The 72,089-nt window shown below is 44.2% G+C and overlaps 1 protein-coding gene and 1 pseudogene across 4 annotated transcripts; both read right to left on the reverse strand.

Annotated features, from left to right (window-relative positions):
• Positions 1 to 7,659: 7,659 nt before the first annotated feature.
• LOC115169171 (kinetochore protein NDC80 homolog) lies at positions 7,660 to 14,179 on the reverse strand (annotated as a pseudogene).
• Positions 14,180 to 18,259: 4,080 nt separating this feature from the next.
• On the reverse strand, positions 18,260 to 59,948 carry LOC115169475 (capping protein, Arp2/3 and myosin-I linker protein 3). Of its 4 annotated transcripts, none has more exons than XM_029725127.1 (40): positions 59,776 to 59,948; positions 53,721 to 53,815; positions 42,717 to 42,767; positions 42,508 to 42,567; positions 42,143 to 42,264; positions 41,551 to 41,645; positions 41,209 to 41,279; positions 40,962 to 41,035; positions 38,948 to 39,023; positions 38,672 to 38,760; positions 38,358 to 38,452; positions 37,432 to 37,518; positions 36,090 to 36,199; positions 35,789 to 35,866; positions 33,881 to 33,957; positions 29,395 to 29,499; positions 28,860 to 28,929; positions 28,681 to 28,762; positions 28,462 to 28,558; positions 28,313 to 28,367; positions 27,694 to 27,866; positions 27,217 to 27,285; positions 26,754 to 26,847; positions 26,461 to 26,559; positions 26,152 to 26,271; positions 25,818 to 25,931; positions 25,424 to 25,599; positions 25,198 to 25,285; positions 24,828 to 24,950; positions 24,667 to 24,733; positions 23,807 to 23,979; positions 23,117 to 23,196; positions 22,886 to 23,005; positions 22,533 to 22,710; positions 20,972 to 21,446; positions 20,589 to 20,716; positions 20,249 to 20,486; positions 19,933 to 20,016; positions 19,463 to 19,582; positions 18,260 to 19,141 (listed from the first exon to the last, which is right to left on the reverse strand). In XM_029725127.1, the coding sequence occupies exons 1-40, from the start codon at positions 59,831 to 59,833 to the stop codon at positions 19,092 to 19,094; spliced, it is 4,416 nt and encodes a 1,471-aa protein (XP_029580987.1). In that variant the 5' UTR covers positions 59,834 to 59,948; the 3' UTR covers positions 18,260 to 19,091. The 4 variants fall into 4 exon arrangements, with proteins under 4 accessions (XP_029580987.1, XP_029580988.1, XP_029580986.1 ...); XM_029725128.1 differs by having other exon boundaries at positions 19,945 to 20,016; positions 22,533 to 22,713; XM_029725126.1 differs by having other exon boundaries at positions 22,533 to 22,713.
• Between the last annotated feature and the right edge of the window lie 12,141 nt (positions 59,949 to 72,089).

Raw genomic sequence — 72,089 nt, forward strand, 5'->3', positions numbered from 1 at the left:
CGCCAATATAACCCATCTGCCACTGTCACCCCCCACCACTCTCTCTTTGTGTGTGTGCACATGCATGCATGCTTGTGCGTTAGAGTGTGTGTGTGTGTGCAGTGCGCACGAGGTATCTACTTTATGTCAATTGCCTTATGTCAGCGGTGTGTGTGTGTGTGTGTTAGTGTGCATGCGCGCACATGTTTATATGGGCTCATGCATGTGTAAAGCTTCCAACATGGCATGTGTGGGTGTGTGTATATTAAATGCTTCCACTCTAGTGTTGAAAGGAAGTAGGTCTAATCAGAGCTGGCTCTACGGGGTGGCAAAGCCAGGCCTGGACCCCCCCCCCCCCCCCCCCAGATTGAATTTGTGTCCCCACAGTTTTGTTTCCCATAAACATAACACAATGGTATATGAATTACCCTGCCCGGTTTTGCCAACGTAGCTCTACCGGGCCTGCCAGTAGAGCAGACCAGGACAGAGGCTATATTACAGGTGTTAACTCATGATCTGAGGAGGGGTGGGGGAAGGGGAATGTAATAATATCATATTGACTCATTAAAATAAAATGCCTTCTGATTGGTCATCTAGCCATATAATTTCATAAGGTACCGCCTTCATTACCTTGTTTAGGAAGCTGATGTTTTTTTTCTCTCACAATTTTGCAGACAGCTACAGCTAATAATAGGCTAGCTAGTAGCTACTAGCTGTATTACGTTTTGGTAGCAGCACACTGAATACTTAATGCTAGCTGGCTAAGCATTGACCAGCATGGATATACAAAAATAGCTGGGCACTGCGAAGAGCAAAAAAACTGGAGGACCACCATGTCGAGAGCGATGCCAAGCTTCCCGACCAGCATGCAGGCCCAACCACTGATTGTAATACCTGCCCATTCCCCACGCCGCCTGCTGACCAACAAGCTCGAGAAGAGCTAGGGCCTACAGTAGCACCAACAGCACGAGGGTAACATCACAACAAGCACCTGAACCTCTGTTAACCCAGCCACTAGCACCTGACAACCTGTTGAATCTAACCAAAACTGAACCAGTGGAAGCAGAGTTTATTGTGGCTCGCACATTCTTGGAAAGTGAAATCACAACCACAGTCAGCAACAACAAATGGAACCCACTCAGTGGTCTTAAAGATACGCCGGCGGGCCTTTGTCAGCAATGCCGACTGTGCAGTTGGCACTGAAACATGATTAACATTTTTGTGGAATCTACTGCAATGTGCAAAACATTTATCCACCCTGAAGAACGTATTCAGTGAATACAGACTCTGTTACATCAACGACATGCCCAGCTTGTCCAGCTTACATTTGAGAGTACATTTCGCCAGGAAGGAGAATGGAATCAGAAACTTCACATGAGGCTGCATCAAGGAGGCTGCAACTCTTCTAAATAGTAAGCTACAACCTTTTTTTCCCTCATGTAAGCCTACTGGTTGTTTGACAATTATTTGTATGTAATGTAAAGTTTAGGCCTTTGCTATTTACTTCAATGCATCTTTTTATTTGTGATTCTTAATGTCAGTGCTTGCTTTTGCAGGTTTAACTGCTATTGATAGATATACAGCTTTGCGTTATTTGATGGGTTTAGGGACAATTACCAATGTAGCCTAATTGGTTGTGCTCTGAAGTGAGCCTTGGCGCAGTGCTCCTGTTGTCCTGCTATCCACTCCAGTGGTGCTGAAATTGGAAGCGCCTCTTAATAAATCCTCTCAGGGATAGGCGTCCCGTTAGCGGGACAACGTCCGGTGAAACTGGAGGACGCGCAATTCAAATAAATAATCATTAAAATTATGGATATTAAACATTCAGGTACATACAAGTGTCTTATATCGGTTGAAAGCTTAAATTCTTGTTAATCTAACTGCACTGTTCGATTTACAGTAGCTATTACAGCGAAAGCATGCCATGCGATTGTTTGAGGACTGCGCCCCACATCAAATATTTTTCCACCGGCACAGGTTTCCTAAATTCACAAATAGCGATTCAAAATTCATTTACTTTTTGAAAATCTTCCTCTGATTTGTCATCCAAAGGGTCCCAGCTATAACTTGTAATGTCATTTTGTTAGATAAAATCCATCTTTATATCAAATCAAAATCAAATCAAATTTATTTATATAGCCCTTCTTACATCAGCTGATATCTCAAAGTGCTGTACAGAAACCCAGCCTAACACCCCAAACAGCAAGCAATGCAGGTGTAGAAGCACGGTGGCTAGGAAAAACTCCCTAGAAAGGCCAAAACCTAGGAAGAAACCTAGAGAGGAACCAGGCTATGAGGGGTGGCCAGTCCTCTTCTGGCTGTGCCGGGTGGAGATTATAACAATGTTCATAAATGACCAGCATTGTCAAATAATAATAATCATAGTAGTTGTCGAGGGTGCAACAAGTCAGTAACACAAGAGTAAGTGTCAGTTGGCTTTTTCATAGCCGACCTTTGAGAGTATCTCTACCGCTCCTGCTGTCTCTAGAGAGTTGAAAACAGCAGGTCTGGGACAGGTAGCACGTCCGGTGAATAGGTCAGGGTTCCAGCAGGTCTGGGACAACAGGTCTGGGACAGGTAGCACGTCCGGTGAACAGGTCAGGGTTCCATAGCTGCAGGCAGAACAGTTGGAACTGGAGCAGCAGCACGGCCAGGTGAACTGGGGACAGCAAGGAGTCATCAAGCCAGGTAGTCCTGAGGCATGGTCCTAGGGCTCAGGTCCTCCGAGAGAGAGAAAGAAAGAAAGAAAGAAAGAAAGAAAGAGAAAGAGAGAATTAGAGAGAGCATATTTAAATTCACACAGAACACCGGAAAAGACAAGAGAAATACTCCAGATGTGACAGACTGACCCTAGCCCCCCGACACATAAACTACTGCAGCATAAATACTGTAGGCTGAGACAGGAGGGGTCAGGAGACACTGTGGCCCCATCCGATGAAACCCCCAGACAGGGCCAAATAGGTAGGATATAACCCCACCCACTTTGCCAAAGCACACCCTCCACACCACTGGAGGGATATCTCCAACCACCAACATACCATCCCGGGACAAGGCCGAGTATAGCCCACAAAGATCTCCGCCATGGCACAGCCCAAGGGGGGGCGCCAACCCAGACAGGAAGACCACGTCAGTGACTCAACCCACTCAAGTGACGCACCCCTCCCAGGGACGGCATGGAAGAACACCAGTAAGCCAGTGACTCAGCCCCCGTAATAGGGGTAGAGGCAGAGAATCCCAGTGGAAAGAGGGGAAACCGGCCAGGCAGAGACAGCAAGGGCGGTTCGTTGCTCCAGCCTTTCCGTTCACCTTCACACCCCTGGCCAGACTACACTTAATCATAGGACCTACTGAAGAGATGTGTCTTCAGTAAAGACTTAAAGGTTGAGACTGAGTCTGCGTCTCTCACATGGGTAGGCAGACTATTCCATAAAAATGGAGCTCTATAGGAGAAAGCCCTGCCTCCAGCTGTTTGCTTAGAAATTCTAGGAACAATTAGGAGGCCTGCATCTTGTTACCGTAGCGTACGTGTAGGTATGTACGGCAGAACCAAATCGGAAAGATAGGTAGGAGCAAGCCCATGTAATGCTTTGTAGGCTAGCAGTAAAACCTTGAAATCAGCCCTTGCCTTAACAGGAAGCCTGTGTAGGGAGGCTAGCACTGGAGTAATATGATTAAAAAAAATGTATATCCCAAAAAGTCTGTTTAGTTGGCGCCATCGATTTGAGTAATCCACTTGTTCAACATACAGCGAAAGGAATCCGAAAATCTACTCCTAAACTTTGTTAAAACAAGTCAAAATAAGTTTCTTTTTATTCCTCAGATACCCTAAAATGTAATGAAAATAATATTTCTTACGGAAATTAGTATGTTCAATAGGAAACCGATTTTAGCAGGTGCGTCTTGTCTTCATGGCGTGCGAAAACATGAATTTCCAAGACTGTGTCCCTGTACTAAAACTGTTTTTTTCATATTTGTTTTGGAAGTTACAAGTCTGAAACCTTGAACATAGACTGCTGACACCCAGTGGAAGCCATAGGATATGCATCCTGGGAGTTAGAATTGAGTATGCCCTTATACTTGCCATTGGAAGAGCATGGTCTCTCTCAAAAAACAAATTCTGGTTTGTTTTTCTTTGGCTTTTCTCCTACCATATCTATTGTGTTATACTCTCCTACATTATTTTAACATTTCAACAAACTTGAACTTGTTTTCTTTCAAATGGTACCAATTACATGCATATCCTGGCTTCAGGGCCTGAGTAACAGGCAGTTTACTTTGGGCACATCATTCAGGTGGATATTGAGAATAAAGGGGCCTATCCCTAAGAAGTGGCCTAGCCCTTTCATCTCGTTGACTGGCGGTGACCTTCTGTCCATGGTCCTGAATCGATGGTTAAGGTGTGTGCTTAATGAGCGCATCTTGGTCTACTAGTCTTCGCGAGGCTTCTCTTCAACATCGTGTGTGCAAAATGACAGTTGTGTATATGGCTGCGTTTCAGATACATTTTGTATGTTGCAGTAATAGGACCAATACCGTGTGTAGCCTACTAAAAGAAGTAGGCAAACATTCACTCTATAATCATTCATTTGCATTACACAGTTGTTGATAGGCTACTGTAAAAGTGATGTGAATACTGTAAAACTCCACATAGCCTACTTTTTCACTCCCTCCCTGTTCTCTTGCTATAGAAAGTGTGTGCACGTGTGTGTTAAACTCTTCCACACAGAAAATATTTCCCACTTGGAGACGTTGCGGCTTGGTTACGCTCATTGCATAGTATCACAAATTCGACAGCAATGTAGCCTAGTTCTAATGATTGAAGTTGAAGTTATGAAGCCTGTGAGAATCTTTAATAGCCTAGTGGTGCTCATACTGTCGAGCTGATCTCTGCGTGTTGGTACGTGGAAATTATGTGCAGCTTCGGATACATTTCGGATACACTTGTACGTCCTTAGCCTTCCCTGTAGCTCAGTTGGTAGAGCATGGTGTTTGCAACGCCAGGGTTGTGGGTTCGATTCCCACGGGGGGCCAGCACAGAAAAAAAAATGTATGAAATTAAATGTATGCATTCACTACTGTAAGTCGCTCTGGATAAGAGCGTCTGCTAAATGACTAAAATGTCAAATGTAAATGTCCCAGGAGGCACAAATCTTTGTGTTATATAAAACGACGGTTGTTCATATGTACGGCTACATTTCAGATACATTTTTGTACATTTGAACAGTAGGACTAATCTACCTTGTGTTGTTAGGGCTCTAAAGCAATACTAGTTGTGCCCCCCCCCCATGGATTTAAAATGCCCCTTCAAGCACATCATCCTGGAGCCGGGCCTGGGTCTAATGCTTTAGAATTATAGCTACTGTTCTTCACAAAAGTCTACACTGAACATACACACACCTCATATATTCACTGGTCTCCCAGACCGAAATGTAGCTTTATCCTGGTCTATAAACACTTTCCATACTGATTTTCCTTTTTTTTAAATAAGGATTTTTAGTCTAGTACTAGTCTAGGCTTAATCTGGGTCTGGAAAACCAGCTGGAAGTGTATGCAGCAGCTCATCTCTAATTCTGAATTGTTGCAATATTTTGAGGTATAAATGACAAGCAACCTATGTAAGTATATCTCATATGCTGTATTTTTACAGTATTCCATCTCCACACACCTTCAATTCGTCAGTCAAACCCTTACCTATCAGTAAAACACAAAACCGAAACAAAGAGACTTCGTGCCAATAACAATAACCAGATAGTGATGCACTGAGAAAGAGATTCATTGAAAGCAGACCAATAGAAGCCTATCAGGCACTGTTTCAACCGATAACGATTAGATAAAGTGATTATGGATGTCATATGTTCTGCCCTGATGAACACTGACATTTTGATATGAAGTCTGTCAAGGTCACACAGAGATAGAGCTTTGATTTTTTAGTAGCATCTAAGGTATTATTGCAAGGGCCCACAAGAGAGAATTCATAGCTGTGCATCTTGCATGAGGGTACCATCATATCAGGCTTTACTAGAATGAAAACTCACCGTTTACAGACAGAACGCTGGAATGTTGGCTATACTTTATAATATAGTTCAAGTAGTTTATTTGCCATTTGCAAATATTAAAAGTAACACATACTGTTCATTTGAGTTATTTGTATAGATATAGAATCTAGTCTATATGCCGCATTCAATTGGTCATGTTGACCAGATATGCATGTTGTGAATGACCTTTGATTTTGGTCTTGAAATTATGCAAAAACAGTGCATTCGGAAAGTATTCGGACTCCTTCACTGTTTCCACATTTTGTTACGTTACAGCCTTATTCTAAATTAGATTACATTAATTGTATTCCTCAATCTACATACAATACCCCATAATAACAAAGCAAAAACAGGTTTATAAAATTTACCACATTTCAAAGAAATAGAACAGAAATACCTTATTTGCATAAGTATTCAGACCCTTTGCTATGAGACTCTAAACTGAGCTCAGGTGCATCTTGTTCCCATTGTCCATCAACAACTTGGAGTCCACCTGTGATAAATTCAATTGATTGGACATGATTTGGAAAGGCACACGCCTGTTTAAATAAGGTCCGGCAGTTGACAGTGCATGTCAGAGCAAAAACTAAGCCATGAGGTCAAAGGAATTGTCCGTAGAGCTCAGAGGCACATGACAGCGACCTTGGAGTTCGCCAAAAGGCACCTAAAGGACTCTGATCATGAGAAACAAGATTCTCTGGTCTGATGAAACCATGATTGAACTCTTTGGCCTGAATGCCTAGCCTCACGTCTGGAGAAAACCTGGCACCATCCCTACGGTGAAGCGTGGAGGTGGCAGCATCATTCTCTGGGGATGTTTTTCTGCGACAGGGACTGGGAGACTAGTCAGGATTGAGGGAAAGATGAATGGAGCAAAGTAGAGAGATCCTTGATGAAAACCTGCTCCAGAGCTCCTAGCACCTCAGATTGGGACGAGGTTCACCTTCCAAAGGGACAACAACCCTAAGTACACAGCCAAGACAACGCAGGAGTGGCATTGGGACATGTCTCTGAATGTCCTTGAGTGGCCCAGCCAGAGCCTGGACTTGAACCCCAATTAACATCTCTGGAGCAACCTGAAAATAGCTGTACGGTGATGCTCCCCATCCAACCTGACAGAGCTTGAGGGAATCTGCAGAGAAGAATGGGAGAAACTCCCCAAATACAGGTTTGCCAAGCTTTTAGCGTCATACCCAAGACACGAGGCTGTAATCGCTACCAAAGGTGGTTTAAAGTACTAAGTAAATGGGTATGAAGTGTTTCATTTTAATACATTTGCACAAGACCCCTATTAATCACTACCTGAAATTGAATTTTATTCAGGACCTTACTTCATTTCCTTATCTGTCTAACATAGACTGTTGTAATGGGATGAGAAATAAAAGTACAGTTCTGTAACTCCAAGGCCATGTCACCAACAGCCATTAGATACGGGCACTCACAGATTGACAGCGTTGATGGGAAAGGGTGCTGCGCTGTTGCGATTACATCCTTGACTCAGAATAGGAATCTCATTTCAATATAAATTGATGCAGACAATGTATGTTCACAAAAACGAAATAGTAAAAAAATTTAATGAATGCTACAGGTTTTTATTATTTTTTTCTTTGCACAGCATGAATATTAACACAGGGTAAGGTTACAATCAGTCTTCTGCACAGCATTTGGCTTTAGCAATAAAGCTCGCCACGATTTCCTTGAGCTTTAGGAGATCCGACTCATCCTCCTGAAGGGCTTCCCTCTGTAACTATTGAGTCGGTCATCCATACATTTCTGGGTAAAAGGTCAAAAGTAGTATTCAGGATCAGTGGTGACAAGACACTGTATGAAGGAATGAGGCCTTGAATTAATGTTAGGGATGAGAACGTTTGCATTTTGTGGCACAGAATTAATATTTGACAATATAGCTACAGACAGATCCCCATATAGGACTGACTTCTACAATGGACAGGTGTTCGAAAGCCGTGGTGAACACGCTGGCTAGGTTGTTCAACAGTCCGCTGTGCTTCTGGTTTCTTGCAGCACAGTCTGGTACCTGTTAAGAAAACGTAAAAATTGCAGGAAAAACATGTGCATTTCCATGTTAGGCTTTCCCTGTAGAATGACTATGCGCAACGGATTAAAAAAATATATATATTGCCGACTTCATGTGATAATGGTCAAGAGAGTGCGCACCGTTGCTTGGCGCCTTTCAGCTCTTCCGTGGCATCATCATATCCTAAGGTCACCTTCTCCAGTAGCGCCCTGTGGTTCTCCACATTCTCCATCTCAGCAGCCCACTTATGTTCCTCACTGTCCATCTCCTACACACCATGGAGAAAGGGAGGAGAAAAACCTACTCACCTTTCTGCAAAACATTTGCTACACCATTAAACATGACAGCACGTCGGATCCCATTATGACACAAAGACAGCCCTAGGCCACAAGTCTGTTTTCTACATTTGTTGGCAGTGGTGGGATCCAGTGGCTGCAGGGCAGCAATATCATCAGCATAAAGGGACCGGGCACAAGGTCCCTATTCTACACACCCATGGATGAAGACATTATCCAAGCGTAAAAGTAAACATTTGTGATGACAGCATGCCTGCATGTTGTGTTCAAGCTGCTTGTCCACCTTATGAATGTGGGCTCAGTTGTTTCAAGTCTGTTGCCTTTTCGGAAATATTTGAATCAACCTGAAAGAGAACGAGACCATATTAGAACCTCGAAGCAAAACATGCATGTTCCATCTTAAACCTAAAAATGTACAGACTGGTTTCATACCTGTTCCACAGACTGTTCCGGAACAGTGTCAGTGTCAGCCGACTACACTCTTCTTCCAGGTCAGTGATCGTTTTCTACAGTGGATTCTGTAAAATAAATAAAACAGCTTCTGGTACTACCCAGTGCCCAAAAGGGATGTAAAAAAAGTGAGCAAAATAATCACACTTGAATCTGTGTTCTGTATTGGACCATAGTCAATGGCTTGTATTCTGTCGTGGTCCTGATCTCAAAGTCAGTTATGAGCTTCAGTTTTTAGACCAGCTTGTTGTACGTGGTTACCGTCGCTTCAGCCTAAACAAGATGGGAGAATATTAAATCATACTTATTATGTATTTTGTATAAGAATTGGGCAACACCAGGGTCATTTTCATTAGGCACCAAATGGCAGAAAAACAGACTAAACGGGATGAGAAAAAAGTAGTGAATTTCCTGTTGCAAAACTTTCAGTAGCATGTCCTAATGAATGCACCCCAGTTAAGTAGCCCCTCTAACCTTCTCTTCACTTATCGTCTCTTTGACCTTGGTCAGAGCAATCTCTTTCCACATGAACTGCTGAGCCAGCTCCAGGCTCTTGGTCTGATGCAGCTCCCTTGTCTCAGTTAACCAACTCAATGTCTGCAGGGGTGAACTTCTGGGTGGAGAGGATGTGCTAGAGCATCGACTGCTCCTGTTTCAGGGTCTCCTGAAACAGATGACAACTGTTCAGCATTTAAAGAATAGCAATTGCCAAAAGTCTTCCAACACCCAGTTACAGGACCAGGGCTCGTATTAAAAAAAATATCTAAGGCAAAACTGATCCTATATCAGTACTGCTGATTTAACATGATTTAACATGTTACAAGGAACACCATTTCACCAGGGGATTTCACAAGGGTGTAAAGTACTTAAGTACAAATCATTTCAAGTAAAACTAAAGTAGTTATTTTTGGGTGTCTGTACTTAACGATTTATATTTGACAACATACTTCACTAAATTCCAAAAAATATTCCATATCCCTGGTGCAGTCCATGAGGAGAAGATGCACTGCAGTACTTAATGCAGCTGGTGGCCACACCAGATACTGACTTACTTTTGATTTTGATCCCCCCTTTGTTCAGGGACACATTATTCTATTTCTGTTAATCACATGTCTGTGGAACTTGTTCAGTTTATTTGTTTAGGACAGGTTAAGCATGAGAGGCTATCTGATCGGAAAAAGTTAAAGGGCAGGACTACAGCTTCCCTGTGAGAAACCAAATGGAATCTGTCTAACATGAGCTCAAACCACTAGGCCTACATAATGTAAGCACTTGGCCCCAAGGACCATACAATTACAACCGATAAACTGGTTCTGCAATGTAAAAGGCAGTTTTCACATCCATTGCCCCATCTCTTAAATCAGACATAATTATTTTGAATGCCATTTCATCACCACGCATACATGACAATGATTCTCTCATTAAACATTCTGACGCCAAAGCGTTCTATGCGCACCGAGGCGTGCGCTCCTATTACCCACAAAACAATTAACATATGTCAGAGTTCCGTGTGTCCGCACACAGAAAATATGAACAAAGGAAACCATACATTGAATTACATAAACAGAAAGTCTACCTCATGAGTCTTGCAAACATTGATGTGCACTATAAACATTGTGTCCACTCCGAGCAGGCTAAGTAATGGTTGGCTAAATTAAAATGTATCATAAACGTATCAAACCTGAAGCAATAAATGTATGGGATGGAATGATGAAACGCTAGCAATTATTTCAGTATTAAATGTCATATAGATTTAACATGTAGGGCCTGTGCATTTCAACATGTGAAAGCAAACATTTCAACATGAAAAAAAAGCACTCCACTGGCAGCAGTTGAGAGTCTTCCCACAATAGGCTGATAATTCATTATAACAAATTCCAAATGTAGCTTCATAAGTAAATCATACATTTCAAGTAATTGTTACACCAAAAGACCAGTACTCCTATGCTGGTAATTGTTGCCCCACAGTTAATCTGTTACAACTATCTCTGGATGAGTGTAGAGTAATCCACGTGTGGCAAACTACAAAACCTGGCCAGATAATGTCAAATCAGTCTCAAGTCAAATACGGAAAGTTGTTTAAACTGTCCAGAAAAAATAAAGGGCAGTCGCACGGAATTCAAATGTAAATATGTTTTAAACCTACTTTGTTTACTCAGTCATTACTACTGGTAGGTGATTGACATTTGACACTAATTGCAGGTGGAATTGTGACATGTAGTACTTGTAGAAAGAGTCAGTCATCTCCTACTGGGCTGTCTAATACCTAGCTTCGCAGTATCAATGAGCCAGGTCAGAGCCCCTAAAACCTGTGGCCAGGTATGTGGAGCTCCCACAGCGAACATGGAACTTTTAAAGAGTGCAAATGGATACTTGCCTGCAGAGAGTTAGTTGCCAGTAGACATGAACCTGCTATCATGCAAACATGTAGAAATTGTCAGTTGATGTTTGAATCACACGATTTGCAAAATTATTGATTTACCCAGAGTCTTTGAGAATCCTGGGGACCTCCACTTCGGAAGTTGGCATCTGGAAGGTGGGCTCAATGAGGCATTAGAGGAACTCAAAGACCCTGAGGAGCGCCTTTGTGGAGGGACCCTTGAGAAACTTTACTGACACTATACCAGGAAACCCCTTCTCTATCGGGACTATAGGAGAACAAGGGGGAAACCACTGTCAGCAAGACAAAGGAGCTGATCGTGGACTATAGGAAACATCGACGGGACTGAAGTAGTGCAGGTCGAGAGTTTCAAGTTCCTTGGTGTCCACATCACCAACAAACTATCATGGTCCAAACGCACCAAGACAGTTGTGAAGAGGGCACGACAACTGGTCCTGCAGCATCACCAGAACTGCTCTGGTACTTCGATACTTTCTGCTACTTTCTGGTACTTTCCGGTAGCCTACATTCCTCTGGAGCATCATCTCTTTTATGAAATTATCATTTCCCAACGCAGCTTGAGAGAAGTTATTATTTAATGTGGACGTATGACCTATTCTATATTCTATATGACCTATTCTGTGTTTTTTACCCTGATCTTCTCTTTCATGTCAGGCATTTATCAATCAGAGATGAGCTGTGTCCTGGTGGACGCAGAAATGGGTTATTATTTTATGATCGAGGATGATCTATGTTGCAGTGTAAATAGGCATCTTAATAACAGATAAACCTGTTTACATGAATACATACTAGTACTAGTAATTCAAATATTTATCAAAATCATATTTATCATGATATCGATTGACTTTTCACATAGTGCCCATCATTAAGAAGGAAAGTAGAAATGGCCCAAACCCAAATCATGGTTTTACAATCCCATTGTTTTGAATAAGACTGATAGATTTTACAATAACAAGATACAGTATTTCCTGCGATAGTCACAGCCGAAAGTGGTTTGCCACGAGACGAAGATGACAGTGGAAGTGGTGTGGCGGATGAATCAGAATTAGTTGGGTAACATAGATAATTAAGATGTTTAATTTGCATAATATGCTTATGTGAGATACTTGTCATTAGAATGTATCCATTTGGATGATGAATGTTGGCAGTTGCACTTTTCCCTTAGCTGGGGCTCAGTCACTTGGGGCCCAGAGAGGGAAGAGGTCAGGCTTGTCTTTCACATATCCCTGGTGCTATGCAGAATATTAGGAAGGGAGGAGGACAGAATGGAACATTGTCTACATATGTGTGTGTGTCTTACTGAGGATGGGCCTCTATGAGATAGCACTGACAGAGGAGATTTACGATGTCTTTGGGTAATAAAGCCTAAAGAGCATTCCAGAGAACATGGAGCTAATGGTTCTGTTCTATACCGTACCAGGGAGGGATGGTTCCAGTTTGGAGTAGGAGGACCAGACACTGGTCTATACAATGAAAACTGTTGACACAGCAGTTGCTGTCTGCTATGTTTTATAGATATCTTTCATACAAAACTTAACCTTGTGACCCATTCTATGTATCTGTGGTTCGTCATGTACGTTGAGAGGGGTGTATCTTGGCTATAAAAGATCTTTGTACTTTTGTGTAGACACTTTTCAATGGTTCATTAGAGATAGCGCATCATTGAAAGTCAAGGGATTTTGCAAAGCTCTTATTATTAAAGATGTAGTTTAAGTATAACTCTGACTGGTGTGTGAAGTTTGTAACTCTCCTCATTTGGTAATGCAGAAATGATCCACCACAGTGGAGAAGTTCTCTATCACTGGAATTCATGAGGACCATCTCCGCCTCAACGACCCCAGCAACTCTGCCCGCAATCTGCAACGCATCTCTAACAGCACCCATGTCATCGGAGTCACCCCCCCCCCCTCAATGCCTGTGACACTCAGATAGAGGTGAGTTTTAACTGAACTGGAAGTAGCAAATAGCTGATTAGCAGCATGAATGAATTTCTGCTTTGCAGAGAGGGTTATTGAATGAACAATTATCTTATGGTTGCAGTCCACAAGATGAAATTGCATTGAATCACGATCATTAGATCCTTTGATTTTCCGGCCGTAGGGCGGGTAGCGTCTTGTGTAAAATATTATATGGGGATGATAGCTATATGGATATCTCTTTGGGTGAGACTTATTCACTCCTGGGTGTTTGTCTGCGTTATTAATATTGAACCTGGTCTAATGAAATATTAGCCCCCAAAAGGACAAACTAGCCTGACTGATTTTGTTCCCTCAGAGAAAGGGTCAATACGTAGGGTTTTGGTGAGGAGTGGGCCAGTAGTTCCTGCTGCCCTGTGTTACAACGACACAATACCCTCACACATTCACAAACACTACATACGCACACGCATTAAACACACACACGCATGCCGACACAACACAAACACACAGGCATACGCGCACTCACACACACACACACACTCACACACACACACACTTTTACACTCATCATATGCTGCTGCTACTCTCTTCTTTATTTTACTCTTATTGTAATCTTTCCGAATACCTAGTCACTTTACCCTGCCTTCATGTACATATTTACCTCAAGTACCTAGTACCTCTGCACATTGTTCTGGTACTGTCACTTCCTGTATATAGCTCCATTCTTGTGTATGAATTTTATTCCTTTTGTGTTAGTTACAATTTTATTTGTTGTTATTACTTTTAAACTCTGCATCGTTGGAAAAGGTTTGTAAGCAAGCATTTCACTGAAAAGTCTACACCGGTTGTACTCGGCGTATGCGATAAATCATGTTTGATTTGACTACGAGAACCTCATCTCCAAGAACGAAATCCACACCTTCAACAACCCCAACAACATCATCACCAGGCGACACCAGGTGGAGATCCATTTCTACAGCCAGTACGCAGAAACATGGCAATGTGACCCTGGGCTTCAGCGCATACAGGGACAACGTCACAGTCATGGAGAAAGGCTTCGGCATGTTCACTAAACCAGTATGAGTTTTACCAGACGAGCCAGTGTGTTTCCCCTGACTACCCGCCAGACGTGGCGGTGAAGTAAATAATCTACATGGACACCGAGGCCACGTCCTCCGTCAACAGCACTGAGTTCTTTGTGGAATCCCGCAGAGCGGCGCCGTATGACAACCCCAACTACCACCCCATCATAGAATACGGGTGAGACTGAGCACACAAAGGCCTCTATCCATCCGACCGCATAATGGCCGCTCATCAGTAGCGTTGGAGTATGATTGAATACGTGACGTACTGGAAGAAAAGACAAACCTGCACTCAGTGAAATATTCTTTAAGTTTTAATTGGGACGTTTTTATTACAGAGCACAAGACCGACATCAGATCTGGTGACGAGAAGTCCCCAGTAGCCAAACATTTTAATGTGGTCAGACAGGACGAAATGACCTTCAATGGCTTAGAAGTTGTACAGCCACTTAAGAGAGGAGGTGATAGAGAGAACGTTCTGTTACAGAGGGAGGCATATTATATCCATGCCTTACAAACAGAGAGCCCCATAGGCCTTATCATTAAGAGTTTATTGACACACCCATGCGTCAATCTAATTAACATAATAAAAAAATCCCCATCAAAATCTGTCAGTTTAAGCTAGAGAAATCTGTTTTTGCATGGGTTGTCTCATTCAACCGCATCTGCCTATGTCTCCCTTCTGCCTCTGCACTCGAAAGTGGCAGAGCTACATAGCTGTTTGTTAGACCAGGATACATCCTAAAAATTGGTCATCTCACAAAAACATCTGTAGCGTCTGAACTTATATGACCACTCTATGGAATGAGACGCTCATGAACGTGATGGTGTTCTCCTTTTTTCTCTACGACCCTCAAGTGTCACGGGACTCGTAAGGTAACACGTACAAATGGAATGGAAGTATGGAGGTAGTTTTGTGCCAACAAAAATAAGGGGTTAAGTATGTGTCCAAAAAAATATATATCTATGTGCGTGTGTGTATATATATATATATATATATATATATACACACTACCGTTCAAAAGTTTGTGGTCACTTAGAAATGTCCTTGTTTTTGAAAGAAAAGCACATTTTCTGTCTATTAAAAGAACATCAAATTGATCAGAAGTACAGTGTAGACATTGTTAATGTTGTAAATGACTATAGTAGCTGGAATATCTATGGAATATTTATGGAATATCTACAGAGGCCCATTATCAGCTAACATCACTCCTGTGTTCCAACGGCACATTGTGTTAGCTAATTCAAGCTTATAATTTTAAAAGGCTAATTGATCATTAGAAACCCTTTTGCAATTATGTTAGCACAGCTGAAAACTGTCGCTCTGATTAAAGAAGCAATAAACCTGTCCTTCTTTAGAATCTGGAGCATCAGCATTTCTGGGTTCGATTACAGGCTCAAAATGGCCAGAAACAAATAACTTTCTTCTGAAACTCTTCAGTCTATTCTTGTTCTGAGAAATTAAGGCTATTCCATGTGAGAAATTGCAAGAAAATGAAGATCTTGTACAACGCTGTGTACTACTCCCTTCACAGAACAGCTCAAACTGGCTCTAACCAGAATAGAAAGAGGAGTGGGAGGCCCCGGTGCACAACTGAGCAAGAGGACAAGTACATTAGAGTGTCTAGTTTGAGAAACAAACGCCTCACAAGTCCTCAACAGACAGCTTCATTAAATAGTACCCGCAAAACACCAGTCTCAACGTCAACAGTGAAGAGGCAACTCCAGGATGCTGGCCTTTTAGGCAGAGTTGCAGAGAAAAAGTAATAACTCAGACTGTCCAATAAAAATAAAAGATTAAGATGGGCAAAAGAACACAGACACTGGACAGAAGAACTCTGCCTATGTTAACTTAGTAGACCCCCCCACCCCCCCACCCAACGGCTTAGACTTTTGGAGGTTAAGGAAGAACTTCTATTAGGTCACCTCCTGTAAGTAACAGGTGCACTTTTCTTTGTTTATTTTTATTTTGAAAGGCTTGTGGAAACCAACGTTTGTATTTATTTTAGTACAAGCATTTGAGCAGAGTACGCTAAATTCTCTATTTATGAGTACGAGATATGCCATTAACAGATTGTCTGAAGGAAAGAGTATTAGTAGTTTTTTTACCAGATGCAATGTGGACGAAACTGTTCAAATCTTCTCAGCCCTTCACGAGACACATTTCCGGTTCGGAATGGAAGCTTTCAAATTCATTGGAATGCACGTAAATGGGAACAGACTGCTGGATGATTCAAGGGTCCTATCTGGGTGATATCCCCTCAGTTCAGTGACCTTTGACCTCTCTGGCTGTAGGTGTACATTAGCTGTTCAGTAATCCTGTGTGAGGCTGGGAACCTCAACACCCGGTGTGCACAGGGCTGCGTCAACTCAACCTCCCTCAGTCTGCTGGTCACCACCACCGCAAGAGAGAGGCCCTTATACAAACTGCCAGTGTCCCAGGGTCCTTTGTGCCTGAGACTTCCAAAAGCTTAGGTAACTATAGCTGAGTGTAAATATAGCTCAGGACAAGCTAGAAGTCAAATGTTGTACTTTGAATGGTTGAAGTTACAACAGTTCTAATCTGCAAGTCTTGTCCTAACAGGCATTAGCATCTCAACCTACATTTCAGTCTGAATGGAAAGGTGTTTTTGTGTTTCGCAAAGAGTTTTGGTGAAAAGGGTGTTGACTTGCTTTCTTGTCTTTTCAGTGACCAACATGAACATGGTGTTCATGGCTGGGTGTCTCCTAACAACCGTTGCCATGTTGTGCGGAATGATCCTCTACAAGGTCAAAGCAACAGGGGTCAAATACCAGCCGATTTGAAACTTAGTTAGATGACAGCCATCCTTTCACAAGGTAGCCTGCAATATTTAAAGAAGAATGAGGGGAATCATGCTGTCTATCATTTGACACAGCGGTCTCTAACTGTTACATTTTAGTAATTTAGCAGACGCTCTTATCCAGAGCAACTTACATTAGTGAATGCATACATTTCATACATTTTTTACATACTGGTCCCCCGTGGGTATCGAACCCACAACCCTAGCGTTGCAAACACCATGCTCTACCAACTGAGCCACAATGATGATGTCAGCTTCTTGGGATCAATAAAGTATATCCATTCATCCATGAACATACTTAGCAGACACTCCAAATAACAAGTTTTAAGAGTTTGTTTCTTATCATCATCTACAGATGTAGGATCTTAATTTGATCACACTGTTGCAGAACTTTCCTGCAATGCACTTCAGGTTTTAAAAGGCTTCTGAAGTTTGTAATTTGCACTTAGAAATCTCAGACTTGGTTTTCCCTTACAAAAAAGGTACAGATCTTTGTATATTTAAAGATGGAATCCGCAGTAGGGGGAAACAGCGACACTGTCCACCCCACGGGCGTTGTCATGGTTTTTGTTCTGCAGACAAACTACAGGTGCGTCGCGCATCATGGTGAAAAACAAAAAAACATCGCGTTTGCAATGATCACAAACGGACGTGGCAGTTTCACCATTCAGGATTCCAGATTTAAACTAGCTTATCCCCATACTGACTAATGAATGTGATTAGCAAAGCTCCTGAATGTGCACTGTCCTCTGCTATAGAGGTGTGATCTTTCACTCTGTCAAACTCAGGCGTGAAAGAGGAGCTTTTGGCGTCAGAGGTGCTTTCTGGTCTTTTAAATCCAAATGGTGTGTGTGTGTGTGTGTGTGTGTGTATTTTGTGACATTATTCATGACATGATTAATGAATGTGGACTTTTAACACAGCCAATTTAATATTTGCCTAATTCATTGATTAATGTATTCTTGGCCCATCTGTCAGTTGAAATCCCTTTAAAGCCTACTTCAAACAAATGGACGCTACCAATTCTATTAAATACATTTTTTACAGACATTGCTCAGGCACAGTCTGTGCCTCTAACTTGTGTTTCATCCAAGTCTGTTTCATCACTCAGCTCTAAGTATTTAGCGCCCTCTGCTGCCCCGTCCATAGTATTGCTCCAAAATCCATCAATGTCATTTTCAGAGGGTCAAATCCTAATGTCAGGTTAGGGTTGTTTTCACCTGAGATAGTGCATCATCAGTTTGGTTCCTTTAGTTAAGTCAATTTTATTGATTGATTAATTATATTAGCATTTTTAGAAAATATACTAATTTCAGTCCGGTAAAATATGAATAAAACAGATTAAAACTGCCATTGTTCTATAGACCAACTACTAGATTACTGTAATAATAATAATAATAATAATGATAAACAATACATGTCATTACCATCTTCTCAATGGGAAAAACATCCTTGCAACACACTCACATTCATCTTATCCTTATTGTAAATAAAAACATGAATGTTACCTGTTACCATGTAATGACTTGGCAATAACAATGGTTAGTGCAGAGTTTGTTCACTTATATTCAATAATTACATAATACTGGTTTAGAATACATACCAACTCATTCTTACAGTAACAGTGTCACAGATTGTCAATAAAAGAGAGACTAGGCAGAATAAGAAGTATGATCAAAGCTTTTTGTACAACAAGAAGTGCAAGAAATAACAGTGGCATGAGAATACCAGAGGGCCCTCAGAGACCTCTCTGTGTGTGTGTGTCTGTGTGGAGAAGAGCGTTGGCTAAATGACTAAAATATAAAGGTAAAAATGTGTGTGTGTGTGTGTGTGTGTGTGTGTGTGTGTGTTCTCTGCAAAGGAATGAAAGCAAGTGCAACTAAGTATGAGGGAGGAAAAAAGCAGAGTACATGCATGTTTCGTAAATATGAAGGAAATTAATACTGTATAGGAGGAAAACCACAGTTGGGTCTATGGTGATCAAGTTCATAATGTCCCTTTTCTCTCCATCTCTTCACCCTCCTCTCCCTCTAGTTGTCCAGAATGTTGTCTTCGCCTCCTGTCTGTTGTTGTTATGATGACATCTTGCCATTGTCGTTGGCGGGCTCTGGACTCTCAGGACCTAGACAGAGAGAGATTTGAAAGTCAGAGTCCTTGTTTGGCCTCGTCTTATCTACCATTAAGTATTAGAAAGGTGACTCTCCCTCATATCCCCAAACAATGCCTAGGCCGCAGTCAACAGGATTCTAATGGCCCAGCATGGCCCAGTGTTTTCTCTGATCATGTGACACATTGGGTAGACTGTCAATACCATGTCAATTCTCTCTTTCACCACTGAGTCATGAAAAGGAGGCTTACAGTATAGTAGCTTATGAACATTCCCATGCTTGCACATACTCATACAGTATGACACAGAGAGGGGTCCAGAGAAGCAGATACATACAGACAATCCTGGGGAAGTCCAGAGATATGTTTCTTTTCTCTGGGAGTCTGGGTCTTTTCACAGGGGGTTTGCGATCTGAGGACCCCGTATCCAGATCGTTGGGGCTATTCCGTTCCATGCCTGAAGGGAAATGATATGAGACATACACACAGGGCCACACAGACGGTGACTGGTGACAGGGGGTAGTTGCAGTAATGTAAGAGTCATGATAAGCAGAGATCTATTGGATAGTCCCTGGCAGAGGGACGGACAGAGGAATGGTCAGCGTACCTAACAGACACAATGAGTCAGCATTCAATGACTGAAGTAGCAAGCAAATAAATGCATCAAATCCCAAATTGGAATTGAAACAGCGGAATTCAAATGATAGTGTAAAACAAGCGTATGCATGCAAGGATCTGTAGAGACAAACATGTATGTACAGACGTACAGCACACATTAACACATGCAGTGAGCCCACTCACGCTCACCCTCACACATACCCATGTCACATGAGTATGCCTTCCTGTTGCGATGCGGCTTCAGTGGATAACCATTTCTTCCTCCCTCCTCATCTGATTAAATAGTCAAAATTTCAACCTGCCGCCATCATCATCATCATCATCACCATCATCAACAACAACAATAATACAATATTCATAGCCATTGATCATTTTTGGGACTGCATGCGCATTTTTATTTACATTTTAGTCATTTAGCAGACGTTCTTTTCCAGAGCGTTATCAATTATCACTACAATCATTTCTTAATAAAACCACCTTCAGTGAAATTCCATCATAGTGGTACCTTGACAACCAGCATGATCCGGAGATTCAAACACAGGCTTGGTAGAAGCAGGAGGCACAGGAGGAAGGCTTTTCTTCTCATTAGTCCCTTCGTCTTGACTGACAGGAGCTTTAGACAAATCAAAGGAGGGCTTGGCAGAGGCAGGTGGAACAGGAGGTGTGGTTTTCTTCTCATTGGTGGTTTCCTCAGGCGGGGTGACAGCAGGCTGTGTCTTTGGAGAGGTCTTATCTTTACCAGGCTGTGGAGATAGATTGTGTCTGTCTCAATGACTTAACAATACATACAAGCAACAAACAGCGATACAAGAAACGAGGAGACACAAACGGACAAACAGACACACCTTTTCAGGAATGGGGGGACGCTGCCCCTCTGCCCCTCTGTCTTTCTGCACACCCTCACGTCTCTTTTCATTATTCTCCTCTTCTACCCTGTCTCCCTCTATCCATCTGATACCATCAGTTGATTTCTCTACAAAGAAAAAAAGTGTGAAACAAAAGTGAAATTGTAATTCTGTAACAACTCTATATCCATATTCTAGCACATGCAGACCGACCGGCTCAAATTGGTCTTATGTAGCAACATTTGAAATTGTGTTTTTTACATTGGATAAAAGTAGAGACTCAGAGCTACTTAATACACTTCTAGTTAATACACCTCTAGTTAATACACCTCTAGTTAATACACCTCTAGTTAATACACCTCTTGTTATTTATGTTGCAGTACCGGAGCTTCCCTGCAGGTGTCTCTGTTTAATGCTGGCCAGGTTGGGCTTGCTGCTTTGAGAAGGGGGTTCTGGTTTCTGTCCACAGGGGGCACCCTCCTTCCTGTCCTCCATGGACTCCGTCCCCTCTGTCTCCTTTGTCCGTCTCTCCACCGCCGTCTGTGTGTCTGTCTGAGTGCTGGGCATCGGCAGGTCCTGACTGACTGGGTCTGTCTGTCTGTCAGTCTGTCTGTCAGTCTGTCTGTCAGTCTGTATGTCCGTCTGTATGTCCGTCTGTATGTCAGCCTGTTTGTCTGTCAGAGACGCGGAGGACATTGCATGTCCATTGGCACGGGACTCTGTCTGGGTGTCTGATGCAATCTGTGGGTCCTTCTGTCTGTCTGTGTCTCTGTCCACTGGTCTGATCTCAAAGCTACTGTCTGAGTCCTCGTCTTCTGCTCCGATACAATTGTATACCATCCCGATCAGATCTGAAGGCTGGAAGGTAGGAGAGAGACAGAGTGAAGAGAGTAGATTGTAAGGCTTACATTGTGTCATATATGCAATTTTTACTATTTCATTTTAATTTTACATGGTGGGTCACCATTGACACCAGGGTCTCATTTACAAAGGAGCCCTGCGAACATGAACATACACAATTTAATACAAATAATGTAAGATAATAATATAAATACAAGATTAATCAAAACAAACAACTCTCACATATCACCTTGCTTAAACTCAGTCTAAACTGTCCAATGGAGACCAGCAAGTCTAATGTCAAGGTGGCCTGAAGGCTATTCCATAAGCTGGGGGTATAAAAACTAAAAGCATTCTCATGGAAATTCTACACATGGGACACTCGAAGTCAATCTTAAATGAATCATTGTTCATTAACAGTTAACAGGAGAGGTTTCAACAAACTGGATGCCATAGTACACATCTGTCAGGAGCTCTACCGAGGCAGTCCCGTTAGTCCTCTTATATACTGCTGGCAAGTTATATTTACAAGATTTAGCTTATTCATCATATATAATTAATTCATTATTAACTTTTGCTTCATTCATGTGACCGACCAATACTGGTTCATAACATGTGACAGACCAATACCTCAGGAGGCTTCTTCTCTCCAAGCTGAGACCTTAAAACTGAGATATCCTTTTGTTCTCAAAACAAGGTTCTGGGCGTACTGCCAAATTGCAGATACTGACAGTGAGGATTCGTTCAATCAGTCTCTTACATGAACACAGCAATTGGTTATTAGACAAGCACAAACATAAAATGTTCCATCACAGCATTTTTCCCTAGGTCAGTGGAGACCCGCAGGACCTCCAGAACCATCCAGTCCAGAGAGTGGGTCTGAAAATTGCTGGATCTCCAATTAATACATGAGCTGAGGTAGTAGGGGAGTCTCTGAAGAACCGCATTACATTCTATGTAATAGATTACATAGAATGTAAAAGCATGTATGCTGTACTGTGATGCATTTTGTAATGAGTGGGATAGACAAGGAGATGACTAGTCAGGTAAAACTCCTGGCCCTATTCATGAACTAGGGACAGACCTACAGTGGTACGTTCCTACCTGTCGCTGTGTGAGGCAGTGGGGGCTGGGCTTGGCCCCCCTCATCCCATGCAGTGGTGTGCCCTGAATGGGCCTAGGGGACGGCATCATCCTCCCATTGGCTCCCACCTCAATGATGGCCTCCCCCTTCCCATGATCCTTAGGGTGCTGAATCATAGAGTACACGTTCTCCGAGCCACTACTGAGAGAGAGAGAGACCGAGAACGAGACAGAGACGTATTATAAACTGATAAACTGACAATAAACAATTATTAAATAGTTGTTGTTAACAATTTATAACAAGGACCTGTAATCATATATTCGTCAATAAATCAACTAAATGTGTGCATGACTTTTCAGGACTCCCTCCGTACTCTGTTTCCTGATTGGAGATGGTGGAGTTGCGATTCTTGCGGAACCCGGAGAAGATCGACAGCACACTGCGTCTCTTCTTCCTCCTCAGGGACTGAGCTTGATGGAGTAGTGACAGCTGACTGGTGGGGAGAGATAAAGATATGGGTAGCTGGGTCACTGAGAGTGCATGTGTGTGTGTGTGAGTGTGTGTGTGTGGGTGAGTGTGTGTGTGTGAATTGTGCGTAGCCTACCTGTCAGGCAGGACTCTCTTGGTAAAGAAATCAGGCAGTCCATCCTCCAGCATGTTGACTCCTCCGTTCTCTGAACAGTGCTGAGAGGACGGAGATAACAGGTTTACACTACAGACACCAACACAAATTCTGCTGTCACACTGAAACTACTGCCGTTCTATCATGTGCAATTATCATGTATCATGTACATACACCCTACTCCCTATACAGTGCACTGCTTTTGACCAGGGCCCATAGGGCTCTGGTCATAAAGAAGCGCACCATATAGGGAAAAGTGTGCCATTTGGGACGCAGCTGAGGAATCTGATATGCTGCCAACAGAGAGATGCCTTGGGGCATTGTGGATTGGAGAACGTGATAAACGAGTGAGTCATGAGATAATGCGACAGATTCACAGTCATAAAGAAACCTATTTTTGGAATGCCTCTGGCATGAAAAACCAGGATGACTAAAACTGAGCGGTGAATAGATTTGTTTGGCTCAGAGGCCTGGTCAACCCCTACCCCCTAGGTACTGAAGTTTAACCAAAATGATTGGATAAGTATTGTATGTATCACATTTCACCCAGCCTAGTGGGTAAGTTTGAACTTTCAACTTGACCAGCTTTCAGATCTGTATGAAGTGCTTAGGGGGCTAAGGGTTGATTTGGGATTGGGTCTGGCTCTTCTTTACAGGTCAGAGTTGACTCACTGTTTCCACGGGGACTTGTCCTCGACAGTGCCTTCGCGGGGGCCGTGGCCTGACCTGTGTCACGTGGCGCAGTGGTGCACCCTGGGTAGGCAGGGTGTACAGATCCTCCCATGATGCTGAGCGGGATAGGGGGCCAGAGTGAAGCGGGGAGGAGGTGGGATCATCACCAAGACCTAAAAGGGAGGGAGAGAAGATAAAAGTTGGGTCAAATTCATGTTAATCGACATAAAATGCCCTGCATGAAAACCTTATTATTAACTTCTCTAGAGTAGGGGGCAGTATTTTGACGTCTGGATGAACGGCATGCCTGTAGTAAACTGCCTGCTACTCGGGCTCAGAAGGTAGGATATGCATATTATTAGTAGATTTGGATAGAAAACACTCTGAAGTTTGTAAAACTGTTTGAATGACGTCTGTGAATATAACAGAACTCATATGGCAAGCAAAAACCTGAGACAAATCCAACCAGGAAGTGTGGAAATCTGAGGTTTGTAGTTTTTCAAGTGATTGCCTATACAGTATACAATGACTTAGGGTTCATTTTGCACTTCTTAAGGCTTCCACTAGATGTCAACAGTCTTTAGAACGTTGTTTCATACTTCTACTGTGAATAGGGAGAGAATAAGAGCTCCTGGAAGTAGATGACAGAGAAAATGACATGAGCTCAGTGGCGCGCGCTCACATGAGAGTTAGCTGTGTTCCTTTTCTTTTTTGAAGACAAAGTAATCGTCCGGTTGGAATATTATGGAAGATTTATGATAAAAACATCCTAAAGATTGATTCTATACATCGTTTGACATGTTTCTACGAACTGTAATATAACTTTTTTGACTTTTCGTCTGAACTTAAGGTAAGCTCACTCAATCTGGTTGACACTGGACGAATCCTTCTGGTTCTGGAGCTACGTTTCTTGATGGCGATGGTGTCCTAGTAAGACACAAGGGAGAGGAAAGGCAACGTGATAGAGCAATGGAAAAATGCACTCGTAGACGCACACATATACACCTGCCCACACACTTACGATGTTCATGCCCAGGCCTTCCTCGTCGGGGAAGTCCAGTGAGTCTGTGATTCTGGATTGTCTGATGGTGCGTCTGCCTGTCCCTGCGTCATCCAAACGCTTCACCTGGGACACCTGACACAGCTAAGACAACAGAGAGACATTTACAATACTATATTACTGGTCCGACACAATGGGAACTGGCCTGGTCTGAGACTATGCTCACTGGTGTGAGATGGTGGGGAGATGAAACTGAGATTGAACAAGTTACTGTTCTAGAGGTACACAGAGGTCACAGAGGTACACAGAGGTACACAGAGGTCACAGAGGTACACAGTGCATAGAGGTAAAGACACATCGAGCACAGAGAGAGTAGTGTGTGTGTTAGTACCAGGGTTTTGTGAGTGGTGTAGAGCTCCTGAAGGATCTGATCCACTATGGAGTTGGTCAGATAGGAGACCACCGACAGCTTCACGTCCCTGAGGGTGAAAGATAAAAACAGAGAACGAGAAAGAGAGAGAAAGAGGGAGAGAGAGAGAGAGTGAATACTTCCTTCAAATTCTCTATTCACAACCTTCTCTTTAGTCTAGACCCTCTTTTTTTCCTCCCCCTCTTACTCCAGGGCTCTGTTGATGTCCTGTGCCGCTCTCTCCATCAGGGCGGTGCGGATGGTGGAGCGAGGGATGGAGACGCGTTCTGAGATGGAGGAGAGCGGAGGGTTGAGTCGCTCAGCTGAGGAGGAGGACATGGGACACAGCTCCCGACACAGAGACACCATGGAGTCCACTATCACCTGGGAATGATCAGTCAATAAAGCCATCAATGTGTTATTCCCTCATTCAATAAGTCCTGTCTACAATAAGAATCACAGTACCCATATTTCCTTATCAGCAACCTTGGCCGGGTCTCCTGCCAAAGAATGTATATATATATATATCCATCTATCGTTTAATTAATCCATCATAGTCTAACTCTAACCATGCAGGTGGAGAGGAGTGTTGAGTGGCCTACCTGTAGCTCCTTGTCAGCAGCCTTGGCCAGCTCTCCTGCTAGAGAGTCCAGTTTCTGTCTGACAGGCCCGTCCACTGAGAGAACATGGGCCAGCTCACACAGAGATGGATAGAGCTGAGAGGGAGAGAGGGAGAGAGAGGAGCTTAGAATATTTCAACACACGTACATATGCATATTCAACGCACACACACACACACACACACACACACACACACACACACACACACACACACACACACACACACACGCACATACGCACACAGTATAGCTGAGAGAGACAGAGAGAGTGGTTTAGAATATATAAACACGCATGCTTACGCACACGCCAACTTACCGCACGGGAGTTTCTGGCCTCCTTCAGGACCTGTCTGGCAGCCTGCAGCTCCTCTCCTTCCTCTGAGCCTCGGAGAGCACACACCTGCTGCTGTACACGCACACACAGCCGCTCCATCACCTGACACACGCACACACACACACACACACACACACACACACACACACACACACACACACACACACACACACACACACACACACACACACACACACACACACACACAGCCGTCAGTCCGTGGGGTTTTGACTCGAAGACTGTCTTTCTCGCCAAAATTACACAGTTTACATAAGCACACAGTATTTGTACCTGTTCAGCAGTGCTGGTGACCAGGCCTTGGTGCAGACGAAGAGCCTGTTTCTGAGAGAACCTCTGGGTCTGGTTGTTCCTCAACAGAGCACGCTGGATCTGAGGAACAAAGTGAGAGGGGTGGGAAAGGAGGAATGTTGGAGGTGAAAGAAGACGAGCAACAGAGAGAAGAGATGGTTTGACGAAGCAAAGTGAACAGGGCAGAAATATGAACACACGAGAGATGGATATGAGATAAGCTGCTGACAACAGTCATGATGTCATGGTGTGACATCACACCCCAGGTGACCCACCCTGGTCAGCGCTTGGTCAATCTTCTCAGGGGCACTCCGGTAAGCCTGTGTGACATCATTGAGGGGGATGGACATGTAATGCAGGGTGAAGTTACTGTCAAGAGAATGAGTGAGCGAGAAAAAAAAGAAGAGAGGAAAAAACAAGAAATCATTACAAATCGCTACCTTTTCGATTATAGTTATGAGTAATTGCCTTTAATTAGTACAGAATGGAAATGCTTGATGCAGTAGTGGCTATCACTCTAATGTATTCTCCTCTTTATGTGAATCCTTGCCACTAGAACTTAAAACAGGCAGCCCTGCCTCACAAACAGGTCAGGGTGCTGATGAAACACTGTGCAACGACTGCAAGGCAAGCTCAGAGATATACGTTTCTTGTCTTTTGACTTTTATTCATGTCCCTCGTGTTCAAGTTTGTTTGAGTGAGTGGGTGTGTGTGTGTGTTGGGGTGTGTGTGTCTCACTGTTCCAGGGCCCGAGCCACATCTTGGAATCCTGTAGCCGTGGTGTTATTGCGATCCCACGTCACACTCCTTAGAAGGATCAAATTGGAGGAAGAAAGAAGGAGAAAGAGAGAGATAGATAAAAGGAGAAAGGGAGAGATCATTTGAATAATAATTGACTTGAAAACTAAAGCTCACTTTCATGACACCTGTCAAATTGCAAATTCAGAATTGCACAGCATGAATAAGCAAAGAAGTGCTTGTACATTCCAAGTTGCACTGTGTTCATTACAGAGTGTATTGAGAGATGTAACACAACCCCTATCATTACATTATCACTGCATTAACTACAGCAAAGCAACTGTATAATGAACTTTCCCACATCTCTCTGTCTCCCTCCCTCCCTCACTCCCTCCCTCCCTCCCCCTTTCTCGCTCTCTACCAGCCCCCTTTCTCCCTCTCTTTCGCTCATACTTTCCCTAGCTCCCTCTCTCTTACCTGAGTGTTGTGTTGATCTGCAGGGCTTTGCTGAGCATCTTAGCCCCCGCATCCTCCAGGCTGTTCCCACTCAGGTCCACCTTGCGCAGGCAGGTGTTGCTGCCCAGAGCGTTCACCAGCACTGTGCCCCGAGAGCGCAGGCGCGAGTCCGCCAGAGAGAGGGACTGCAGGGCCTGAGGATGGAGAGACGGAGAGAGGGGGTGAGAGGGAGAAAGGGGCAAGAGAGGATAAGGGCTCTCAAAACTGAAGTGAATTTGTAAAGTGTGGGTATACGTGCGTGCGTGTGTATGCGTGTGCGTGTGTCTTTGAGTGCTGTATGTTTGTGTTATGTTTGTGAGTGATCAGCGTCAACAGCGGTAAATAATTGAGCGAGCTCGTCATGGTGATGGTGCATCTGCGCTGAGAGAGAAGCCCGGAGCCGAGACAATAAAGCACGTCCCAATGAATCATTCACTAGGGCTGGAGAGAACATACACAAGTGAGTGTGCCTGCGTAGAGTATGGCAGTGAGTGGGTGAGAGATGCGAGTACATAAACATACCTGGATCGTACGTGTATGAGTTTGTGTGTGTGCGCGCGCGCGTGTCTCAGTGTGTGTTCACGTGCATTATGAAACTCACACACTCTTCCTCCTGCACTAACTGCACTAGTTTCTGCAGAATTTCATCCAGCACCCTGCAGACACATAATTGCCACTGTTAGACAAAAGACACATCTTCCCAGTGCGTATTTCTTTACGTGCCTGTGGAGGACGGATTACTGTCCCTACCGGCCCTTGATGTTGAAGTTCTTGCCCAGCAGCAAGTGTTTGAGGGAGGGGTGTCTGGAGAAGGCTGGGATGACCCCTAGCAGATCAGCATCCAACCCTGAGAGACACATATGCACAGTATATCAGCTAATACATATAAACTGGCGTTTATGTTAGCCCTGAAAATACTCATAAGACTGTGGCATGCGTAGGGAAGCGAAAGGTACAAGGGTCACTCACCGTTGTCTGAGATGTCCAGACTACCAATACAGGCCACTCTGGGAAACAGCTCCTGGAGCACCCCAGCACCAGCAGACCTCAACTGAGAGAGAGAAAAAGAGAGAGCGAGAGAGAGAAGACTAAATCAGTCAAACGGAGAGACAGGAAGGCAAGGCAATTCAGACAGACAGGCGCCGTACCTCACAGCAGCTGAGGTCCAGGTGTAGGTCACTGATGTGAGGGTTGGAAGACAGGCCAAGGAACAGAGCTCTGAGAGAGGCAGAGATGGAGAGATGGAGCGAGAGAGAGAGGAGGTCAAGAAAGGTCAATGCATACCAAACTCATTTCAAATTGTTTTCTTAATTACCGTGACGGATTTTTTCCATCAACTTCCCTAACAGGAAACCATGTGGATTTCTATTCACACACACTGAGGGGTGTTACAGCAATCTTAAAGGATGTGGGAGAAAAGGAGTTTAGAGATTCCTAGAACTACTTGGCCAAGGACCAGTAAGTGCTTCAACTGAAACGCAGGAAGCGTGGTAAAGTGCTACACACAAAAAAAAGACACCTTGATAGGGAGATTGGATTTACCAACAAAACACCTTTGACAATACACACATGTTAAAGAATCCATTAAGTGCAGGTAAATAAAGGATGGACTGACGTCAACTGAGGTAGTCGAGCGTGAGTTCGACATTTTGGGAAGTGGCCAGAGCGGAGTCCCTATCTCACCTCAGAGTGTCCGGAGGGAGCTTCATAGAAGACAGGTTGACGTGCGTAAGACTGAAGGCTGAACTGAAGAACTGCCTGAAGACAGGAAGAGTCTCCCTCACTTTCCTGAAAGAGAGAGAGAGCGAGAGGGAGAGAGCGAGAGAGAGCACGAGAGGGAGAGAGCGAGAGCGAGCGAGAATGAGAGAAAGAGTGGGAGAGAACCGGAGGGAGAGAGAGAGAGAATGTAAGATAGAGAGAACGAGAGCGTGAGAGACAGAGATAGAGACAGAGTGGGAGAGAACCGGAGGGAGAGAGAGAGAATGTAAGATAGAGAGAACGAGAGCGTGAGAGACAGAGATAGAGACAGAGTGGGAGAGAAGCGGAGGGAGAGAGAGAGAATGTAAGATAGAACGAGAGCGTGAGAGACAGACAGAGATAGAGACAGAGTGGGAGAGAACCGGAGGGAGAGAGAGAGAGAACGTAAGATAGAGAGAACGAGAGCGTGAGAGACAGACAGAGATAGAGATAGGCAGTAAATGGCCTTCAAAAAAACAAGACTATAACATCAGACAATGTGAACAACACGAAACAAGTTTAAGTTACAAAAATGTTTTTTATTAAACCATCTGTTAACACAACTGGGCATAAAATATTTTCCATGTGGACACATACACACACTTCAGAGCCCATAGCAGTTGTACACCAGCTCAAGAATAAACTCATTCTGAGCATGTCAGTAAAAGCCCTCTGAGCCATACCAGGTAACAGAAGCATCCAGGCATTTCATTGGAATACAGGGGACAGTATATTCCTAAATTGTAGAAGAGCATAACTAACACTCATTTTAGCCTGACCATACAAATAATTCAGCATATCGTGACAGAAAGAGAGAGACGGAGTGGGTAGAGATAGAAAACAAGGGAAAGATGGAGAAAGAGAGAGAGAGAGGAAGAAAGGAATTGGAGAGAGACAGAGAGAAAAAGAAAGAAAGAGTGTGTGTGAGAGAGAGAGAGAGAGAGAGAGAGAGAGAGAGAGAGAGAGAGAGAGATAGTGGGTAAGGGGTTAATGGGGGCTCATGTCAGAGAATGGCATAATGATAACAGGTCCGTGTTCCCAACATGTGCTCGGCAACCTATGCCCTCATCAGCATAAATCCTGTCTTTGCGTGGCTGCAGGGAACTTAAGACTGGCTTCAGTCACACAGAGATGGGCAGCAGATACACACAGCGGGGCCCGTGCAAACATTGAACACTGTTACAGTCAATGATTTGGAGGAAAGAGAGAGGAGAAAGAGTGAGAGTGAGAGAGTGAGGGAGCGAGAGAGAGAGAGAGAGAGAGAGAGGATAGCGCTGGCTGTTTAATATCCATGAGTCTTTCATTCTTATCAGTTCAAATCGATTTATGTTCTATTTTCATGTGGCGAGATCAGAGCTCAGGCAGAGCAACCAAGGCTCCACTGACTGCTGCTAGTGAAGGACAGACACACAGAGAGGGAGGGGTGGGAGGGACATGTCGAAGAGAAGAGAGAAAAGACAGAGAAAGAGAGGCATGAGAAGAATGGAGAAAAGAGGATGGAGAGGGTGACGTAGCAGGGTGACGTTAATTGTCATGAATCACTTCACATTTCCATATAATAAAACTCATATCATATACAGTACAGTGTCAACGTTGATAATCACTATCTACTCACACCCCTTGACTTTGTGTTACAAAGTGGGATTAAAATTGATATAATTGTAATTTTTTGTCAATGATCTACACAAAACACTAATGACAAGTTTTAAGAAATGCATGGAAAATAAAGCACTAACATATCTTGATTAGATAAGTTTTCGACCCCCTGAGTCAATAAGTGTTAGAATCATTGGCAGCGATTACAGCTGTGAGTCTTTCTGGGTAAGTCTCTAAGAGCTTTGCACATCTGGATTGTACAATATTTGCACAATATTTTTTTCCTAATTCTTCAAGCTCTGTCAAGTTGGTTGTTGATCATTGCTAGACAGCCATTTTTAAGTCTTGCCATAGATTTTTAAGATAATTTAAGTAGAAACTGTAACTAGGCCACTCAGGAACATTCTATGTCGTCTTGGTAAGCAACTCCAGTGTATATTTGGCCTTGTGTTTCAGGTTATTGTCCTGCTGAAAGGTGAATTTCAGTGTCTGTTGGAAAGCAGACTTAACCAAGTTTTCACTAGGATTTTGCTTGTGCTTCGCTCTATTCCGTTTTTTTTATCCTTAAAACTCCCTAGTCCTTGACGATGACAAGCATACCCATAACATGATGCAGCCACCACCAGAAATGAAGAGTGAACTCAGTGATGTGTTGGATTTGCCCCAAACATAACGCTTTGTATTTACATTCTTTGACACATTTTTGCAGTATTACTTTAGTGCCTTACTGCAAACAGGATACATTTTTAAGAATATTTTTTTATTTACAGGCTTCCTTCTTTTCACTCTGTCATTTATGTTAGTATTTTGGAGTAATGTTGTTGATCCATCCTCAGTTATCTCCGATCACTGTTTTAAAAATCAACATTGGCCTCATGGTGAAATCCCTGAACAGTTTCTTTCCTCTCCGGCAACTGAGTTAGTAAGGGCGCCTGTATCTTTGTAGTGACTGGGGATATTGATACACCAACCAAAGTGTATTTAATAACTGCACCATGCTCAAACGGATATTCAATGTCTGCTTTTTTTTTACCCATCTACCAATAGGTGCCCTTCTTTGCGAACCATTGGAAAAAGTCCCTGGCCTTTGTGGTTGAATCTGTGCTTGTATGTAATTGTACAGTATGTGTGGGGTACAGCAATCATTTAAAACTCATGTCAAACACTATTATTGCACGCAGATTGAGTCCACGCAGCTTATTATGTGACTTGTTAGCACATTTGTACTCCTGAACTCATTTAGGCTCGCCATAACAAAAGCGTTTCATTTGTAAACATTTCTAGAAACATAATTGTAGTTTGACATGATGGGGTGTTGTGTGCAGATCAGTGACACAAAATCTCAATTGAAAAAACGTTGTATTCAGGCTGTAACACATCCAAATGTGGAAAAAGTAAAGGGGGGTGAATACTCTCTGAAGGCACTGTACAGTTACAAGATGACATGGCGTCATACCCTGGGTTGTTCTGAACGGCCACGGAACACGCACCTGAATGCACTCATGACTCCTTTCTGTGCGTTTCAGAACGACGGTCTGTTTCTCTGAATCGCTTTGTGCAAGCCTAACACCGTAAGATCCTCTTTTATAACCTAGTTAGTCATGTTGGCAATAGAACAAGCGTTCAAATAATGCCCAGCTGACCCAGATTGCAATTTAAAATGGGCCCCTTTTGGATTGTGTTAACAGGATTGCAGGGTTGTGTTCCAAACAAAACAACCACAAGTGTGCTTGCTCTAGTTCCTTCACTGCACAGCTAGGAGAGCTCAAAGCACCTTATAGTTGAACTTGGAGACACTAGTTAGTCCTCTCAATCAAACACTTGTAATTGTTTCGTCATATGTTGCACCTACCCCACGTTTCCCAGGAACATTCTTATCATGTTACTGAATGTATCCAGAGTATTTTCAGATTTCGTTATCAACAAATGCAGCGAAAAGTACAGTAAAATGTAAAAGGCACATAAAATCAACAGTTTAATGTTTGGATTCAGTCTTGTGTCAGGTGAACTGTTCTTCAACTTTGGTCGAATCATTTTCCCATAATCTCCAAACTGTTCCCTTTCAATTGCTACCATGATTATGCATTTCATATTTATTTTGTAAGAAACATTTCAATTTAGTCCTATCCATATAGGCCAATTCCCATCCCTGTAAAGGGTTAATTTAAGGTTCGGGTTAGGCATTAGGGTTAGCAGTGTGGTTAAGGTTAGGGTTAAAATCAGATTTTATGACTTTGTGGCTGTGCCAGCTGGTGACTACTCTACAGAGGTGCCTCCAGGGCACGATTCATGACAATAAATGCCAACCTGCTCTATAATAATAGCAGAGAGAGAGAGAGATAGTAGAGAGAAGAGAGCGGGAGCGGGGGAGGTGAGGGAGACCGAGAATGTGCTGGCGCGTAGAGAGCCTGGGGATTTTAACAATAATTCCCTTCCAAAATTAGTCTCATTTTTCACAAACTTTTCTATAATGGATTAATCTGTGGAGCGGAGATGGGGTTGCTGCTTTGCCAGTCCTGAGGGAGGCCAGACGAGAGCAGATGAGAGATGGATCATGTCTGATCTGCTCCTGCCTGCTCTGCTCCGCAAGGTAGGTAAACACTGGCTCAGAGACAGAATAGATGGATGAGGGGGCGTCTTGTACAGTTGGACACATTTCTATCTAATTCTGTCTACGTGGTACAGGGGTAAATGCCCGTCTCTGACAGAATGTGTTGTGCTCTACATGGACACTTCCCTGAGAGAGGATACTGCTGGTTGCCTGTCAGGGATCAAGAAAGTTAAGTTAAATAGAAATGGATTAAGGTCCATTCAAGGGGATAGACAGTCACCTCACCTGTGAGAGAAGCAGTTCTTGGAGAGATTCAGGTAAGAGAGATCAACACAACATCCCCTCAACAGAGCACCAAATAACTGTTATGGATAGAAAGCAGTTAGTTAGCATTATTAAATCACATATTATGTTAACACAACAACAAATGCATACAAAGATCAATCATGTGAATAAGCTTGGCAGTTTCATGATCGTTTCGCTAACACCGTCAGAAAGTAATTTTGCAAAAATGCTCATGTGCCAGTAAAGTGACATTCTAACAAAGTCAACCAGACTCTCTACAGGGGAGATTATATGGAGAAAACAAGAAGTGTCCAGTCTGGCGCCACCTGTGCCAGCCCCACGCATCAGGCCTCCAGTGCGCCTTCCCAGTCCAGAGTTTCCGGGGACAGTTCCCAGTCCAGAGCTTCCGGCGACGTCCCCCAGTCCAGAGCCTCCAGTGACGTTCCCTAGTCTGGTGAGACCTGTTCCGGCTCCACGTAAGAAGCCTCCAATGATGATCCATGGCACGACGCCTCCAGTGATGATCCATGGCACGAAGCCTCCAGTGATAATCCATGGCCCGGAGCCTCCAGTGATGATCCATGGCGCGGAGCCTGCAGTGATGATCCATGGTGCGGAGCCTGCAGTGACGATCCATGGCATGGAGCCTGCAGCGATGGTCCCCGGTCCGGAACCTCCTGAGACGGCCCGCAGTCCGGAACCTCCTGAGACGGCCCGCAGTCCAGAGTCTCCAGCGGCGGCCCGCAGTCCAGAGTCTCCAGCGGCGGCCCGCAGTCCAGAGTCTCCAGCGGCGGCCCGCAGTCCAGAGTCTCCAGTGGTGGCCCGCAGTCCAGAGTCTCCAGTGGTGGCCCGCAGTCCAGAGCCTCCGGCGATGATCTACGGTCCGGTGGCACAAAAGCAGAGGGATCAGCGGGCGGAGCGGGGGTTACGCCCCGAACCGCCTCCTCTGTTGGAGGATCCGCAGGATGAGAAGGTTCTGCTTACTGCACCAGAGCCGCCAAAGACATTTGTCACCCTCCCTTGTTTTTTTTGTTTTTTGTTTTTGTTTTGGTGCGTTCGGAGTCTGTACCTTTGGGGGGGGGGGGGTACTGTCACGTCCTGACCATAGAAAGCTGTTATTTTCTATGGTAGAATAGGTCAGGGTGTGACAGGGGGGTTTTCTAGTTTAGTTTTTCTATGTTGGTATGTTCTAGTTTTGTATTTCTATGTTGGGTTTTGTTTGGGATGATCTCCAATTAGAGGCAGCTGGTCCTCATTGTCTCTAATTGGAGATCATACTTAAGTAGGTGTTTTTTCCACCTGGGTTTGTGGGAGATTGTTTTTTGAGTAGTGCATGTTTCAACTCTGCGTCACGGTTTGTTGTTTTTGTTCGTTCAGTTTATTGTGTATGTATTGCATAGTTTCAAAGTTCAATAAAAATGTGGAACGATAATCACGCTGCACTTTGGTCCGCTTCTCCTTACGACGACCGTGACAATATGAACACAACAACATCGTCAGAAAAAAAAATCCATAAAAAAAGTGGCCTCCTTTTATCCCAAAGACACATCAGAGGAATGAGTTGGGAACGAGCAATGGCAGACCAGAAACTTCCTGTCTCAGAACACACTAATATTCTATACAAAATTCATGCTCAACATAAAAGGCATATTATTCCTGCTATTGGGGCAGAATGTTCCTTCCCAAGTTATACAGATGAAATGTCACGCTTATACGTTTGTAGAATCCCAGAACTGTTATACTGTATATCCCGATTAGGGCGTCCACACTTCCACTTTAATTATTATAAAGTCCACTTCAATAAGTATGTTAGTTAAGACTATCCTGACCCTTGACCAGACAAAGCATGTATCACTTTTAACTGTATGGTCAAAGCATGAAGCACTCTAGAATGGAGACAGTACTAACCGAGTCCACAGTGCAGTCGGTCCCAGAGAGGTCCAAATGAACCAGGCAGTTTGGCTGGGCTAGGAACAGGTACATGTTCTGCAGAGAGATAGACAGAGAGAGAGCCTTTAAAGAGAGGTGTGCGTGTGTGTGTGTGTGTGTGTGTGTGTGTGTGTGTGTGTGTGTGTGTGTGTGTGTGTGTGTGTGTGTGTGTGTGTGTGTGTGTGTGTGTGTGTGTGTGTGTGTGTGTGCGTGTGTGTGGTTGTGTGGTTGTGTGGTTGTGCGTGTGTGTGTACATGTGGTGTTTATGTGTCAGTCTCACCGTGGCGTCCTCCCCAGACAGAATCCCAGGGTTTTTGCTCAGGTCCAGGTGAAGGAGAGAGTTGGAGTAGTCATCACTGGAGCAGAGGGCCTGGGAGAGAGACACTACTCCTAAGATAGAGGAAGGGAGAGGGGGATGAATGAATGAAGAAATATGCATCAGTAGAAATAGTATGTTGACGTAGAGAAATAAAGTAACTGCAGCGGAGGAGGGAAAGAGTTTCAGAGCACCGCTATTAACTGGCCATCTATCAGAGCTAACTACTAATCACATAAAACGCTCCATCTGAAACCAAAAAGAGAAATATGGCCCTTGGTCCATTACATTAGATCAGCCCATTCAAATCTCTCCACTGCAGAGATTTAGAGAGAGAAAACAGTAACAAGAGCATGCTCAGTGAGCAGTGAACTCAATAAAGCCCACAAACGGCAGACTTGCAGGGCCAGACCTTGTACTCGCATGTTTACTTTGAAGCCTGCAACAAAAGGTTACAATTAGAGCAATGAGGCAAAGACTGTGGAATAGCTAGCCCTGTGGTCTACCCTACTACAGTAGATTAATCTCATCCCTAATTCGCCCAGATTAAAGAGGAAATTAGCACACAGCAAACAGCCGAGCAGACAACAGACAGTCATGTGGCACATACTCTGAGAGGGAGCTGGTAGGCAATCCTCCGCTCATCAATGTGAATCCTCACATTCGCATATTATGACTGTCTTTTTGATGAATCATCTGTAGATCTATCAATCTATAAATAGACTTTGATCATAAATGTGCTCTTGAGAAATATAAGAGAACATAAACCTTAGGACCCTGTATGACCAAGAATAAAATTCTCTTGAAAACCCCAGGCCCTATATACGGGTTAGCTGAGAACGTCAGGAAAACAATGCGCACGCTTCAATGGGGCAGAAGGTTGTGTGTTGTTGTGATTCTGGATGGCCATATAGCTTGCAACAATGACAAGAAACTGCAATGTGGGGAATCGTGAGTGGCTCGTTTCAGTTAGTTTTATCTTGTTCTTGCTACCATGTCTTGTTTTGAGGTGTTTTGACTGATGTCATGTCTATGCTAACATGGCAAAAATCCGCTAGATAGCTAACCGACAACTGCAACGATGTATTTGAGAGACCGCAAGTGCTCATTGTGCAACTTTATGTTTTAAATCAACATTGGAGATGAAATATAGTTTACATCTAAGACAACCCCGTCTGTTTTGCCCTGTGGTTGAGCACGTGTCGGTTTTGTTGCTAAACAACCGACCAATCTATATGAGTTCATGGAGGAGATGTGACCACCACAGGGGGGCACTGTGGCCCAGGGGACAGAGGGATGAACACACCCTTGGAGGAGAGGGACGTCTTGGAGAGGTTGAGCAGACGAAGGCCTTTGTTGAGACGACACACCAGCTGGATGAGGTTGGACACTCCTGGAATAAAATAAACACACATGAGAGTGTCAGAATGAAGCACACACACACACACACACACACGCACACACACACACACACACACACACACACACACACACACACACACACACACACACACACGTCCACAAGCAAACAGTCACACACATGAACATGCATAGATCAGAGAACACACACCCAATCACACACCCTTGACATCCCCACACATGATGAGCAAAATCCACACATACGCACAGGTATAATCCACGCAGACAAAAACAGCGAATCTAGTACACAGCGTCTATAGGCACACAGGCACAAACACACAGTGACGTGAGTGGAAGTGACAGGTGAAAGAGGCAGATTCTGATGTACTAACGAGAGTTCCTGGCACGCATGCAACCCTGACACACACACATTAATAGAGGACACGCGCGCAAACACACACATCTGCCAGGTCAAATCAAATCCAATTTTATTTGTCACATGCGCCCGAATACAACAGGTATTTCACCTTGCAGTGAAATGCTTACTTACAAGCCCTTAACCAACAATGCAGTTTTAAGAAAAGCCCCCCAAAAAAGTAAGAGATAAGAATAACAAATAATAAGCTCTTTTCGGCCATAAGAGACGGTAGCAGCAAACGTATGCACAAAACAAGTTACGACCAACGCAAAAAAAAAAATACAAAAATAGCATAGTTGGTTAAGAGCCGATAAGACAGCAGCCCTCCCCCTCCGGCATCATCAGCCTTACAAGCAAACCGCAAACACTGAGAAAGATGCACCCAGACTGGTATTCAAACACATGACTGATGCAGCAAAAGAGTGAGAGACAGTGTGCCAATGAGGGTCCAGCACCTTGGTTGTCCAAGGTGTTGTGGGCCAGGTTGAGAGAGTGGATCGCAGAGGCAGGATTCTCTGACAGAGCCGTCGCCATTTTCTGAGGGAAATCTCTAAAATAGCAAAATGTAGAGAAAAGGATTAAAGATGGTTTCGATGATTCCAGTGATCCATTATACATCTGTGTATATCTGAGTCATGGAAGATAAAAAAGCTCAACTCAGCAGTGAAGTCGGGCATGGTTAGACAAGAATTAGACAGATAAAAAAGAGAGGAGATGAAAGGGAGAGAAGTGGCAGAACAGGAGGAGGGGAGGAGGGGAGGAGACTCACGATTTGAGGCCAACGTTCTCCAGAGTGAGTTCCTCCAGACTGCTGGACTTACTGACGGTGTGAAGGACCTGCTCCACCACCTCTGACCCCTGAGGTCATCAAACAGAGACATTGTTACATAACTGGATAAAACACAGTTCTAACCAACTAAAAAAAGAAATAAACCCTGCTAGTCCAGTCTAAACACAAATGGATGTTCTCATGCTGACAGACAGACAGGTTTATCAAACATAACCAGATATCACATGCAATCAGTAATGTACAATGGATAGTTACAATGCGCATGTCTGTGCAGTAGAGTTTGGTGAACCAAGTGTTGTACGCCATGGAAGCCACAATTACCGCCAGGTCCCTGAAATAGACACACACAATTTCAGGCTTAGATTTATACAATAGAGCCGTATCAACTTGAAATACTCATCAAAAACTCATTACATTCCCACAGCCAAACCCCCCCCCCCCCAAAAAAATATGTTTTTCTCCAGCAAAACAAATTAATCAGAGAGAGCCATATGGATGGCTTCAGAAATGATGTATGATTCTGCAGCACACTCTCCTTGTTGGAGAGAGAGGGCCCGAGGAAGGAGAGAGGGCAGAGAGAAGGATCAATTTGGCTGACTGAGAGAGGCCAGGTCAGTGGATTACTCAGTGTGAGGTACAACAGAGCTACGTTTCGATCCTGGCCAACGGCCTAAAACCGTTTTATCCTGCCCAACACACCATTTGTCTAGTAGAGGGGAGGGAGAGAGGGATGGAGGGAGAAAGGAAGAGAGGCAGAGAGCGAGAGAGAAAGAGAGAGAGAGAGCGAAAGAGAGAGAGGGAGGGAGAGAGAGTGAAAGAGAGAGAGAGAGGGAGGGAGGGAGAGAGAGAGAGAGAGAGAGAGAGAGAGAGAGAGAGAGAGAGAGAGGCAGAGAGAGATGAGGCAACAGACAGAGAGACCAACAGAGAGGGAGAGAGGGATGGAGGGAGAAAGGAAGAAAGGCAGAGAGCGAGAGAGAGAGAGAGAGAGTGAAAGAGAGAGAGAGAGGGAGGGAGAGAGAGAGAGAGAGAGAGAGGCAGAGAGAGAGATGAGGCAACAGACAGAGAGACCAACAGAGAGGGAGAGAGCGCTCTTAAAGGGGAACTCCCTCCCTCCATTACAGCGAATCATTAGCACCCAGTCCAGTGTAGCATGGCTGAGGGCTGTGTTCTCATTTCTCATGCCATTGTGGAAGGGACTTCACTCTGGCTGGCTAAAGGGTGTGTGTGTGTGTGTGTGTGTGTGTGTGTGTGTGTGTGTGTGTGTGTGTGTGTGTGTGTGTGTGTGTGTGTGTGTGTGTGTGTGTGTGTGTGATGGTGTGCGTGCGTACTTGTGCATGCGTGTGTACAGTATTCGTGTGTACACTCCACAACCTCTCCCAGTGTTCCTCACCAGCCAACAGTAGCTCCCTCATACACCAAACTACTGGCACGATTTCCCTGAATCAACAATTCCATTAAAAGTGTGAGCTGCACTTCCAGCCCATGTGTAGAAGAGAACTGTTTACTACCACTATTGGTCCCCTTGGGGCCTGTAGGGCACTAGAGCATGACAGTCTGCCAGCTATACTCCAGAGAGAGACACACACACACAGACACCCAAGCATGTATGCTGTCACACAAGCACAAGCACACACACACACACACACACACACACACACACACACACACACACACACACACACACACACACACACACACACACACACACACACACACACACACCAGGTTTAGCTGCTACAGCGTGCCCAGTGTGGGGGCGATGTCTGAACCTGTTGGGCTATTGCTGCAGGGCCACACAGGCAGCAGAGAGAGAGAGAAATGTATCCACTTTCATAGCTCAAAGAATGAAATGAAATAGAAGAGGACGACAGTCAGCAGAAAAAGCATGGCCGTGTCGGAGGCTGTAACTGTAGAAGGCAGAAATCAGAAAGGATTTGGGGGGGGGGGGGGGGGGGGGGTGAAAGGACACGGCTCAGAGGGATGCACCACAATTGCCTCCTGGCAGGGAGACAGGAGAGGCGGAGAGTTCGGGAGGGCCAGCCCACAGGAGGTGGTGGAACTTGGCTTAAACTACAGCACCTCACACGGGTGAAGTCCCATGAAAGCTTTACACTGTACCCCTGACACTTCTTACTGACATAGTCCCATCCAAGAGCAGAGTAGGGCTGAAATGTAAGTGGACAGGATGACGGGATGACGGGGGAAGAGAAAGGGCGTAGAACAGCAGTATTCTGCAACACCATTTTTGCATACAGAACAGGTGGTGTACCTGCTGTCCAGGTGGCTGAAGTCCAGCAGGTTGAACTCCCTGTTGTCCTGGGAGTGATAGATAGTGTCCACATCCTAAGAGAGAGGGGAAGTTGGGAGGGCGGGAGGGAGGGGAGAGAGAGGGAGGGAGAGAGAGAGCGATAGAAAGAGTCAGGTTACAAATATGATGGTACCGGCGATACTAACAGTAGAACTCCATTGATTGAGCACTACAGTTGGTTGACATAATGCATATGTGGTTTTCTTACCCACTGCACTTCCTCCTTACAGCCGATGCCGTTATAGTCGCACAGAGCTGCGTAGGTCTCAGAGAAACCGCCTGAGAGCATGAGAAAGAGAGAGAGAGGATGAGGTGAGAGGGCAAGAGAAGAAAGAGAAACAGAGCAGGGGGGGAACAGTTCATATTGAGTTGAGATGAAAGACAAGAGCATGAAAGAACTTGAGCTAGAGATATTAAAAGGATCCCTGATCACATACAGTCATAGATTAGTCGGTTCTATACATAATAACATATGCTGCAGGTGAATTCAATATGTGTCACCGACTCGACAAAGAGCGTGAGTTTGAGAGAGAGTGAGTAGGCGGTTCACCACAGGTTCTCTGAGTCTCTACAGACGATTCAGAGTTTGGTGAAAACTGGAGGACTCCATCAGAGACGTCCCCCTCTGCTCGGCAGATGGTCGGACTGCGAGAGATGGAGGGAGGGAAAGAAGGAAGAACGAGAAATAAATAGAAAGATATTAACATCTCAGTCAGTGAACAAGCGATATGAATACAGTATACTGCATATTATACATGTTGGTGACATGACTTTACCACTACATTAAATACACAGTATCCTTAATGAAGTTGTATAGTAAACCCAATCCTACTACTACCCCACTTAATCTCTGAACCTGTCTGACTTAATCTCTGACCCTAATCCTTACTTTAGCTCAATAGCCCTAACTAGTCTTTACTTCAACCTTCTGTAGCGCCTTTAGCTACATTCTCCCTGTATCCTGTTAAATGATCTGTTGGGAAACAGATATTTTGGTATATGATATACTGTAGATGAGTCTCAATGGTCAATACCCAGTGCAGTCAATCCTGATGATGTTACAGTCTGCAGCCAAGCTCTCCCTTCTTACAGACTACATAGCACGGTGCGTAGCAGTAGGTGATTCCACAAGCGAGACTTACGCATACATGGAGTTATTGAATATTCGTGAGAGGGCAAAGTTGATATGGTTCATCATGTGATCAAGGTTGTCTTGTGACTGCAGTCTCAAGGAGTGGGTCGATTTGTCTGTGTCTATGACAACCTGAAAGGTGTGAGTTGACATCACTGAGATTAAACAGAGCTTAATGGAAATTATAATTTCAGAGAGTTGCATCTCAGCTGACAAAAATCGGCAAAGCTAAAACTAATTTTGCCCGATAAACACTCTTAGGAATATTTAATGCCAATGAAACTCAGTCCCCTCAAGAAGTTTTGGTAAACAAACATTTATCGAAAATGTGAAATGAGGCAGATGGTTGGTTGTGGGAATAAAACAGTTGCTCACCTGATGATCTGGATAAGTGTTCATTGCTCGAATTTCCAGGAAGTTGAAAGTAACCTCCACCTGAAATGATGTTGATATAGTGCATTGCAATCGATATGACCAAGTTATCCCTTTACTGAAAAATGATGATAATAATCTTCAGAATCATCCTCATCATCATCAAAACCAACACTATTAGTCAATTCAATTTTAAAAAGATCGTGAAATACCTTGGTGGGGACTTTGACAGCAAATAGATACATTCGCCATGTTGCCAGAACCTAAAAAGTGAAAAGATGAATTTTGCTGTCAGACAGAAGGAAATAAAAAATGCTAATCATCATCGCAACAAATAACACAGCACAAACACCAATATAGGGGACCAGCCACCATATCTGTTTACTCAAACGTCACATTACTCAGTCTTGCCTAGATGTTACTTCCTAGCATTTTTGAGACATTGTGATGCTGACATTTCATTACTTAAGGTAGTTATTTTCAATCGATTCTAGTGTCAATGTGTCATAGCTTGAATTGATTTAGGAGTAAGGAGTTGAGGAAACACAGGGGGAAACAGGAGAAAAAAGCAACAAAAAAATCCAGTTTTATCCAGACCAGGGGATTAACATTAAGTGGTTGGCAGGAGGGAAAGTGGGCATATATTCAAAGTCGAGTCTGCAGAAGTAATTAATCTCATTCATAATTCAAATGTCCTAATTAGCATACTCCGTCCACGCCTTTATTACACACACCCTGCATCCCTCCATCCCTAAGTATATTCTTTGCCCTCTCCTTCCCAAATTTTAACCAAATTCCAGTCGGTTCTCCTTTTCTTTAACACCTCTCTTCTCTCACACCCTGCCATCCTTCCATTTCTTTCTCTATGGAAATCTGTTCTTTATTCCAACAAACTATCTTCTTAAGCCTCCCATCTCACCATCCACCTCTCTGTGCATTGTGTACCCTCCCTCCATCCCTACCCCCGCCGCTCCCGCCCCCCTCTTCTCTCTCTCCTCCCCGTCACTCTTGCCTTTCTTATTCGCTTGGAGGTTTCTTTTCTGTTTCTGCTCTGTCACTTTCAATCCCTCAAGGCCTCTCTGTGCTGAATCGTTAATGGCAACCCACCGTGCGGCAGAGAGAGAGAGAGAGACAGCGAGAAAGAAACAGAGAGGCTAAGGAGAAAGACAGCGAGAGAGGGAGAGATGGAGACAACAGATTTCCCATTAATAAAGTCCTCATATTGGACATCTCTCCACGCTATTCTTAGCTAAGTTAGCACATCGACGGTGGATCAAGCTGTATCAGATGAGACTGCCAGGAAAGCCAGGCAGCCAGGGAGTTGACCCTGCGGTATGACAGAGGAAAGACAGGCAGCCTCAAGAAACCCCCTTTGAAACAAGGCCTTTTGAGAGCCCCTATTACAGAGATTGTTATTCACATCAGAATGCCCTGACATGTTGTTAAACTCAGTTATATAAACCTGATCAGAGAACAGCAGTGGAGAGAACACTTTTTATGATAGCTGAGAGGCTTGGAGCGAGAAAGAGAGAGAGAGAGAGAGAGAAAGAGAGAGAGAGAAGAGAGAAGAGAGAGAGAGAGAGAGAGAAAAAGAGAGAGAGAGAAGAGAGGGAGAAGAGAGAGCGAGAGAAGAGAGAAGAGAGAGAGAAGAGAGAGAGACGAGAGAAGAAGAGAGAGAGAGAAAGAGAGAAGAGAGAAAAGAGAGAGAGAGAGAGAGAGAGAGAGAAAGGAGACAGAGATGCAAAGTTTTTGTCATCAGACACAAGAGATATGCGCGTAAACACGGGCATCAATAATGAAGGTCTTATGGTGGGCTTTGATTTGATTGAGCGAGAGGTTGAACACAACCTGACATGGGTTTCGCATCTTCAAATATAATTCATCATCTATTCAGATATCATTATTAATACCAATCAATGGATTTCTTATTTTGGTTAAGAGTTTGTTCGAAAATAAGTGGCAATCAAAATTAAGGTTAACATGTTGGATATTAGAATTGAATATGAACACTGGAGAAAGCAATAGATCTAGATTTTTTTTTTTATACACTTTTTTTTAAATACACTTGTATTTTTGACTGGTGGCTGGTACTGTAATACTCCCACTTGTTTGGTACATTCAAGGTGCTGTGTGCCGAACTGAAAACGTAGTTTGGCGGACCTAATCAGAGACAGGTGTCTGAGCCTGCGGCTATGGAACCATGACCAGTTCACCAGACATGCTACCTTGTCCCGAAACTGCTGTTTATGACCCTCTCTCTCCCACTCCTTCTCCCTCCCTCTCTCTCTCTCTCTCCCTCTCTACCTCACCTGCTGTCTCGACCTCTGAATGGTCGGCTATGAAAAGCCAACTGACTTTGAAAAGCCAATCCAACTTTACTCCTGAGGTGCTGACCTGTTACACCCTCTATAACCCCTGTCGTTATTATTTAACCCTGCAGGTCATCCACCAACGTTTGAACATCTTGAAGAACAATCTGGCCTTAATGGCCATGTCCTCTTATAATCTCCACCCGGCACAGCCAGAAGAGGACTGGCCACCCCTCAGAGCCTGGATCTTTCCTAGGTTTCTTCCTAGGTTCCTTCCTTTCTTGGGAGTTTTTCCTAGCCACTGTGCATCTACATCTGCATTGCTTGCTGTTTGGGGTTTTAGGCTGGGTTTCTGTATAAACACTTTGTGACATCTGCTAATGTAAAAATACACTTGACTGATTTGAACTATCCAATCACAACCTTGAAGAGAGAAAACATAGAACTTTGCCCGTCTGTGAAATCTCATCAGACTCCTCCTACATATACAGTAGACCGTTCTCCAAGCTGCTCTGAGATGACCAATCAGAATCCTAATATCTGAGGGGAGATGACTTTGGCCGAGCCGGATCAGACAGTCAATGTGATACCTGGGGGATGAGATAGGGGGACTTTAACCTGGCCGTCTGAGACATACAGGGAGAATCTTAAAGAGGCAGAGGAGTCGAGTCTTAAAGAGAATCTTTAGAGACGGGAGTGTCTGTGACGGGGGGCTGCAGAGGTGCCCTTCCAGCCATGATGGCGCAGAGTGAAACACTCACAGTTCAAAGAGCCAGGCAGAGTCAGAGTGGGTCTGTGTGGAGGGAGTGTGGGTAGGCAGGCTGGGAGGGAGGGATGGTTTGGCTTATATTAATCATAAGCTATCAAGCTCTGGGTCAGCACTTCAAACGAGACCTGCAACGCGTCACATCGCTGCCTCTGGGAGACGAAGCCACAGAGTTTGCCAGACCCGGTTTCCCGATAGCGATGGAACTTAGGCTTACAGGCGCTTTAACGAATAGAACTAGCAAAATAGAGCTCAATTAAATGAACATGAAATTGATTTCAATATGATTGAAATATAATAGTATTTATCTTTTAATACTGTATTTATCTTTTAATGCATTCATCTCGTTTTTTCATTTGATGCATCTTTTTATCCTCCAATTGCAAAGACATTGGTAACTTTGTATTTGTATCGGCGGCCACAGAGATTGTGTGTTTAGCGGGGATCTTCTGCGTATAAAGAGACGCGAAAGGGCAAAAAAAAGCATCTCACGATGCACTTAGCCATTTCAAGTGTGACTTTATTACGAATCAGCAGTTTCTCACCCAGAAGCAGTCTTTCTTGTCGCAGGTGATTTTAACCAAGCACCTTTAAAACACATCTTGGTAACAATTCATTTGAAAGGGTCCTCATTACAGTGTAGTTACATATGTAATTACTGTACAACAACATGCAATCACATGTGATCATTTCAGTCCGTAATTATAGAGGCGTAACCACGAATGCTTGTTACCATGCTTGTTACAAATGCTCAAGTTTCCAAACAAACTACTTGTCAGCCTTTCACAAACCACCTTATAAGTGTTAGCCAATTAAAAACCAAGCACCTCATTGACAGAACTCTGCTGTAAAGGGATCTGGAGTCTGATACCCAGGCCCAGGTCTAGCTTTTGTGACATGGTGAGGTAGGACTAAGGAGCAGAGAGAACCAGATGAGGAACCAGTTGTTAGGATACACGTAAACACTTTACTGGGAAAAAGTCAAACCAGTAGATACAAGTAAAACTTGGGAAAACAACAAACATTATGATTCGATAACTCACTCAGGAGACAAACACACATGGCAATACATTTACATTTAAGTCGAGTTTCTACAAAGGCTGACAGAAAACACACCTCTCTATAAAGAAATCATAATTAGTAACAGAAAGCACCAGTGACATCACAGTCTCTGGGACGGTCTTTGCCGCCCTCGGGTGACAGGTGGAGCCATGACAGCTTTCGTTTAAAATGCATGAAAGCTGATGAGCGCTATGGCAAAAAACGGAGGGTTTAAATCATTTGTATTTATTTATTGTTAAATCATTGAATGGTGCATTTGACATGGGAAACAACAGTATCTCAGGAAGGCAGGGCTGAGACGAGAAAGTATTCAGACCCCTTGACTTTTTTCACATTTTCTCACCTTACAGCTTTATTCTAAAATGGATAAAATATTTTTTTTCTCATCAATCTACACACAATACCCCATAATGACAAAACAAAAACTGTTTTTTAGACATAGACAAATGGAAATATCACATTTACATAAGTATTCAGACCCTTTACTCAGTACTTTTTTGAAGCACCTTTGGCAACGATTACAGCCTAGAGTCTTGGGTATGACGCTACAAGCTTGATGCACCTGTATTTTGGGAGTTTCTCCCATTCTTCTCTGCAGATCCTCTCAAGCTCTGTCAGGTTAGATGGGGAGTGTCGCTGCACAGCTATTTTCCCATCTCTCCAGAGATGTTCAATCGGGTTCAAGTCCGGGCTCTGGCTGGGCCCCTCAAGGACATTCAGAGACTTGTCCCGAAGTCACTCCTGTGTTGTCTTGACTGTGTGCTTAGGGTCGTTGTCCTATTGGAAGGTAAACCTTCACCCCAGTCTGAGGTCCTGAGCGCTCTGGAGCAGATTTTCATCTCGATCTCTCTGTGGGGCCTCCCGAGTGACGCAGCAGTCAGGTGCCACTACAGATCCGGTTTCAATTCCGGCTGTGTCGAAGCCGGCCGTGACCAAGAAACCCATGAGACGGCGCAAAATTGGCCCAGCGTCGTCCGGGTTAGGGGGGTGGGTTTGGTTGGCTGGGATGTCCTTGTCCCATCACGCTCTAGCGACTCCTTGTGGAAGTCGGGCGCATGCATGCTGACTTCGGTTGCCAGCTGCACGGTGTTTCCTCCGACATATTGGTGCGGCTGGCTTCCGGGTTAAGTGGGCAGTGTGTCAAGAAGCTGTGTGGATTGGCAGGATTGCCGACCTTTGCCTCTTCCGGGTCCGTACGGGAGATGCAGTGATGGAACAAGGCTGTAACTACCAATTGGATATCACGAAATTGGGGAGAAAAAAAGTTAAATAAAAAAATAAAATTAGGATCTCTCCTAATAAAAGGAGGGCAGGGCAGGGCAGGGCAGGGCAGGGCAGAGCAGAGCAGGGCAGGGCAGAGCAGGGCAGGGCAGGGCAGGGCAGGGCAGGGCAGGGCAGGGCAGGGCAGGGCAGGGCAGGGCAGGGCAGGGCAGGGCAGGGCAGAGCAGGGCAGAGCAGGGCAGAGCAGGGCAGGGCAGGGCAGGGCAGGGCAGGGCTTGACAATGGGGGAATTACTTTACTAACCATTAATCAACATTTTTTACACATTCATAAATAGTTAGCTTATGGCAAAATTGTGAGATATTAATTCAGTGTTTACCAAATTGTGAGCCTATTAAGCTTGGTTGAATAATGGTTTATAAATTAACTTAAAATTGTCATAAGATAACCTCTTATTTCACCTTGTAACTTTGCAAGGGTTTCACGGTTGAAGAACATTCTCACTTTTGGATGGGATGCATTGGTGCTCTTATTTATTTATCCCAGGAATTTTGGCATCACGTCAAGATCTACGCAATGCACTCAAAATAACGACGACCTCGAATGTGCCAACAATTTGTGCTGACAGTAAAATGTTGATTATGCTACACTAAAGCTACCCCTTCAAAAAACATAGTTGACTTAAATAAAGTTACTTCAAAAAAATGTGTTCACTACAAACAAACTACTTTGTGAAAGATTATCATATGTAAATCTGAAATGTCATAGCCTATACATTGCAAGAATCGATCACTTTGGGGTCATATGTTAACAGAATGTGTAATTTAAACACAAAAACTGTTTCAAGTGAGAATTAGGCAGGTCTGACAACACTACATGGCAAAACAATTAATTAAGTACTGAAAACACTACCTAGATTTGAATTTAGTTCAACCAAGCTATTGCAAAATTTTGTTAAATTACAAGTTGAACTATATGTAGTTCACTACTCCAACACTGCAACTGTGTTAGCTAGCTAGTTAACTTAGTTAATATCTACAGAATAGGCTTTCCACGCCTTGACAGCTAACATTACCTAGCTAGCTACCTAAAGCTGGCAAATAGCTAGCTAGCTGGGCTTGATGGTCTTAACTTCCCTGAACCTTGTTCTCAGGGTATCTGTACGGTATGCAATGGTATTACGCGAGACACACCCAACATGCTAACATTAGCTAGCTAGCTACTTGTGTCAACACACAAGTATGCGTAGTTATTTTTCAATGTCAACACTAGCTAGCTTATAAGTTATAGCAAGCACTATTATAAGTATGATGTTAGCTGGATAGCCATCTAGCTAGGTAGCTAGGCTAAGCCTAAATCCTAAATTATAGAAATCATGATAATGATGATAGCATAGATATTGGAAGAAGGTTTCTATACTGTCTCTGATGATAGATAGCCAGCACTAGTAGGCTAATTGTAGAGTGTCTTTGCTAAATTGTCATACATTCTTCTTCTCTACCATAGATTCACACAAGGTATCAGACTCCTGGATGGGGAAATGCTTACAAAAAACAAAAAACAGATGAAGACACAGACATTGTCGATTTCCAATGTTTCTTGTAATATTAAAAAGGCTACTCAACGTACTATAGGCTTCTGATTTGATTTGAGTCACCACTATTCAAATATTTATTTTATATTACTGCATTGGCCTATATCTTTCTTTATTCTAATTAATCCCATTATGAATCCAACAATAAAAATCCTTATTATTTTGCAAGAAATGTAAGGTATTTTTACTTTGCAATAAAGTTGACTAAAGTAGAAGCTCATATTTTGTTTTCACTTGCTAATGAGTATTGAGTCATTATATGGTAATTGCTCATAGGTAACTATATATATCTAGGTAACGTACTATGTAGGTACACAATAATTACAAGTAAGAACCCCTTAAGACACACTTCATTTGAACAAGCTAAATCCTGTGTAACACCTAGTAATTACATTGTACATATGCAGATATTACATGTACTCTGTGGTGTACTAGTGTGTTTATCCTCCCACTTGGATGGCACTTCCAGAAGCCTTAAAACGAGGGCCAAGTTGTCAGGATGGATAATGTACTATATAAGTACACATTCATTACAAGTAAGTACCCCTCAAGACACAGGAATTTCTCCATCCACAACCACAAGACCCTCCAGAGGGTGGTGAAGGAAGGCCCTCCGCATCATCAAGGACCCCACACACCCCAGCCACGAGCTGTTCACTTACTTACCGTCAGACTCAGAGACAGTTTCTATCTACAAGCCATCAGACTACTGAACACTTGAAATGGACTGACCACCTGCACTGACTCTCCGCACCTTGGCACTCATCCACACACACACACACACACACACACACACACACACACACACACACACACACACACACACACACACACACACACACACACACACACACACACACACACACACACACACACACACATCTACACACACAGACACACATATATACATTCATGCTACACACACATCACAACTGCTGCTACCATATGCTTATTATGACTGAAAAAAATACTTCAGAATTTAAACACTTGCCCCCCAAACACCCCTTTCCTAAAACACGTGTAAATATTGGACTATAAAATGTGCCTTCCTGTATTATACTTATGCAAAAATGTTTATTTTATTCTACTGAACCATTTACTTTATGTTCATATTCTATTCTTTTATTCTTTCTTATTGTTGTTGCATTGTCGAGCAGGAACCTGCAATTAAGTATTTTGTTGGACAGTGTATACCATGTGTGTCCCGTACATACTACTAATAAAAACTAGTAACGATGGTTTTTGTGAACCAGCTCTGAGATTTAACTATGCTCCTATGAAGTCCTAACGATCAATTTAGACTTAAGATGCTTTTGAGAAACCGGGCCCTGGCCGCTCTAATCTAGGATCCCGTCTCTCTGGCTCTGCCTAAGACAGTTTTGAAGAACGGGTGTGTGTGCCTGCATTCACACAAAATCCCCAGTGTCTCTTGGGAATTTTGTGTGTATGCGCACCAGTGTGTGTGCGTGTGTGTGTGCGCTTGCACGCACTTGTGCGCACACACATACTCACGGAGACGTGCACACACATACACACACACACACACACACACACACACACACACACACACACATGCGCACACACACACACACACACACGCACACACACTGGTGCGCAAACACACAAAATCCCCAAGAGACTCGGGACAGTCTGCTTTCACCCAGGTGAACCCAGCATCAAAAGGACACAACCTTTCCATCTTCCCTGGCAGACAGTCTGGCAGAGAGTAAGGTCGCGTTTGAAAGCACAGCTGCCCCAGGTCCTGCTCTATAAGCAGCCTTTAAAAAAGAGACGGAGAGAAAGAGGGAGAGATGGATAGAGAGTGATAGATGGAGGGAGGAGGCAAATGAGGGAGAAAATGCTGGCTTAAAAACACATCTTGTTGCAGATTTTGCTCACATAAAAGTCTGCACAACCCTAACTCAAAGAGACTTACAACCGAGCCCTGTGGAACATTAAAGGGTTCTGGGAGAGGGGAGGGAGAGAGTGGGGCGAGAGGGGGGGAGGTTACGGATACTAACACATCCCTGTTTATAGACAGAGAAATATCCCTGTAGTAAGACATCTATCATCAGATCAACAGATCAATCAAACCACCATTAGAAGCCTACCATCTACAGACATCCAACCATTACGGCATTCCCCAACAGGTACTCTGTTGTATCCAACGATGATGTGCATGTGTCAACCTCTTTAGTTGACTACCAGAACTCACATGACAAAAAAAGCAATCTTGATTCAAGTATTTTCAGTCTTCATTATGTGGCGCTAATACAAATCCGAGTGAGGTACTCTTTTGCGTTTAAGATAAACAGCTCTCCTTCTCTCCTGCCGTTGAACGTCTCTACAAGTAGCCTACCCTGTTGACAGATCCCTCCTTGTACCTTGTAGTTACAGGAGACTAACAGAGAATGTGGAGATCTAAGTGGAGAAAAGGTTTGAGACATCCGACTGTGTTTGGAGTGTCACACTGTAGCGATCCCATCCCAGTAATAGGGCCTTTATTAGCGAGGAGAGAGGGAGCTGGGAACCGATGACGGGCCAAATCGAGAAACGGATCGAGATAAATAATGGACGAGGGTAGAAAAGGCAGCAATTGGGTCATCAAAACACATCAGATTTCTTACTTCCTTTCCCCCTCTCCTCCGCTGCTCTGAGCTCTCATCACCCCTTTCCCTGATGCCCCCCTCGACTCGCACCACCCCTCCTTCTCCTCTGCCCCTCCCTCCTCCCCTCCTCGCTGTCTTTGAAGATGTTTTGTTTTGGAGTTGGCGCTAATCTTCAAATGAGTGCTCCGAAATGCATGCCCTCTGTGTGTGTTCCAGTTTGTGTGTGCATGACAGGGTGTGTTTATGTGGTTGTTTGTGTATCTGGGCGTATGTTGTTACTCTTCATAACGTTGCCCTCAGCACGGTGGTGGATGTCTTGCTGAGCATACTATGTGTCTGTCTGAATGAAAGGCACTAGGAGGGTGAGACTGTCTGTGTCTGTGTGTATGTGTGTGGGTATGTGCGTGTGCATGTGTCTGTGAGGCACAGCGTGACAGCTGGAACAGTAGACGCACATAGACAGCTGAATACCAGCACAACCCCAGAGGGAGAAAGGACATAGAGAGAGAGAGACAGGGAGAGAGGGACAAACAAAGAGTAGATGAAGTGTAGTAGGCTACGTATTCAACAGCGAGCTCACTGCATGCATGCCTGTGTGTGTTTTAGATACCCTACACTTTGTTCCAAAAGCTCTGTCCATTTACAAACATTTACATATGCACAATACACATGTCGGCCTCTATGCTATGTTTTACTTGTCATCATGCCATGTTACGCCATAAGTGTTTTGAGAAGTTGCATCAGCAAAACCCATTTAGACTAACATTCTCCTGAGGCCTAATTGAGTTCTGTCGGATAAAGGAGGGAGCAGAGTGGTTCAACACAGCTCTATGTGTTGAGATAAAGATGGAGGAAGGGAGGAGAGAAGGGCAAGATGAGATGATGAGCAGGGAGAAGAGCGAGAGAGCAGGGAGGGGGAAGGGAGATGGGAGAGTAATATAGATGGACAGATACAGAGGAGAAGAAAAGGAAACAAAGACTAGACAGGGGCAAAAATAGAGGGGGTGAGTGGTAATGACAGATAGTCTTCTCTCTACCCAGCACCAGTTTACACTCAGCAGGAAGAGGAAATGAGCTTGTGCTCTTACTCCTCTACGACCTTTGTGTCGTGTGTGTGTGTGTGTGTGTGTGTGTGTGTGTGTGTGTGTGTGTGTGTGTGTGTGTGTGTGTGTGTGTGTGTGTGTGTGTGTGTGTGTGTGTGTGTGTGTGTGTGTGTGTGTGTGTGTGTGTGTGTGTGTCATTAGTAACTGATACGGGTGACTAATTGAGGATGTCTCAAAAGCAGCAATGTCCGGAAGTGTGTGTGATGGCTGGCACAAGCTGCTAGGACACCTCTCAGTCCGCTTACACACCCTCAGGCACACACACACTGGCATGAACACACGCGCACGCATGCACACACGCGCGCACACGCATACACACCATCCCCACGCCTCTGGCATTAGAGGCACACTGCCACTTCTAATAAAGGTTGAAAGGATGGACTCAATGCCCCATGGTGTCCCATTTGCTCCTAGGGGAGTGTGTGGACCACCAAGCTTGAATGCCCGATTAAAATGGATTGTACTCTAATTTAAAGTTCAAAATACACTACATTGACTTGAGATATAGAATCCAGATTTCTGACAGTAGAGTGTATTGTGAAGGGGCCTCACCAGTATCCTGTCCTCTGATTTGCCGTGCTTGGTGTCCTGCTTTACAGCTCGCACAAACTTGATAGATTGTTTATCAATGAGCCTCCTGATGCTCTCTGTGGAAAGAAGGCATGAAACAAAAGTCAATACTGCAAGTAAATTCCTCTCTCACAAAAACGCTCTCTTACATGCAACATTACAAACACCACGGCACAGACACACATACACGAGAAAACAAGAGGAAATGAAACTGTTTTTATATTTAGCCCCAGAGGTGGAACTGATATGGAGGTACAGTCACACTATGAGACAAAGGAGACAGAGGGGCATGGCAAACAGCTTTAGTAAAATGTTATGTTAAAGGAAGTTTTATCAAAGTTTTACCAAATAGTTGATACACATCACACTATTTCTTAAGCTGCCATATCCAAAAGACACCATAAGCTTTCAAACACTAAGGCTGCGTTTACACAGGCAGCCCAATTCTGATCTTTTTTTTCACTAATTGGTCTCTTGACTAATCTGATCATCTCTGAAAAAGATCTGATGTGAAAAGAGCTGATGTGATTGGTCAAAAGACGGAAGAGGGGGATGGGGACAGAGGAGGGAAAGACAAGGAAGGATCAGAGAAAGACAGAGAGTTAATGCAGCTGTAATCAACTTTAATCTCTGTAAAGGCTCAGACACAGCGATAGGATTGTCAAACATTTGCCTGCCGACAGCATTTAGCACCCGTGAACAGTCAATCTTTTTTGTGTTCAAATAGCAAAGACCTTGGAACTCGTCAGCCACTACGTCTTGTTTAAATTCTCCAAACCAGAAGGTGGCAGTAGCATCATTTGGCAATGCATATCCGAGCATATTGCTTATGGTCTAGATTCAAAGCTATCTGCGCTAATGTTGCTATTTTGTAGAAAGCCCTTGTTGATACTATGGCCACAACTACATTAACTGCCTAGCAAGAATTCACTCTCCATAATCGGAGGGCCTGTTGTCCGGACCTCTGGCGGTCTCTATGGGGCTGCCACAGGGTTCAATTTTTGGGCCGACTCTTTTCTCGGTATATATCAATGATGTCGCTCTTGCTGCGGGTGACTCTTTGATCCACCTCTACACAGATGACACCTATATATCTGGCCCTTCTTTGGACACTGTGTTAACAAACCTCCAAACAAGCTTCAACGCCATACAACTAACCTTCCATGGCCTCCAACTGCTCTTAAATTCTAGTAAAACGAAATGCATGCTCTTCAACCGATCGCTGCCCGCACCCGCCCGCCCGACTAGCATCACTACTCTGGACGGTTCTGACTTAGAATATGTGGACAACTATAAATACCTAGGTGTCTGGCTAGACTGTAAACTCTCCTTCCAGACTCACATTAAGCATCTCCAATCCAATGTTAAATCTAGAATTGGCTTCCTATTTCGCAACAAAGCCTCCTTCACTCAAAATAGCCTCCAACACTCTACTCAGCAAATTGGATGCAGTCTATCACAGTGCCATCCGTTTTGTCACCAAAGCCCCATATACTACCCACCACTGCTCTCATTGGCTGGTACTCGCTACATAATCATCGCCAAACCCACTGGCTCCAGGTCATCTATAAGTCTTTGCTAGGTAAAGCTCCGCCTTATCTCAGCTCACTGGTCACCATAGCAACACCCACCCGTAGCACACGCTCCAGCAGGTATATTTTACTGGTCATCCCCAAAGCCAACACCTCTTCTGGCCGCCTTTCCTTCCAGTTCTCTGCTGCCAATGACTGGAACGAATTGCAAAAATCACTGAAGTTGGAGACGTATATCTCCCTCACTAACTTTAAGCATCAGCTGTCAGAGCAGCTTACCAATCACTACAACCCATCTGTAAATAGCCCATCCAACCAACTACCTACCTCATCCCCATATTTGTTTTGGTTTTTCTGCTCTTTTGCACACCAGTATTTCTACTTGCACATCCTCCTCTGCACATATATCACTCCAGTGTAAATTGCTAAATTGTAATTACTTCACCACTATTGGCCTATTCATTGCCTTACCTCCTTACTTCATTTGCACACACTGTATACAGATTTTTCTATTGTGTTATTGACTCTACATTTCTTTATCCCATGTGTAACTCTGTGTTGTTTTCGTCGCATTGCTTTGCTTTATCTTGGCCAGGTCTCAGTTGTAAATGAGAACTTATTCTCAACTGGCCTACCTGGTTAAATAAAGGTGAAATAAAAAATAAAAAATACAATTTAAAATTCCCATTATGCCAGTGCCAGCCCATAGCCAAATGTTTAGCTAGCTAGCTAACATTAGCGCATTTGCTAACTAGCAAAACATAGCTAGCTATGGACACTGCACTAATTCAGCAGCTAACACAGGCAGCTGATTCATGGAAACTAGCTAATCCCTTGCAATTGTATTATAATATCAATACTAGCTATAGTGGTTAGCTAGTTGGAAGTATTTAGTGTTGTGTGCATCGTGCCTGTGCACTTGGCTAGCTACACTACATGACCAAAGTATGTGGACACCTGCTCCTTGAACATCTCATTCCAAAATCATGGGCATTAATATGGAGTTGGTCCCCCCTTTGCTGCTATGACAGACTCCACTCTTCTGGGAAGGCTTTCCACTAGATGTTGGAACATTGCTGCGGGGACTTAGCATTAGTGAGGTCGGGCACTGATATTGGCCGATTAGGCCTTGCTCGCAGTCGGTGTTCTAATTCATCCCAAATATGTTTGTGGGGTTGAGGTCAGGGCTCTGTGCAGGCCAGTCAAGTTCTTCCACACCGATCTCGACAAACCATTTCTGTATGGACCTCGCTTTGTGCATGCGGGCATTGTCATGCTGAAACAGGAAAGGGCCTTCCCCAAACTGTTGCCACAAAATTGGAAGCACAGAATCGTCTAGAATGTTATTGTATGCTGTAGCGTTAAGATTTCCCTTCACTGAAACTAAGGAGCGCAAACTATGAAAAACAGCCCCAGACCATTATTCCTCCTCCCCCAAACTTTATAGTTGGCACTATGCATTGGGGCAGGTAGCGTTCTCCTAGCATCCGTCAAACCCAGATTAGTCCGTCGGACTGCCAGAGGGTGAAGCGGGATTCATCACGCCAGAGAAGGCGTTTCCACTGCTCCAGAGTCCAGTGGCAAGCAAGCTTTACACCACTCCAGCTGACTCTTGGCATTGCGCATTGAGATCTTAGGCTTGTGTGCAGCTGCTCGGCCATGGAAACCCATTTCATGAAGCTACCAACAAATAGTTATTGTTCTGGTGTAGCTTCCAGAGGCAATTTGGAACCTATGATGGTGCCACGTTGAAAGTCACTGAGCTCTTCAGTAAGGCCATTCTACTGCCAATTTGTTCTGTGGAGATTGCATGGCTTTGTGCTCAATTTTATGGCTGAAATAGCCGAATCCACTAATTTGAAGGGTTGTCCACATTTTTAAAAATATTTTGTATTGTATTTTTTCTACCATCCCAAAGTCTACATTGCATATGAAGTGTGACTGGTTCATCTGTAGATGAAAATACCCTCTTTTTCCCTTTTTTTGTTGGCACCCCCACGTCGGGGTTCGTTCTCTCTGATTGGCTCAAAGTCAAGTTGTTGGCCACTGACGAGCATTGTGATTCCACAAGTAGAATTGGTAGGTTCGTCGCTACCGGGTCGGCAAGCAGCAGATAACGCTTTTGTTCTAGCAAGAAAAGGAACGGCCTGCCACTATGATAAGTACCTATCGGCAGTCTATCAGCAGTGAGATTCTTGGTGTGTTTCATGCTTAAAAACCACTCAATTAAAGCCCTTAACACTGGGCATTCCCACAGAAGGCCCGGCCACAGCATATGCTGAACTACCATTAGAGAGAGAAGTAAGGAATGAGAGAGAGAGAGATGGGAAAGGAGAGGATGAGTTAAAACCTAGCCAGCAAATCCGACCCGCTTGCTTACAGCTTCATTTGGGTCGGACAGGCTTCCTGCGTAGATGAAAACACAGTGGAGCCAGCGCAAGATATTTTTCGCAAAACGTAGCATGAATTTTGAATAAGTGGGACACATTTTGCATTTCTGTCTTCTGTAACCTCTTTCAACATCTATCCAACACATTAGCCCAACACATTTCTAAAATCCTCAAGATGTTCCTAATCACACAAAAAAACTAATGTTGATATCATATTCACAGAGGCATGACACACTCATTTGTGTACACTGAATCCAAACCCTATTTTCTGTTTGCATTTGGTAGACTACGAGAGCAGGTTAGATGAACCGAGACACGATGATTATAATCCTAATTGTACTCCAATGACAATTCAATTCAATTATGTGTGATTAGGAAACATGTGTTGGGATAATATATTGGATAGATGTCTGAACCGGTTAGAAACCCACTATTTCTGAATTCACAAAAATAACAGTAGCAATAACAGTACTACAAAAAAACATGTTTACAGGATATATTACTACAAGCCGTCCTACTTTAGCTAGCTATAGTTAGTAAAGCGGGACAACAACAAAAATGATTGAAATACAAAAGGTAAACAAAATGTTGGCAACTTTTTAATGTATATTGATGCAATAGTACATGTAAATAGTATGCACATTTACATCACAATTTGGCACAATGCATTATTTATGACAGTTTTATAACCTTAACATCAAAACAGAAAAAAATCTGTCACTTATCTTACAGTGTGCTTCGCAGGGTGAGCTTCCCCCTTGACGCTTGCTCTACGATGTCACACCAAGATGTCACACCAAGATGTCACACCAACGAAGTTATGTACTTTTGATCATGTGGTTTCTCTGCAAGGGCTTAGTCACAATAGTGTTGACTTTCTCTCGTCAGACCAATAAATAAATGTGTCAGGATTAAGCTGTCCCAGTTTATATGATGGATTGAGGGACGTCTTCTGAGACATTTCTGGTGCCGGCTCCGCCGTGTCTTAATCTACACAGAGGAAGCCTGTCTGACCCTAGTGTAGCTGTAAGCACATGGGTCGGATCTGCTGGCGAAGTTAAAAACCTGCCTTGATTGTCTAAAGGACCTGCTCTTTCTCCATGAGTGCCCACCACACATCCCTTCCTTCCTGGACTCTCTGTACCTTTAGCTCTGACTGGTCATTACCACAGCCAAATCCGGAAACAAACAAGGGTTTAATTTGCCGTCACGATAATTAACAGTGAGAGACACCCTTTTAACACCCTTCTGTCCAATGGTGTCAGTCGGTGTGTGTGTGTAATGTGTTTGTGTGTGTGTGTATATGTCAGACACTGCCATTGTGTTGGCATGTGTGACCAACAGTGAGTGTGATGTGCTTGTCACATGTATAAATATAACTCTCAGTGTGTGTGTGTGTGTGTGTGTGTGTGTGTGTGTGTGTGTGTGTGTGTGTGTGTGTGTGTGTGTGTGTGTGTGTGTGTGTGTGTGTGTGTGTGTGTGTGTGTGTGTGTGTGTGTGTGTGTGTGTGTGCGTGCGTGCGTACGTGCGTGCGTGCGTGTGTGTACTAAACAGTGGTATGCTGAGCGCTGCACACCCTAAGGGCACTATAGCCCATCTCTTCAGTGTAGAGGGCCTCTCAATGCAGAAACTCATGACTGCAAGCTTCAAACAAAATGATTGTTCGCGCATAACACCCCTACACACAACCACAATCAAATGAAAACTATTAAAGCCAAGTCAAAGCACCCAGAGGCACGCACAGGCAGCCACGTATTTGCAATAACACACATATAACCAACTCGCTACTGACAGAAGTGTGGTTTAATAACCGTTTACAGTATGATTGTGGTAAATACAGAGCAGGCAGCGGGAACCAAAGCAATCTCAACGTAGCCTAAATATTTCGATTCGGATCGATAGGAATAACAGGTTATCATTCCTGACGTGGGGTTACACAGCCTTTAGCCTGCGCAGGGAGAACATGGAACGTCAAAGAGAGTGACATGTTCAATAAAATAACCATTGAAATTCATAACAGCGATAGGCTCTGCATTCTGCCCAGGAAATATAGTATGTCGGCTACAGCAGGTGTTGAGCATGACAGTGATTTTAAAAGAGCAGTTTTGCGCTTACCTGTATTTTCCTTGCTGACGTGAACGAAACCTTCAGCGGTGGTCTCTTTAGAGGCCATAGCGCGCCCTGACTCCCCGTCTGCGCTTCTTATAATCAAGGGAGAGAGCCGCTAATGCGTTTCAACTGGCAATCGGAGAGTAGCGCGGGCGACTCCAGTTCCTATCAACATATCATATCGGGGAGAGAGACAGAGAGAGAGAGAGAGAGAGAGAGAGAGAGAGAGAGAGAGAGAGAGAGCGAAAGAGAGCGAGGGAGAGAGAGAGAGACAGAGACACAGAGAGAGAGATGCATTAGTCAACGCAGGAAGCATAGACCCAAGTGCTTCAGATATTACTTTTAATATTTGAGGGAAAATAAAATAATAACACTATAATCTCGAATCTCAAATAATCTAATTCTAATAACACGATTTATTAAAAGTCTAATAAGTCTAAAAGAACATTGAATAAACGTATTAAGTTGATGAAAATATTCTAATGATAATCGTTATCTTTAATATCATAATTAATAAATGATTCCATTTTGCTTCATTAGACCAATAACTTTTGCCTCATTTCATTCACATCAAGAAATAGCCTAGAGTACCACCCATTGTCAATATATGGCCATTGAGACAGTTTTTGTGAGCTGGATGGTTACCGTGGTAAAGTTCCTTTGAGATTCGATATTTGCCAAACATTCGGACCTTCGAACATCAATAGCTTGCGATCGATTTTGAGTTTTATGAAGAGAAAAGATGTTCAACAAAGCACAGTTTCATAATCACACGGCAATTGTGTAGGCAGCCTGGCCACAGTCAATGCAGCTAGTTAGGAACTACCAACAAAGTGCATGATCACAATATTAAAATGTGAATAGCTCTTACACCATGTGACTTAGCAACCTTATTTCAACTGTACATTAGTCTTTACACAGGGAGGCAGGTTACAGACTCTTTAGTTTTCTCGTAAAATTATTCCTATGTTTTTTTAAATATACATATTTATACAAAAATCAACTAAAATGCAATAGCTTCTTGACCATGTGACCTAGGCACCTCGAACCAACTTTGGAATGTTCATAGGGTAGGGACACACATAGCACACCATTTGGTTTCCCCAGTAAGCACTTACACAATTTTATATCAATATTTGAACATGTACAATTTAAATAGCTCTTCAACCACATGATTTAGCAACCTAGTTTCAAATGTCCATTATTACTTATATAAACAGTCATGTTGCACACACTAGTTTTCTCATAAAATGATTCCTACATTTAAAAAAAAAAGTATATACAGTGCATTCAGAAAGTATTCAGACTCCTTGACTTTTTCCACATTTTGTTAAGTTACAGCCCGATTCTAAAATTGATTACATTGCTTTTTCCCCCCTGATCAATCTACACACAATCCCCATAATGACAAAGCAAAAAAAAAACAGAAATATCATATTTACATAAGTATTCAGACCCTTTACTCAGTACTTTGTTGAAGCACCTTTGACAGCGATTACAGCCTTGAGTCAAATCAAATCAAAGTTTATTTGTCACACGCGCCGAATACAACAGGTGTAGACCTTACAGTGAAATGTTTACTTACAGGCCCTAACCAACAGTGCAATTGTTAAGTAAAAAATAGGTATTAGGTGAACAAGTAACAAAATAAAAAACAACAGTAAAAAGCCAGTGAATAATAACAGTAGCGAGGCTATATACAATAGCGAGGCTATAACAGTAGCGAGGCTAAACACAGGCATCGGTTAGTCAGCCTAATTGAGGTAGTATGTACATGTAGGTATGGTTAAAGTGACTATGCATATATGATGAACAGAGAGTAGCAGTAGCGTAAAAGAGGGGTTGGCAGGTGGTGGGTTGCTTAATGCAGGGAAACATAAATCAGTTTTACCTAATTTCTATCAACATGTTAAATGTGCAACCAGAGGGAGAAAAAAATTCTAGTTCACCTGTACTCCACACACAGAGATGCGTATAAAGCTCTCCCTCGCCCTCCATTTGGTAAAGCTGACCACAATTCTATCCACCTAATTCCTGCTTACAAGCAAAAATTAAAGCAGGAAGCACCAATGACTCGGTCTATAAAAAAGTGGTCAGATGAAGCAGATGCTAAACTACAGGACTGTTTTGCTATCATAGACTGGAACATGGTCCGGGATTCTTCCGATTGCATTCAGGAGTTCACCACATCAGTCACAGGCTTTATCAATGACTGCATCGAGGACGTCGTCCCCACAGTGACTGTACGTACATACCCCAACCAGAAGCAATGGATTACAGGCAACATTCACACTGAGCTAAAGGGTAGAGCTGCCGCTTTCAAGGTATGGGACTCTAACCCGGAAGCTTATAAGAAATCCTGCAATGCCCTCTGACGAACTATCAAACAGGCAAAGTCCCAATACAGGGCTAAGATTGAATCGTATTACACCGGCTCCAATGCTCATCTTATGTGGCAGGGCTTGCAAACCATTACAGACTACAAAGGGAAGCACAGCCACGAGCTGCCCAGTGACACGAGCCTACCAGGCGAGCTAAATCACTTCTATGCTCGCTTCGAGGCAAGCAACACTGAGGCATGCATGAGAGCACAAGCTGTTCCGGACGACTGTATGATCATGGTCTCAGTAGCCGATGTGAGTAAGACCTTACAGGTCAACATTCACAAGGTCGCGGGGCCAGATGGATTGCCAGGACGTGTGCTCCGGGTATGTGCTGACCAACTGGCATGTGTCTTCACTGACATTTTCAACATGTCCCTGATTGAGTCTGTAAAACCAACATGTTTCAAGCAGACCACCATAGTCCATGTGCCCAAGGACACTAAGGCAACCTGTCTAAATGACTACAGACCCGTAGCACTCACGTCTGTAGCCATGAAGGGCTTGAAAGGCTGGTAATGGCTCACATCGACACCATTATCCCAGAAACCCTAGACTCACTCCAATTTGCATACCGCCCAAACAGATTCACACATGATGCAATCTCTATTGCACTCCTCACTGCCCTTTCCCACCTGGACAAAAGGAACCCCTGTGTGAGAATGCTATTTATCAACTACAGCTCAGCGTTCAACACCATAGTGCCCTCAAAGCTCATCACTAAGCTAAGGATCCTGGGACTAAACACCTCCCTCTGCAACTGGATCCTGGACTTCCTGGCGGGCCGCTCTCAGGTGGTGAGGGTAGGTAGCAACACATCTGCCATGCTGATCCTCAACACTGGAGCCCCTCAGTGGTGCGTGCTCAGTCCCCTCCTGTACTCCCTGTTCACCCACGACTGCGTGGCCAGGTATGACTCCAACACCATCATTAAGTTTGCCGACGACACAACAGTGGTAGGCCTGATCACCGACAACGACGAGACAGCCTATAGGGAGGAGGTCAGAGACCTGACCGGGTAGTGCCAGAATAATAACCTATCCCTCAACGTAACCAAGACTAAGGAGATGATTGTGGACTAGAGGAAAAGGACGACCCAGCACGCCCTCATTCTCATCTGTAGTGGAGCACATCACCAACAAACTAGAATGGTCTAAACACATCAAGACAGTCGTAAAGAGGGCACAACAAAGCCTATTCCCCCCTCAGGAAACTAAAAAGATTTGGCATGGGTCCTCAGATAATCAAAAGGTTCTACAGCTGCAACATTGAGAGCATCCTGACTGGTTGCATCACTGCTTGGTACGATTAACTTTCGAGTCTTCTTGGGTGTGACGCTACAAGCTTGGCACAGCTGTATTTGGGGAGTTTCTCCCATTCTTCTCTGCAGTTCATCTCAAGCTCTGTCAGGTTGGATGGGGAGCGTTGCTGCACAGCTATTTTCAGTTCTCTCCAGAGATGTTCAATGGGGTTCAAGTCCGGGCTCTGGCTGAGCAACTCAAGGACACAGAGACTTGGAGACTCGGAGACTTGTCCCAAAGCCACTCTTGCATTGTCTTGGCTGTGTGCTTAGGGTCGTTATCCTGTTGGAAGATGAACCTTCGTTCCAGTCTGAGGACCTGAGTGCTCTGGTGCAGGTTTTCATCAAAGATCTCTCTATACTTTGCTCCATACTCTTTCCCTCGATCCTGATTAGTCTCCCAGTTCCTGCCGTTGAAAAACATTCCCACAGTATGATGGCGCCTCCACCATGCTTCACCCTAGGGATGGTGCGAGGTTTCCTCCAGACGTGAAGCTGGCATTCAGGTTTCATCAGACCAGACAATCTTGTTTTTCATGGTCTGAGAGTCTTTAGATGCCTTTTGGAAAACTCCATGCGGGCTGTCATGTGCCTTTTATTGAGGAGTGGCACCCGTCTGGCTACTCTACCATAAAGGCCTGATTGGTGGAGTGCTGCAGAGATGGTTGTCATTCTGGAAGGTCCCATCTCCACAGAGGAACTCTAGAGCTCTGTCAGAGTGACCATTGGATTCTTGGTCACCTCCCTGACCAAGGCCCTTCTACCCGATTGCTCAGTTAGGCTGGGTAACCAGCTCTAAGAAGAGTCTTGGTGGTATCAAACCACCAAGACTTCCATTTAAGAATGATGGAGGCCACTGTGTTCTTGGGGACCTTCAATGCTGCAAAAATGTTTTGGTACCCTTCCCCAGATCTGTGCCTCGACACAATTCTGTCTCGAAGCTCTATGGACTGTTCCTTCGACATCATGGCTTGCTTTTTGCTCTGACATGCACTGTCAACTGTGGCACCTTATATAGACAGGTGTGTGCCTTTCCAAATCATGTCCAATCAATTGAATTTACCACAGGTGGAATCCAATCAAGTTGTAGAAACATCTCAAGGATGATCAATGGAAACAGGATAAACCCGAGCTCAATTTCAAGTCTCATAGCAAAGGGTCTGAAAACATATGTAAATAAGGTATTTCTGTTCTCTATTTTTAATACATTTGCAGAAATGTCTAAAAACCTGTTTTCGCTTTGTCATTATGGGGTATTGTGTTTAGATTGATGAGGAAAATGTTTTATTTGCTCCATTTTAGAATAAGGCTGTAACGTAACAAAATGTGGAATAAGTCAAGGCGTCTGAATACTTTCCGAATGCACTGTGTGTCTATTCATTCACTACCGGATAGGTAACACTTTATTTTAAGGGTCCATAATAAACCATTTATAAAGCATTTTACCCCTTTTTCTCCCCAATTTTGTTGTATCCAATTGGTAGTTACAGTCTTGTCTCATCGCTGCAACTCCCATATGGACTCAGGAGAGGCGAAGGTCGTCCTCCGAAACACAACCCAACCAAGCCGCACTGCTTCTTGACACAATGCCCACTTACCTCGGAAGCCAGCCGCAACAACGTGTTGGAGGAAACACTGTACACCTGGCAACCATGTCAGTGTGCACTGCACCCGGCCCGTCACAGGAGTGCGCCCGACTTCCACAATGCGCCCGACTTCCACAAGGAGTCGCTAGTGCGCGATGGGACAAGGACATCCCTGCCGGCCAAACCCTCCCCTAACCCGGACGACACTGGGACAATTGTGCGCCGCCTCATGGGTCTCCCGGTCGCGACCGGCTGCGACAGAGCCTGGACTTGAACCCAGAATCTCTAGTGACACAGCTTTATGTGAGAAATTAGCCTTAGACCACTGCACCACTCGGGAGGCAAGCATTTATAAATTGTGTTTTCACCATATATTAATAATTAAACCCATGTTAATAAACCATTTACTAATCATTAGTAAAGTATTTTTGCAGTCCCTAATCTAAATTGAGTGCTATTCATACATTATGAATACCTTAGAAATGTTTTGAGTGACCAGTGTAATTTCTCACATAAAGATGGGCGTGTCATTGGTAGGAATTCCTGCAGTACCTGGTAAAAGAACAAGCACACAACACAGCATGTTTCAGGAAATATACTGTATATACATGAATAACTGTGAATCACTAGCTTACTAACATTTACAAATGTGGGAGTAATGATTAATAAATGGTGAGTAGCCGGTTTGTAAATTACTTATAAATGGTTTATTATGGACCCTTATAATGAAGTGTTACCCTAGGCTAGGATGTTGCTGGGCCCAGCCCAGTTATGCTAGGCTTAGCGGCACAGACGGATCAGCTGCTGCAGCAGCAAAGTGTAGTGGACGTAGGATGAAGAGAGAGAGAGAGACACACTGACACATGTACTGCCAGTTTATTGATATTTTGGCTCTATATTATATATGTAATAGTAATTAACCCTTAGGATAGGGAGGACAAATACAATATTCAAAAATCCACATAAAAACAATATGCACTTTTCCACAACAGAGATGGGTTTCCATCAAATTGACTTGTTGCAGATCAAAGGCTGTGCCTTGGCACATAAATATACCATTTGTGGTTTAATTGCCATGTACCGAATAAAGTTAAATGGGTTTCCATCGCATTTTCAACTCAACTGATGGTTTTCTCACAAAGAATGTTGCGTTATATAGGAAGTGTGCCCACTCCGGTATTGGCACATGCGCTCTAACTAACAGCTTGCAGATACAGTGTGGGTATAGCCCACTATGACTAGGGAAACCATGTTGTTTATTAGGCTACATATGGAAGAAGTTATGATGAACTTCACAGGGTGGTGAAAGCGCACTGTGATCTTGATGCTTCTTTCCAATAAATATCAAGGGTCTTATTCTGGAGACATGATGATTAATGCTTGACTGCTGTTTGACAAATACAAATATTCTCACTTTCTGAGTCAAGATCACTTTCTGAGTCAAAATGCAAGCTGAGATCTACCGCTCAGATTTTTTTTAAAAACATGGCTTAAAAAACGTAAGCCTATGCAACATTAACCAATTAAAAACAGTTATGTAGCAATGAGGTTTGTGCAGTAGCCTATAGGCCCAAAACATTACCACCGCATATTGTCTACACTTGAATTGCCCTGCCAATGAGGTTCTTCTCAGACCCTTTTGAAATTATATTTCAACATTTTAGGTGCATGATCCCACTGATAATAGATTAGGGCATTGTTGTATTACTTGTGATGCATAGCTTTTACGGGACTGATGGCCTGCATCTGATGGTCAGTCTGAGGGGAGGGAGGGAGGGAGCAGCCTTGAGGCTGCCTCTCACCTGACTCACCGTCCCTCCTCTCTCCCTCCCTTCCCTGAGAAAAGGGGTTACAGTCTTCCAGCTGATGGCGAAACTTAGGAGTAACAACATGAATTGGTGAATAAGGCAGAAATAATGCAGTGTGACTTATGACCAGAGAAACTGAAATATTCCTTGATTTAAAAAAAAGACACAAGCTGCAAATAATAACAACGCAAGCTTATCGAAACACTTTGCTATATTCATTCATTGCAGCTGCAGTGCTGGTTGTAGCGTGAGTGGAAGTAGGGAGATCGCACATGTATGGCTTATAAAAGTGTTGAATAAAGTGTTGACGGTGCTGAATAACAACTTAAACAAGAACTCACTCATAAAAACAGCAGCTATCGCTCTGGCCATGGTTTTAAAAGTATTGAAATCTCACATTATCAACTTTGCTGTGTGTTCAAGGCTTCTGTGCAGACACGGTGATCTGGGCTATCTGATTGGACAGCGGTAGGCCTATAGGTGCACTTGATTTGCTCTCTGAGCCTGCCTGGTAGGCGGAGTTCTACCTTCAGACACATGAAATGGTTCAAAATGGGAACACTTTGCCTTCCCGGCGCTAGGGCTACTGAATCAAGTGCAACTACCGCCAACAGCAGAAAAATAAATAAATAGGAACGCAAGGCTTTATCTTTGGTTTTTTTACAGAAATGTTTGGTGATTGATTAGGAAAGGCTTGGAGATCGACCTGTTGGTGACCACTGACGTAGGACATTTTGTGTGCACTAAATCATCACGCGCTGACTTATATCCACAACATGTTCATTTTGTGGAAACACACCACTGGTGGGAAGATGCAGATTTGAGAATATTCACATGAAAATCTGTCGCCAATTAGATGGATACCTAGCTACTGAAGCAAATATGTTGGGTCGGTTTGAAGGGCAAGCCAGGTCTGGCCATTTGGTTATCTATATTGTCCGTTTGGTGGAAACGCCACTGATGGGAAAATGTGTATATTTTCTTTATGCAGATTTTAGAGTATTCACATGAAAATCTATCGCCAATTGGATGTAAACCTAGTTATTGGAGGAAATATGTTGAGTCTGTTTGAAGGGCAAGCCAGGTTTTGCCATTTGGTTATTTTTATAGGAATCAATATTTTTGAATATGTGGGTTGAAATATAACATATTTCAACCCATCAATCTGCACAGTACGGGAGAGCCATGAGGTTTTATTCAGTACAAATTCGTACAGTTTTCAGGCACTATTCCTTCGTATTCTTGATAACAAGTGTTGAAAAGTTCATATTGCAAGTAAATTACCCTCTCACAAAAACACTCTATTACACACATCATTACAAACACACACACACACACACACACACACACACACACACACACACACACACACACACACACACGAAAACAACAGGAAACAAAACTGGTAGAGTTATGAGACAAACGAGAGAGGGGCATGGCAGACAGATTTAGCAAAATGAATCATTTCCCTTCGTATCCTTGAAAGGATTGGTACAGAGCACAAAGGGCTTGAGAGGCCTGATTGGATCAAGCAGAAAATCAAGCAGAAAGCAGAAAGAGTCTAGTGTGATTATTTCACCGATCTGAACCATTGCTTGTCGAACCCAACCCTAAGTCATTTCACAAATGTAATATCTGCTATTGTTTTACAGCCTCCTTTATCCCTTTCGCTCTGCAGTGAAGTGGAGGATGAACCCATGTGTGTGAGCATGCACCATGCACTACACACACAAACAGTTCAGGGTTAGCTTGCATTTGTGAGGGGTGTGTGTGAGGGGGTATAGAGGGCACAGGAGCAGCTGGCTCTGGTGTCATCCCTAACACTGGCCCTAAAGGGGCCCCATGGCCACATAAACATGTTTGTTTCGGTTTGTGTGTGAGAGGAGACCTTTGTGTCTGTCTCTCTCAAATGATGTCACTGGAGTGAAAGACCCCAGTGGGGGGCATAACAGCAGGGAGAGAAGGGGAGGGAGGGAAGGGTGAGTGGAGGAGGAGAGAAGACAGTGAAAACTGGCAGGTTTAGGGTCTCCTCTCCTTGAATTTGCTTTCCCTGTCCAGTTCTTCAACACTAGTGCAGATGGAAAAGAGGCAGCAGTCATTGCAGTCTATTGAGATTGAACCTCCGCTTAAGAGGTTAGCTAAGGTGAGATGATAAACAAGCCAGCATGGGGTCCAGGTTTCACAGGGTGAAAGACTTCAGCTGTTCACACAGACATGCTTGAAAGTATGATCTCATCCTTTATTAATGAATACATCATCTCAAAGATCGGAGCAGGGATGTCCTCAGTCTACGTTCACTTACTTCTCTGTCTGTAAGGATGTATGTATGAACGCTCCCAGTAAAATGACTCAGACATGTTATTTCCACTAAAACATTTACAGTTGACTGTCCTTTGGACCATCATGCATGGTCCTATGGAATAGATCATACAAGAACCTCTGATCTGTGCATTTTTTTTACAAGAACCTCAGAATCTGTGCATTTTCAAATACAAAGTGGTGCTTAGCTAAAGAAGATTTACGGACTGTATCCACTTCATCATTTTACGTCTTGGTCTTTTCCTGACTGTCTACACCAGGATGTGTGCAAGTAGGATAAGGCAGTTACGCTTCATATATATACTAACAGTGCTTGGGCCTACCAGTGCTTATGGTGTGCTGCCCTCACCTGGTGAGACAGGGTAAAATCCTGTTCCCATTTCTCCTCTATTCCATTTCACATGAATGACCATTGGCTAATGCAGGCATGAAATGAGTGCTGCATATAGTAAATGATATAACGGTAATTATGTTTGCTTTTTTGAAGCTCCCTGTGCTGAACATGGAAAGTTCAGTTTGTCACTGTGTTTGAGTGCACCTGTCAAAGCAAATCATAGTGATTAAGGGGGAGTGGGGGGTGGGGGGACATACCACTATTATAAGCACTCCACCCCTGGCCCAAGGCAGCATGCAGCTAGGGTCCAAACTCTCTTCATCTGGCTGATGGGACTACACGGGTGACCTTTACAGCTTGTGTTGTGACTGAGCAGACAGATGTAAAGCAGAATATGCAGCCTGTCAGTCATACAAGCCCACAGAGAATTAGATGCATGTGTAGCCTAGCCTTAACACTCTATGCAAGGGAACAAAGAATAGTGTACTCATAGAATAGTGTCACAGCTGCAGCGTTTCCTGGGTTTTGGCAACTTTTATTGTTGCTACAGCACCTTGGCTTCCCCCCTGTCTGCACTCACCTCTCCCAGGGTTCCGTTCACGTGGTCCCCAGCTGCTGACCGGGCGTTTCGGGATCTCAAACACGGCTTCACCACAGCTCCCATCTTGATTCATCCTGACCCGTCCCGCCAGTTCGTGAAAGAGGCCGATGCTTCAGATGTCAGAGTGGGGGCTGTCCTGTCCCAGTGGTCTGTTCTGGACATCAAGCTGCATTCCTGCACCTTCTTCTCCCACCGCCTCAATGCCACGGAGAGGAACTACGATGTGGGGAATCGTGAGCTTCTCGCGGTGAAGATGTAGTTGGAGGAGTTGAGACAGGGCCTGGAGGGGGCGGAACATCCATTCGTTGTGTGGACCGACCACAAGAACCTGGAATATCTCCGTACCGCCAAGCGCCTCAATTCCAGGTAGGCTAGGTGGGCCCTACTGTTCACCCGGTTCAACTTCTCCCTCTCCTACTGGCCGGGATCCAAGAATGTCAAGCCGGATGCGCCGTCACGCCACTATAGCCCCCCGACTACTACGCCGGGGGTGCCCAGATAACCGGATGTTCGTGCCTGACTCGGTCCGCTCCGCGGTCCTGGATTTGGCCCACTCCTCCAGGCTTACATGCCACCCGGGCTCCCGTTGGATCCTGGCTTTTGTGCGACAACGCTTTTGGTGGCCTACCATGTTCCTGATGTCTCTGCATTTTTCACCGCTTGGACGGTCTGTGCACAGAACAAGACTCCTCGGCAAGCTCCGGCTGGTCTCCTTCAATCTCTGCCTGTCCCTCACTGTCCCTGTTCTCACATCTCCCTGGACTTTGTCACCTGTCTCCCCCATCTGATGGCAGCACCACCATCCCGACCGTTGTGGATCGGTTTTCCAAAGCCTCCCACTTCATTCCTCTCCCCAAGCTACCCTCTGCCAAAGAGACGGCCCAGCTCATGGTACAGCACGTCTTCCAGATCCATGGACTGACAGCCGACATGGTCTCCGATCGGGGTCCTTAGTTCTCATCCCAGGTTCTGGAAGGCGTTCTGCACCCTCATTGGGTCGTTGGCCAGCCTGTCCTCTGGGTTCCACTCCCAGTCAAACGGCCAGTCGGGGCGAGCCAACCAGGACCTTGAGACTACTCTGCGCTGCCTGGTCTCCGCCAACCCCACCACCTGGAGCCAGCAGCTTGTGTGGGTGGAGTACGCCCGCAACACCCTTCCCTGCTCTGCCACGAGCCTATCACTGTTTGAGTGTTCCCTGGGGTATCAGCCCCTGCTCTTCCCTGAGCAGGAAGAAGAGGGCGGCATACCTTCTGCCCAGATGTTTGTCTGCAGCTGTCATCATACCTTGAGGAGAGCCCTTTGTCTCCTGTTTCCAGGCCCACCCCTCTCATTGACGGCCAACCGCCGTACACGGGGAGGCGTCTCCTGAAGGTTTGACCTCGGGGCAGGGGGTTCCAGTACCTGGTTGACTGGGAGGATTACAGCCCGGAGGAGAGGTTCTGTGTCTCCGCCAGGGACATCCTGTACAGGGACAATGCCGGCGGGGAGGGGGGGGGGTACTGTCACACCCTGATCTGTTCCACCTGTCTTTGTGCTAGTCTCCACCCCTCTCCAGGTGTTGCCCATCTTCCCCATTATCCCCTGTGTATGTATACCTGTGTTCTCTGTTTGTCTGTTGCCAGTTCATTTTGTTTGTGAACCCTACCAGCGTTTGTTCCCCTACTCCAGTCTGTTTCTTGCTCCTGTTTCCTAGTCCTTCCTGGTTTTGACCCTTCTGCCTGCCCTGACCCTGAGCCTGCCTGCCATTCTATACCTTGCCCCACCTCACTGGATTATTGACCTCTGCCTGCCCTGACCCTGAGACTGCCTGATGTTCTGGACCCTTTGCACCTTCTCTGGATTACTGACCCCAGCCTGCGTTTGACCTGTCGTTTCCCTGCCCCTGTGTTAGAAATAAACTTTTCTTTCTTCGACATTGTCTGCATCTGGGTCAAACCTGAAACGTGATACATTCAGCATTGTTTGGAATTAAATAGAAGGGCGAATGGAGC

This window comes from Salmo trutta, chromosome 31 (assembly GCF_901001165.1).
Source record: "Salmo trutta chromosome 31, fSalTru1.1, whole genome shotgun sequence".
Classification (NCBI taxonomy): domain Eukaryota; kingdom Metazoa; phylum Chordata; class Actinopteri; order Salmoniformes; family Salmonidae; genus Salmo; species Salmo trutta.

What these genes read in the sequence shown, in the direction of transcription:
- LOC115169475 (XM_029725126.1), bottom strand. Translation starts at nt 59,833, where the DNA reads ATGGCCTCTAAAGAGACCACCGCTGAAGGTTTCGTTCACGTCAGCAAG. An exon ending in ACACCTGCAGGGAAGCTCCG is followed by an intron (nt 20,717 to 20,971) that starts GTACTGCAACAT and finishes TTTTCTTTGTAG; the next exon opens with AGAAATCAACTGATGGTATC. An exon ending in GTCCCCCCATTCCTGAAAAG is followed by an intron (nt 20,487 to 20,588) that starts GTGTGTCTGTTT and finishes CTATCTCCACAG; the next exon opens with CCTGGTAAAGATAAGACCTC.